At 44.7% G+C, this 51,952-nt stretch overlaps 1 protein-coding gene and 1 long non-coding RNA gene across 2 annotated transcripts; one reads left to right on the plus strand and one right to left on the minus strand.

Moving 5' to 3' along the window:
• Nucleotides 1–2,479: 2,479 nt before the first annotated feature.
• Nucleotides 2,480–36,057, minus strand: KREMEN2 (kringle containing transmembrane protein 2). Its single transcript, XM_020810575.3, has 8 exons — nucleotides 35,314–36,057; nucleotides 22,120–22,386; nucleotides 20,976–21,100; nucleotides 15,262–15,415; nucleotides 11,590–11,922; nucleotides 8,498–8,626; nucleotides 4,889–4,961; nucleotides 2,480–3,640 (listed from the first exon to the last, which is right to left on the minus strand). Exons 1-8 carry the CDS (start codon nucleotides 35,378–35,380, stop codon nucleotides 3,346–3,348), a joined length of 1,443 nt encoding a protein of 480 aa, XP_020666234.2. The 5' UTR covers nucleotides 35,381–36,057; the 3' UTR covers nucleotides 2,480–3,345.
• Nucleotides 36,049–47,635, plus strand: LOC140708487 (uncharacterized). Its single transcript, XR_012088699.2, has 2 exons — nucleotides 36,049–36,328; nucleotides 37,512–47,635. It is a non-coding gene; the product is annotated as an uncharacterized LOC140708487 (long non-coding RNA).
• The last annotated feature ends 4,317 nt before the right edge of the window (nucleotides 47,636–51,952 follow it).

Below are 51,952 nucleotides of genomic sequence, written 5' to 3' on the forward strand. Positions count from 1 at the left end.
TGGTGCTTGTGGAATCATTAACTAAGTTCACATGAATGAATTTCATGTAGCAAAATGACATCAAATATATAATAGGATATGGGAGTTTCTTTTAGACAAAAAAAAAACACCCAGCATTCGCTTTGAAAAATATCTCAGTGCCACTAATTTACAGAGTTTTTGGACAATAACTTCCAGATCCACCAACCATCATGGTGGCTATGCTGGCTGAGGGCTTATGGAAAGAGAATCTCAGTAGCTAGTCTCCATTGCTTGTTACTTCCAAAAAGCATGTATGTAAACAGGTTCTGAGCTCCTGTAAATACAGTTCCCCGAACAGAAACAAGTCCATACTGTCTGTTCATGAGGAATGAACTTTTCCCACTCACCCCATCCCATGTTCCTTCCTAACATCGCCCAGGAAACAGCCTTTGTAAGGAAACCTCTTTAAACCAATAATTAAGACAGGTCCCCGTCGCTGAATTATATGGAGGTGCACTTGACTCTCAGTACCCAAATGGAAGTACACTTACATCCCATTAGCCCTATAGGGATGCATAAAGATGAGAATCCCCACTGGAAACCATATCCTGTAGGCCAGTGGTTCTTAACGCCCAGGGGGCGATTTTATTTTTCAGGGGGGCGGTAGAACAAAAAGGGGCGGCATGGGGGCGCTGGAGCAGAAGGGGGGCAGTAGGGGGGCGCTGGAGCAAGCCAAACCTGTGAAGATGGCTGCAGCCTTTTTACAATGTGCATGAATATATATTTTCCTCCAATCTTAATTTAGTTTCCGAGTTTTCGTCTTGAAATTTTTAGTTCCTGCATTGCGGTTTGTTTTATGCCCTTTTTATATTTCTTTTTGCGTCTTAAAATTCACTTGCAACTAAATCATAAAATGTTACTTTTGGGGGGCATTTCATTTTCTTGCAATTGAATTTTGTTTTCAGGGGTCATTGGATTTAAGTGTAATAAATAAATAAATAAATAAATAAATAAATAAATAAATAAATAAATAAATAAATAAATAAATAAATAAATAAATAAATAAATAAAAAAGATATCATCACTGCGGGGAGGGGGGCGATGATAACTTCCTCAATGGCTCAAGGGGGCATTTCTTTCAAAAAGGTTAAGAACCACTGCTGTAGGCCATGTGCTTCCTGATTAGGAACATAAGAAAAGCCATAGTGGTTCGTACCCAAATCTTATCTCGTCTGGCATGCTGTTTCCTAGCCAGATACTGAAGGGTATGGATGTGCGGTCACCAGTATCCTCCCCATCACTGTTCTCTAGAAGCTGGTACCCGGACAAGATGCTTCTTTCCAGAGCTTGGATCACTCTTTTCAAAAAGCAACACTGCAAGCATTGGTTGTTACAAAAGTTACTTGTTGACTTAAGTTTGATGCACCAGTAGGGTGGGTTTTTGTTGTGATTTTCTAAAACTAAAGTTTGAAAACAGGAGGAAAAAAGCCCACATTTTTACCCTTGGAAAAATAACTGTTGAGGAGGAAGCATTCCTTGTTAGGGGAAATAAATAATAACTTTAGAGCTTCTTAGGTTACTTTGTCACAATAGTGGCCTTCTTAGTTTTCCCAAAAAGAAATATATTTTTGGTAACATTGTTCCTAGTAACCATGTTATTTGCCAACTCTGTTTCTGCTGGTTGTTCATATGGTGTAGCCCTCCTGACTTGCGGATCCTGGTCTTTTCCATGAAATGTGCCTCATTCTCCAGGATGGGAGTCGTCACGGCATCATGTGGTAGGAAATTCCATAGTTGAAGTGCCTAAGTGCACACACTGCAGAGTTGATTAGCAATCACTTTTAATGCTTTTTCAAAATTAACTGTTTGTAGAACCATTCTCACTGCCTAGCTGTTATCAGGAAGAGGACGTTTCCCATAGGTTACAACAGGAAGGGTTTTTCCTAATACTAACTGTTGTTTGGTAGTGGTGGGAATTACATTAAGGTCACTGCTGTGGAAGGAAGCCTGAAAACTTCCCTCCCAGCATGCTGTGGTTCCACTACCATTTACTGCATTGCTCCCCTGCAAAGCCCTCACTTAATGTTTACAAAATCCAGAGCATATTATTTAGTGTATTTTTCTAAATCACACCTAAAGATATGCTCTGGGGAGAAGTACTTCTGACCCAAACCTACTATGTCACTTAATGGCATGGCCCTAGGAGTCTGCATTCCTTGCAGAATTTTAGGCACTTCTGTTGTTTCTCCTCTCTCAATGTTTTCCCTAAACTTAATCCAAAGCAGTATAGTTCTAGAAGCTCTTAATCATTTGGCACTGCCATTTTCTGCATTTTTGGAAGAGCACCCTGGATAGAGAACCTACCTTCAATGAGTAACCTTGTGTATGTGTGTCTCTGCCTTTGGAATGAATGAATATTCTATTTATATCAGATCAAGGAAAGGAGCGCTGTAGACTTTTGGCACCTGGGACTGAACGCCAACCCAACTCTGAGGAGCAGTGCAATAAGAGAGAAGCATTCTCACCAATATGAAAATAATTTAATGAAGGTTTTAATATTCCAAAGTCTCTTTTGTGCCTGTAGGTTGCAGCAGACAAAAGCGGTAGCTCTGGTCTCCCCTCTTTCTTATTTGGTGTGTTTATAGAGCTCCCTGATGAGTCGGCCTCCTGGTGTCCACCGTCCTCAGGCTCTGTTTTGTACCCAAATGTCCTAAAGTGACAATGGGTGAGATGCATTCAGCACACAAGTGTCCCCTCATTCAGTATCCCCAGGCTATCCACTCTGTTAAAATGGTCTATCCCCTCTCCACATATACACACACCATTCTGTGGTTATGGCCACAGAACCCCACAATTCCCAGGTCTTTGTATCCTGCAAATATTGATGTGCATTATAGAGAACGTGCCTCTTCTGTTGCACAATCCTAAATTCTCCCACGGTGCTGTGGGGCATGCCTCCTGTTGCAGTAAGTACTTCCACCAACCCCCACAGGAAGTTTTTCTGCAAAATTTCAGCACCACGATTGGACGTCTTGCTTCAGAGATGGCCAACATGTCTCCTCCAGCCACTTTAGCATTCTTATGCCTTAGAAAACTGCCATGGCAGACAATCAGGAACTCTTGATGTACGAATCGTTGCTAAACATCAAGACTGCTATGAAATATCTTTCAATTTCTCTAGCATGTTGTTACTAGTGTCACAGAAGGCATGGATTTCCTTTATGTTCCCACATTCTTCTGCCTCCCAGCCTGACTGGATCTGTTTATAAGGTCCCAGTCTCTTAGTCCTTCATGACTTGAAGAAGTTCCATTAGAGGAGGTTGGCAACAGAAGAAGGAGCTGGATTCATGGATCTGATGGACTTGAGAAGGGATCCGGGTTGCCTCAGATGGTGGAGATGAGAGATTTAAGAGACGATTGGTTGGTGGAAGAAAGATTTTCATAACTATGGCACAAGCACAAGCAGTCTGAGGAGGTCTCGTCATCACTGCCCACCCCACTGCTGTTGTGTAGTGGGTGGTGGTGTGGGGCACCACGCGTGGTGCAGATCACCACACGGGTGTGTCGGTAAGCCACGGCCCACGCTTCACCCCCGAGGCATTGGCAGCGACTCCGTGGCCCTTTGGATGAAAAGGGGACCAAAGAATTGCCATTCTTCTTTTGCACAAAAAGGCAGGTCCTGAGAAAGGGAACAAAGCACACCAAACGACCGGGTGAATGGAGAAAGCATGCCACCAACAACAACATCTCAGATGCATATCGCTTGCCCTTGGCTTGACAACAGCCCTGTTCATTTTATAACAAGTGAGGGTCCCTGCAACATAGTGTTGCTTTTGTGGGGGAAGTATTTTTTTACTTCAAGATTGTTCCCCATTGGCTGTTCCTGGGCTTGGAGTATTTGAGGGCATAGTTTCTGTGGGCTGTCTGTGAATTAAATCCACACCTTCAAAGTTCTCCCTTTCTCAGCAGAGAAGATCACCCTGATACAGGCTTAAGAGAGAGATTGCTGCCTGAGGCAAAGGACAAAATGGTGCCTGCCCCACATCCCAGGTGTAGAAACAGGTTCAACCATAAGTTGAAATCTCACGTAGGACTTTCAGTGAGAAAAAATGTGTGGCATAAACAAATGAGAGGAATAGCCTGGGAGGTCAGGAGGAAGAGCCTCATTCTACCTAACTGTAGGCCCTTCATTTTTAAGCTTCTCTGCCATTTTCCTCTCCTTTTCTTCTTGACTGAGCCTAGGAAGTGAACATAGTCAGGAAGAGGGTTCTGTTTTGAGGGGCGGGTTTCCCTTCTTTTATGGGTTTGTCTCATTTTTTAACAAAAACATATATTTGTGCTTCCGCAACTCTCAAGATACCATGAGGAGGTAGACATTTTTCTCTTCCGCACACATAGAGTTGTTGACTGTCCATAATAATCAGCCTGTGCCCCCAACTTTCATTTTGTGTTGAATGGCAGGGAGATACTTTCCCCCCTTCTTCTATTGCTACAACCACTACTACTGACTCCATTGGGTTGTTCATAATCCCTTTATTCTGCCCAATCCCAGTTTTTCCTCGAAGAAGTGCAGACCTTCCATATGATTCTTGGATAACATCTCATCTAGATTGCTTCACATACCACCATAACATTCCCTGGGCCTCCCTTTCTCTTCTTTGTGCTGCCTGGTGTACAAAATTTGCTCACTGTACCTCCTGCCTCTTAGAACTGGAGAAAAGGAAGGGAAATTATAATTCATTGAGTGCAGCCCCTGTCAAGAAGGCACTGTTGGGAATCAAACTCCGAATCTCTGGGCTCTGCCACCTGATGCCTAAACCACTGAGCTATCCAGCAGTTCCCATCCCTGCACACTTCTAATAGGTAGGAGCAAGACACACATATTGTGTCTCAACCCCATTGGCTGGTTCCTGACCCCACAGCTTACCTCTTGCGCAGATGGTATGAGATGATGACAATGGCTAGAATGAAGGTCCCTGTGGCCGTGTACATCACCCAAGCTGTATTACAAAAGATAAGAAGACCCCATTTACATAATATGACATTAAAATTCTCTAAACAAAACACGCTACAACAAAGGCTGGATTAGTCATCAGTGCTAAGACCTCTATACCATCCTCTTCAACCCAGCACAGTCTGGATGAAATGGGCTGCAACCTCCACCATCCCCACCATGGGATGATAGAAGCCTTCATTCTAGAACACTGGAAATTCTGAACAAGACCGTGGTTCCCAACCTTGGGTCCCCAGGTGTTCTTGAACTGAATCTCCCAGAAGCCTTCACCACTAGCTGTGCTGGCCAGGATTTCTGGGCGCTCTAGTCCAAGAACATCTGGGGACCCAAGGTTGGGAACCACTGGAATAAGGAGACAGTTTGGATCAGAGCCCAGAAAAGTAAATTTTAGGGCTCTAATTCCCAGAATCTCCTAGGCACTATAGCTACTAGTCATGTTGGCAAGAGAATTCTGGGAGCTATAATAAAAATAATAATAATAATAACTGTTCTAAGTTTTAAGTCATTGATGTTAGGGATGGTCAGAATAGCTGCAGTTTCATGGTGGAGTGATTAAACCATCACTTCAGCCAAAACTCTGCTCATGACAATGAGGTTGTCAATCCCAGGTAGCCGGCTCAAGGTTCATTCAGCCTTTCATACTTCCAAGATCAGTAAACTGATTTCCCAGCCGGGGGGGGGGGAGGCAAGATGTAGCCTGCAGAATTGAATTGTAAACTGCCCAGAGAGTGCTTTGAGTGCTATTGGGCGGTACATAAGCATGATGCTTTTGCTTCTGCAGAGGGGCTATAGAGCTGGATCTGTGCAGTAATTTAACAGAGTCTGCCTTTCTATCAGTCTCCCCATCAAGACATGGTAAAACCCAGAGGCCCACTTTAAGGAACCTCTCTCTCTTGTCCTCTTTTCAAACACTGCAAAAGCAATAGATATATCCAACACTTAGCTTACATTTCTATGTGTTTTCTTTGGAATATGCTGTCCAGAACCGACTTGTGTTCTATGTAACATTTTACTGTATTTGCTGTCTCACAAAACTTTCAAAAAGTCAATGAAACAGCTATTTCCAATCTGCTGGGCCAAACTAAGGCTAGAGATCTTAGATCAGATTTCCCATCTAATTCAATGTTTTGCAAAAATTCTTTTAAAACAGGGGTGCCACTCAGTCAATATGATAAATTAAGACTGGGAATGTTAACCTGGGGATGCTTCCTCCCCCACATCATTTCTCCAGATGAATCCCCCTTGAAGCTGCTGCCTACCCCATTAATGAGTTATACAGATGCTTCTCAATTTTCACTAATGGTGCAAAATAAAATTTCTTTGGGAGGGGACAGTTTGCACCAGCAAGTTTGAGTTTTAAAGAGAGACATCAGATTTGATGAGGTAGCTTAAAGCTTTCTCTAGTTTGGCCCAAGGGAATGGCTTAAAAGCAACTTGTAGTCACTTTATAAATAGAAAATCCTTGCGTATAGGTGGCACCAGATTTATTAGGTACTCCCAGCATCCAGATGGAGAAGAAGATGTTATGCAGTGGAAGATAGAGACACCTGTAGATTTTCCTCTCGGCCTGTATACATGCAGAGCTTTGTATAGGAGAAATCTAGGCTTCTTTAGACAAATAAGCCACTTAACATGGCTGTGTACATCCATACGTCCTTGATTGCAAAATTCTGCAACCTGAGACATTTGACTTTTTTTCAAAAAAAAAATGATCCTGGTTCAAGTGACTCCCTACACAGGTCTGAAACTACTGTACCTCTAGGCAAAGCCTAAGAAAACTGCACAAGCCAGGTGAGCTGAGCTAGTTTCCTGAAAGAGGGTAAACAGGGTTGTGGGGGCTCCCAGTACTCTGCCCAGCTGTCTCCTATTCCACCTGGCTAGTGGGGGGGGTAGTGTGCAAAATAAGCAAATAACAACAAACTTGCCTAATTTGTACAGAATTCTACTCTCCTTGATGCAGAGTTTGGATTTTTCTCTTCCTTTTTTCTGTCTGTCTTTCTATTTTTAGTGCAGGGTTTGCAAAGGCATGCCCAGAATAAAAAGTACTGTATACAGTACTGTACTTAAGGTTCCCTCATGTCTTTTTAGCCAATGAGCTGTCTTACAAAGAACATCACATTGGAAAGCTTAGTGGCCCCTGGTGGCCAGTAGCAGGATTGCATGGTGGCAACTCCTGGTGGAATTGGCCTATTAAAGATGGGAAAATCATGGCATTTCCGTCCATATTGCTTTCATGCACATTCGCACATGAATCCTTCTCTTCTGCTGCTCCCAGATTATGGAACGCTCTCCGTCAGGAGGTTAGGTTAGACCTCTCCCTTTTATCATTTAGCCAACATCTGAAGACCTACTGCTTCAGGCAGGCTTTTTATTTATTTGTTTATTTAAACATTAATTGTCCACCCTATATCATAGGATCTCAGGCCAGTTTACAAAGCTGTATAAAAGCAATTTTAAAACATGCAATGTTTGAAACAATTTAAAATCAAATTTGAACAGGAAAAATGTAAAACTTTCAAACAGTTAAGCCATTAAAACTATAACTGAGCCACTGGATGCTGGTTTTTAATTAAGTAACTTGGCTTTTAAAGTTTTAAATGTTTTTAATCACTTAATCTAGTTTTAATCATTAGCATAGTTTAACTGCTTTTTAATGTGTAATTTATTGTGTTTTTAATTGTACATATTTTAACATTGTGAACCGCCGAGGGTCCCCTCATCGATACCACTAAATAAATAAACACAACCCACTCTGTTCCACTTCCACATAAATCAGTTAATATTTCTAACCTGTGCCAATGAATTTTTAAAATGAAGTTAGGAGAAGATACATATTTGGACTAATCCACCTCTCTAGATTGGCCAGCAGGTGTCTTTTTCCATGGAGGATTTTTTTTTCCCCAATAGTAATTCATGAAGGAGATTTCCCAAGTTGTGATTTCAAAATGTGCTTTCACTCAGAATCCACACTCTTAAACACATTTTACCTCAAAGTATGCATTTGAAAAAGAATTTTGATAACAGCTTCTTGAGCCAAGAACTGCCATGAAACATTAGGAAACATGGAGATAAGAAAGTTCAAATTAGCATATTTGTTCAGTTCCGTCTGTATTGGAATTTGCAAGTAAATTCGCAAAAAAATGCAGAGGCATTTTGGAAGAGGTCGCTGTGTTAGTCTGTGCCAGCATATCAGGCAAAATGAAAAAGCAAAAACAAAGCAGGGAAGAATGTTGTGGCACTTTGAAGACTGCTATATTTTAATGTGGCCACTCTTTCGTCTGAGGAAGTGGACTTGTCCATGAAAGCTCACATTAAATTATAGCAGTTAGCATTTAAGGTGCCATGGTGTTCTTGCTGTCTTCATTTTTTATCTTTCTTTTGTTTTCACCTGATGTGGAGCCATTGCCACTGGTTCCTTGGCTTGGAGAGAAATGAAGAGTCTGTTTTTCCCTGAGCTAGCTGGCAGGGTTAGCACAAATAGGGGTTTGAAAGGATACGGCCACAGAATATCTTTTTCTTTACCTCCTACTCCAATGGCAGAATCACTGGCACTGTAGGTCCAGGTGGAGTTCAGCCAATCCGAGGAGGTCGGGACAAGTCGAGATCCATCACCTGGCAGGGTGCGCAGGTTGACCGAGGAACCCTTCACTCCTGTAGAGAAATGAGAATTGCTGATTTGCTTTTAACTGTAAAATTGCAACCCAGCCTTACTGCCAAAGCCTCAGGCTTCATTTGTTGCCCTTATTTTTAGACATGAAAAAACAGCTACATCATCATACCCCTATGGTATGACAAAAAAGTTACTGTACTTGAATGCACTCTTTACATGGTGAAAACTATTACTCATCAGCAAAACCACAAATAGGAAAATATAACATGAGCACGTGCTTTCCAGTTCTCCTCTAAGACACAACCAACCCGTAACAAATTGCAGATGATCACCCCAAAGGTCCATGTGGGGAATACATGCTGTACCCCTCCCTTAGGCTTCACAGGCAAACTCCTTAACTGTCAAGAGTGTGGTGGAATTTGAAACTGGAGCCCTGAAGGAAAAACACTGACTCATTACACTTGTTAGAGGGAGGAAATACAGTTTGAATCTTGAGTCTTGGACTACAGCCCAGAATATTCCTGGTCTTGGAAACTGGGTGATTTCAGATAGCCAATCCCAGGCTATAAAACTTCCATATGTCCTGTTTTTATAATGTGCAACTTTTTTTAAAAGGAAAGCCCGGTCTAGATTCCTTCTCCCTTTCTCCCATACTTGCCAGAATTTAGAGCTAAACCCTGGATATGATCATGTTTCAGAAAAGCAACAATAAATGTGCCTCAAGGTCATACCAGAGGGCATGGCTTGAAGGTTTTTAGAAGATGTGCTCTCTCAAGTCATAAAAGATGTGTGTGTGTGTCAGAGCATATGATTTTCCTCACCTCTGTATCTTGCATTTAGAAGCTTTGTTTTATGATTGTTCATTGGAGTGTAAACAGTGGCGTTATTTTCAAACCTGAGGCAAGTATGTCTGAGAAAATCTAATTGTGAGAGGAAACATTTAGTTTGATCTTTAGTGTAGATTCTGGGATTAAACCCGATGAACCCCAAATTCAGATTAAGACCTTTTTTGTTAGTTTCTGCAGTGCTCACATAGAATACTACTGCTAACCTTAGTTTAGAAGCACTTAACTGGCCTAATCTACAAAGATTGTGACTTTCTAGATACAGCAACTTCCCTTTTACTTAGGGGTAGGAATAGTGCAGAGTAATGATCTCTGTGTCCTGTTAATCTCAGGGAGACCTCGGGTCAAATTTCTGTGAAGGCACGAAACTCATGGAGATATGCATAGGCTAGCTGTAGGTTCCATACACCTATATGGGTACGGAAAGATACGTTTGGTTTTACCACATTCCATTTCTTCTCCCTCATAGCTTTCCAAAAGGTTCAGGAGGAGGGATCTGAACACTAGGGAGCCTACCTCAGCCCAGTACGTTGGGGTGAAGCACTCCTGCAGTTCAGGCTACAGGCCACCCCTTTCAGGTCTTTTTTGCTGAATGGTCAGCTCAATTTTCTTTGTCAGAGCTTTTTTTGGAGGGGGGGTATTACAAAAAAGAGCCTCCAGAGAGTGAGACCAATGGCTGTGCTAGCTGCAGGGTTTTGGGAGCTGTCACCCAAAGCATAATTGTGTTTTTGGTGCTCACTCAAAACAAAACAAAACAAAACAAAAAAACCCCCACACCTTTGTACTCTCTCTCTCTCTCTCTGAGTGTGTGTGTGTGTGAGAGAGAGTGAGTGTGTATGTGTGTGTGTGAGAGAGAGTGTGTCAGTATAACGAGAAGGACCCAAGCAGTGGTACTGAGCTTCTTCATGATTCCATAAAGCCAGCTTTCTAGCTAACCATTACCGAGGCACTGGAACAACAAAGTTTGAAGAAAGAGATGTCACTAATATTTACTAATATCATACAAGAATGTAGTCTTGCACCATTCATACTTGGTTCTTCTGCCTGCGTTCTGTCTTTTCTCACCCCCAAGTTTTTTTTCCCATGTGCCTTTAGCACTGCACATATTTTTGCCTGAGGCCGCACAAGGATTCAAAGGGATGTCAGGAGAAAACTTGTCCCCTAATTAACCCGCCTGGGTTGTGAATGCTGTTGTTATTTCAAAGGTGCTGTAGTAGCCAAGGGGGAGAGCAAGTCAGTGTGGGTGACACACTTGAAGGGCTTCCCAAGGGCTCTTGAAATAACACTCCTCCTGTTCCCAGCGCCCAGTTCAAAGGGACAGGCGTCCTTCATCTGCTTCCCTTTGCAGGTGTGGAACTGAGAGCTTATAATTAGAGAGGCCAACACTCGGAGCCCCAGGGAACAATTGGCAAGGGCTGGGCTGAGTCCAGGAGTTCAAAGACAGCCCTGCTCTCACTGCATTCATACACACACCCCATGCTCCCTCATGGCCCAGGATGCTCTGCCCTTGTTATTTTGGCCAGGGCTTAGGACAGTTCTTTTCCAGAATGCAGCTCCCACAATGCCTCTAGAGCAGTGGTTCCCAGTGAGTAACCCAGGAGTCCTTGGACTAAAACTCCCAGAAGCCTTCACCACCAGATGTGCTGGCCAGGGTTTCTGGGAGTTGCAGTCCAAGAACAACTGGGTTATCCAAGGCTGGAAACCACTGCTCTACAGAAAACAAATCCTTTTTTGTTCCTTTTTGTATGGAGCGCGAACAAATAAACCATGCAATGTGCTGGGTTTTGCCAAAAGATTGCAATCACAAGCTGTCCTAGATCCTGTAGTGCAAATCGGGGCTACTACACACCCCACTGAGAACGTTGCAGGAAGGAATGTAGGACTTGGATTATGACAGAATGACAGAATGTGTGCAAGAAGATGTGATTTGGGAAAGTTCCTCTTTTCTTGGATTGTAGTTCCTAGAGTCTTTCCAGTGGCCTCATCCATGTTGTTGCTGATTCCCTCAAGGCTGACTCCAGAAGCAAAACCAGATTAAGACCGGCCAGGAGAGCTGTCACCCTTGAAAAGCCACAGCAACGTTAGTCCATACATGTGGAACAGCTCGCCAGCTTTGACACTGGGGCATCGAAGGGTGTTAGGCTTGAGTGCCTACCTACCTCTGTACAAGATGGCAAAACCCTGAGCTTGCAGGAGCTGGTCTGACTGGAAAGAGAGGAGCAGGTAGTCAGTGGGAAAGAGCAGGGAGGTCCCTGGCTGCCAGCGCCCATCAAACTGGGCCAGCAACAGGTTGCTGTGCCCATCCCGCAGCTCCAGGCGGTCGTTGGGGTCATGGACATCAAAGATTCGGAAGGTGAGCTCCACAGAATCGCAGCCTAGGGGTCGCAGAGCCCAAGTGCAGTTGCTGTTGGCCTCGTAGTCATCGGGGAACTGTGGAGAGTAGATCACTCCAGAGAGCTCACTGAAGTTCCCCTGACAGGCCCCCATGGAGACTATAAGGCAAAGAGGATGGCATTAGGGGAGCAGCAGGATAAGGCCGCAATACTGTACATTACCGCCAATACTTAATCCATCAGACTTGTTGATTAAAGCATCATTACCTATGAGTGCCCCCATTTAATCAGGCAATGTGTGCGTGCATCATCTATAAACAAAGCAGTGTCTGAAAAAGCAGGTTGTGATCCCCAAGAATTCGCACTGAAATAAATTTGCTAGTCTTAAAAGTGCCACAGTCCTTTTTAAAAAATTATTTTTGTTTCATGTTTACTTTTGTGAAAACACAAATGTGGCTACTTTTTGCTGAAACTAGCACATCTACTTCTCTGACAACTCTGAAGGAAATGCAATTCTGTTAAAACTCAGAGACTTTTATTTTATAATTATTTGTCATTGGTGCATAAATTGAATTAAAATCCTTCCATCAGGTAGCAGTCCTAACAAATGCAACACTATAGACATGATGCTTGAAAAAGGGCACTTTTGTTTTGAAAAAAATGGTTCCCATGCTGCATAGATACTATACAATGGTGCCTCACTAGACGATGATAATCCGTTCCACTGAAATCGCTGTTTAGCGAAATCATTGTCTAGCAAAAAGCATTTCCCTATTGGAATGCATTGAAACCTGTTTAATGCGTTCCAATGGGGAAGAATCATCGTTGTCTAGCGAAGATCGGCCATAGGAAAGCCACTTTGCGAACTGCCGAACAGCTGTTTAAATCTCTGTCTTGCGAAGCTTAGGTCCCGAAAACACCAGTTTTGTAAGCACGGAGGGAGCTGTCAAAATCATTGTCTAGTGAAAATCGGTTTGCAAAGCAGGGACCAAACATTGTCCAGCGAAATTCCTCCATAGGAATCACTGTTTTGCGAATCGCTATAGCGATCGCAAAAAGCCAATGTCTAGTGAAAAACTGTCATGTGGGGTAACTGTCTAGCGAGGCACCACTGTAGTTCCCCAAAGTATCTTTTCCATGCTCTGCTTTAGAGTTAAAATGGACAATGGACTGACTCTGATTTACAATCTCTGTGGCACCCTTTTCATTGCAGAACTGGTGGCCTCTGCTTGTACTGCCACCACAAAAATCACACCAGCTAGGGATGTGCCATTCAGATTTTTTTGACTCCCCGGAATTCTCCATTATGAGAGTTCCATCTGACAGATCTATACTGCAAGTACCTAAATGTAGCTCACCAGGAGAAAAGCCTAACTGGAAGTCTTCGTGACCTAGTTTTCTGTTACATCCAGAGGAACGATGCACAAACGGCCAAAGCTGGCCCCATCCTCAGGCAGAGTGAGAGAGATGCCTTAGGCAGCAAATGTTGGACAAAGTGGCATTGGAGCATATTATTATATGACCCACACAGCCTGTCTTGTGACTCCTAAGCTAGCTTGCAGACCTCAAGGGAATGTTTTGGTGTTGCCAGTATCAAAACAAAATTCATCTAGTTCAATCAGCCTCTGAATGTGAACTGGTTTAGGACTGGGCCTTATCTCCTTAAAATTTGCCTCTATTACACCTCATGGGGAGATGTAGGAAATGTTGCTTTTTGAGCCTACAGCCTGACTTGTGTTGTATTTCCAGCTTTACCATCCTATGTTGTCATGGGATGGTGTGTAGAACATCAAAACAAATTGTATAAATAATGCAAAGTCTTATTACTGTAGTTTTGTTGTTTCAGTTGTTTGGGGAAAAATAAGGCCGGAAGGTTGGAAAATGAAACTGTTTAGCTAACATGTTATGATTTGACACCTCCCTGAGTCAAAACTGAGTGGGGGTGTGGAATTGTCCAAGAACATCTGAAAAAAATGCAGGAAAATGACAGAAAAAAATTTATTGAAAGCCAATGTTGGTTAAAAGCAAACAAACAAACAAATAAATGCAATCCAGATGTTGAGAACACGAAATTGGAAAGATCAGAACAAAATGATATTCACTCTGGTAGCGGCCTGGGAAATTTTTCCTTTTCTAAACCAAAAAAAAAAAGAAAGAAAGAAAGAAAAAAGAAAGAAAGAAAGAAAGAAAGAAAAGAAAAGAAAAAATGCAAAGCCCTTTTCACAGTGTGTTCTTGTTGTTAACCAGTGTTCTCTCCCTAGACACTTCTTGTGTTTAGCATCCTCTGCTGTAGCAAAATGTGATGCTGCCCAATTATACAATGCAGCAGGTCTACTCAGATGTCCTACTAAATTACATGGAACATCCTGTTTCTAGCAAGAGAAGGCAACTTCATCAGATCTGGAGCCATTTTCATCATCCACTGGACCTTGGCAGCCCCACCCATACCCAGTTGGCCATTTAACATGCAATTTGGGGCTCCACTGGGCCCTTTTTGGAACAGAAATAGCCTTTTTTTTTAAGTAATAGGAAAAGGTTAGATACCTCCGGTGGCTTCCAGCTTGTAAAAACAATTACTTCATGTTTTAAAAGGGGCTAACCATCCCTGTTGCACTTAAATGACCAATTATTTGCTCTCCAAAGAGTTCTAAGTGACAGGTGATTTTCAAACCAGAATTATTGTTTTTTAAGTGCTGGGGTCGAGGGGGCCTCAACACCACACTGGGATGTGTGAGGGCTGCAAGTGGCTCATAAGCTACACTTTGCCCATTCCTGGTGTATAGAATTGCAATTGCAGTTACGAAATATAGAAAGGTACTTTTAATTGTCTGTTTTTCAAAACCCTGTGTTGTAATATAGCTCAGAACTGCCACCTAGTGTATCTGTCATTTTATTTCCCTCTGGTGAACCCTGAATATGTTCATACCCTGTATTTTGTCTCTGTATAAATACCTTGAAGTTAATCCCAAACTTTCTTTCTACTGATTTCATTGGCAGAAACCTTCCAAGTGTTATTATATTGTGAGAAACAGAAAATACTTCTACCACTGTGAATGCAAACTGCACATATAAAACACAACCATGACAATTGTTTTGTTTTTGGGTGAGAAGTGTTTAATGGACTGAAAGGAGAGTCATATTAAGAAAATTTCCCTTGCTTATAGTCTGTGAATGGTAGTGAGACAAAAGGGGACCCTGTGGCTCATTTTGACAGCTTACATTGGTGTCATAGACATTCAGGCTGACCTTTCCTCTGTAAAGCTTAGCATCCTTTTTCCTGCTGGCAGCACAAGCACAACATTGCAACACAATGTCCAGAAAATTATTGATATTTTGCATCATGGACCCAGAAGCAATGTCTTACATTCACACCCAGAGTTATTTTAAATAACTGAATATACATTTCACATCACATCTATTTGCAAATACAGTATCTGTTTGTCAATATTATATTTAAAATTGAATTCTAAGAAAATGTGTCTATGTGCTCATGCTTACCATTGTATATTCCAATCCGGCCATCCCCTCCACATAGCTCACTGGACTTGCCAAAGCAGACTTGGTCACATTCCACTGCACTCACTGGCTGACTACGCTGGACATCTGCTTCATGGCCACAGAAACAAGCGTAACCAGCTTCTACTCCAGCAAACTTCAGAGGAAGAAGACAGGGGCATAAATATGTGTTTCGGTACTAGATGGATCTCTCTTTATAGCTTGGCTGAGAGAGTTATTTGCAGAGCTAAGGCTGTGAACCATGCAATGACAACAATAAATAGCCTGATCAGTTTGCAGTTAATTTACAGGACATGAGGCTGTGGACAGATCTATTTGGCCAAGGCCAAATACAGAAGGAACAGCAGATGTGTCTCTTTAAAACTATCTTCAGCTGTCTGGAAAAAAATTATAACTGCATTGTTTTGAAAACAGTGGGATTTGTTGGAATTGAAAACTTCCTTTGGATTGGGGCAAGCATTTCTGTTGAGCCTTTGGAGTGAAGATGAGTTTATACATTGTTATATGTATAATAAACACTTGAGGACCAGACTGGCACTCAAATGTGAAAAATAGCCCTGCATAATGACCTGAATGTACAAGAGCTAGGTCACTCATCTCTTCACAGGTTCTGGTCAGTCAGTGCTTGTGTAACCTCTATGAAATATTGGTCCGGCCTAAGGGGGTGGGACTAAGAAAGAGCCGGGCTGTGAATAACTGATGTTTGATTCAGAAAAAGCAGGAGAACTGAAGAGGCCAGAGGTGTTGTTGCCTCTTGGACTGCTGAAGCCCTTGCCAACTTGGTTTAGGTATAAGTTCTATATGCTTATCTTGGAGGGATTATATATATATATAAATTAAATTAATGAATTGCATACAATTGGATTCATATTTCATTTTAGGGTTTTGAAGATTCTCCTGTGTTATGGGTACCCCGTTGAGGAAGATATCCTGGATTTTTGTCTGACTTTGAAATCGAAGGGACGTTTGAACTTTGCAAATTCCACAAGCAACTCCTGTATTGGTGCTGTTGCGAAGGGCTTGGTTGCACAAATTGCAGCGTATTTGCTCATGTTGTCTGTTATATAAAGGCAAATAAGAAGAGATTGGTTTTGTGAAATTGTGCTGCAAGATTCATCCATAGTAAGCAAATAGTCCCATAGAATTTTAAAGTATTACACTTGCAGACACATGCCTGATCATTTGACATAGGGGCTGAATTAATTCAGGAAGTGGGGCATAATTTTTTTTTGCAAAACAATAGAATAAAAAAAGGAGCCCCCTTACATAGTCTAATAATGGGAAAATACATTTACTGTACCCTTTTCAGAGTTGAAAAAAGCAATGATGAATCATCTCAAGGAGGACTTTTTTTAAAGTTGCAGCTAAAGTGTGCGGATTTGTGTTTTTGGACTACACTTCCCAGAATTCCCCAGGCAGCTATGAGGAATTCTGGGATATATAGTCCAAAAATACAAATTTACTACCTGTATCTGTAGATAATCTGGTCAATTATCTCAAGTGCCTTAGTGCTCACTGACCCATACAAAAGCACCCTGCTGGATTTACTATACACATTAAAAAAATATTTTAATTTCTCAATACCCATAACTTGCAATGGAGATTAAAACTAAACAAATTATCCTTTTTTCATACTAAAACCTGCCTTGTAAAATTAAGTAGAAGCTCATTTTGTTCACAGTTTCACTATCTCTTTTTATTTTGTCAAGTACAGTATCTCCAGAAAGCTTCTTAACTGGTTTACGATTGGGGAATCCTTATGAAACCAATAAATGGTTATCACATTTCAATAAATTGATCGTGGTTGGATATTCCTCTTTTTATCTTTCTCTAGTGTGCAAGGCATTCTGACAGTGCGACCACCCATCTCTGGGGAATCAACTGTGAACCGTGAATCTGCATGAGAAGTTGCATTTTTTGGTAAGCTAGATACCAACACAGTGAAGCTGTGTGAGACAGGAGGCGAAAGGGGTATCCCACTCACCAGAGAGCCATCCCTCCTCCATAACAAAGAGAAGGAGATACAGACTCAAACTGTCCCAGCACCCAAAAAGAAAGAGCATCAAGGGTCAGGAACAGATGAGCTAGAGGAGGAGATGCAAAGACTGACCATTGAGAAGGCTCAGGGAGAAACGGCGGGAAAAGAACAGAAGAAGAGGGTGGCGTTTGAGCCCAGAAAAGCAGAGATAAAAAGGAAGGGAGAGCAGTTACCGGGAGGCTGGGGATGGGGATGGATGGAAGACCCATGGACCGGGGCTTGGGAGAGATTAAGAGTGCCCAAAGAAGAGGCCGATTAGTGGAGAAGAAGGGAGATTCCCCCCCCCCAGACCGTCATATTGGGGAGAGACTGAGGCAAAAGAGTGGAGAAGGAGGCTTAGAGAAGAAAAGGAGAAAGTTGAGAGAGAAAAGAAAGAAAGATTAGAATAGAGGATAAACGAGATGAGGAGGGAGGGTTACAGGGCGGAACCTGGAAAGGACCTTATTCCAGAAAGATGCCCCATATGGAATGACGGCTAGGATGATTAGACCATGCCCTTGTTGGAAAGTGAGAGCTTGGAGACATTGGCCCAAATTCTGTTGCACTGTAACACAAGTGGAGTAACTTTTGGGGGTAAATTGCCTCAAACTCTATAGGCATTGGCCAAAATCCTGATGGTTAGCATAGTCAACCACAGTAGAGTCAATGGGGATATGATGAGTCAACTCTGCCATAAGCTCCAACAGGCCTACTCTAAATGCAGCTTACTACTCTAAGCAACAGGATTTAGGCCATTATCTATTGCATACTGAGTCATGCAGTTCAGCATGCAACAGGTAATTCTGTGGAGATTTCTTAACTTGGGGCAATTTGCCTCAGGAATTTACACTTTTTGCGTAACAACACCATGGGATTTCAGCCATTACTAACAAGTCCCAGAATCCCACTGGGCCACTTGCCAAGCTGTTTCAAGGATTCTGAGAGCTGCAACCTCTGGTCCAGAAAACAGATATAGGAAATTATATTGTCAGAAGGGTGAACAGAAACATTTTGTTTCCAGAGGTGAAACTATCAATTTCCCCACCCACCATCACTTGCCAAGTTTTTTTGGCACCCAAAGCTGACATTTCCACAAGCATTTTCTGGGAGTAAATATACAATAAGCATTATATCAAACGGTTAATTCTTCCTGAGGGGAAGACTAAATCGAAGTCACAGTAGGGGGACAAACTGAGCCACATTTTCTCCCAGATGCAAAAAAAAAAAAAAAAAAAAAAGATAAATGTTTTTAAAAATATGTGTCATGAGAAAACAAAGCAGATTTGCTGGAACAGAAGCCTAACGCCAAGGGCCGGCGTCTGAACTGAGTGCAACAAATGGGTAACAACTGTGCATTTGTTATGCTCATAAAATCTGATCGCCTGGAACAAGAACAAATTTACTGCTTCCACACCAGAGCCCCGTCTCAGTCGGAACTGGTGGATGGATTTGAAAGGGAGGGAGGATGGCAGAGCTGGAAGCTCCGTAGTCTCATCAGCTGGTTGAAGATGCAGAAGAGGGTGGGGAGCAAGGCTAGCTGGGAAAATGGGCCCTGCCTTTTTGACTAGAGAAGAAGACTGTGGGATACACGTAAACTAAGTCTACAGAGCCATTACATTTCTTTGGGAACAGAGGCTCAAGAGAGAGATGTGAAGTGGCAGCAAGAGGCTGGAGGGAAAACCTGTATGTGCCTCACAACTCTCCTGGCACCCCCTAAACTGGATGAGGTGAAGCAGAAGGTCCTGCCTCAATGTGACTGTGGAAATAAGGCCCAACGCGCAGTCTACTCCACTTCTGAATGGAAGGGCTGAGCTCAAGAAATGTTATTCCTGGCTGTGCTCTCTGTAGGAATCCAGGTCTTGAAGGCCAAAACGGAAGCTTGCCAAATGCTGTCAGAAGGGGTAAGGAAACACCCCATCTCTTCCCTCACTACAGGCAGCAAAGTGTCTTGGAATAACCCTGGCAGCCTTGCGAAGAAAGATGGAATCCATGGCTCTCTTAGCAACCAGCTGTGTCTCCGTAGGGTGGTTGGTTGACCTCACTCCAGGACCTAATTTCTTTCCATTGATTTGCAGCATATGTCTTGAGTTACAACTGATGGGAGGAGAGGCGCTTGGGATGGAACAGGGCTGAACAGAGTTCAGAGTCATTGACTGACTGGCAAAGGCCTCTCTTCGTGTATTTATATGACATCAGCTGTATATGAGCCTTGAGGGCTTTGTTGAAAGGCAAGATATAATCCCCTTAAGCAAACAAAACCTTTAAGGGAATACTTGTGGCTTCCTTCAAAGCATTGTGGGAACTACATTTCCTCAAAGAACTACAATCCCCAGAGTTCCCTTGGGAGGGGAAGTACCCAGGAAACCAGTATCTGTCCTTAGTAGGGTGGCCACATTTCTCGTTTGTTGGAGGGCACTCCTCTGCTTAAAGGGCTACCAGAAAACAGTCGTCCTTTTGAAGACATTCTCCATTTCAAGGTCTGTCTGGACCAAGTTTGATTTAAAAGATAAAGAAAGGAAAGTGATTAGAGAGACCTTGATATTGTGCACCCATAATTAGGACCTGGACAGCAGACTTAGCAGGTAGCCAAGTCACAGTACCCACCTGGGTGAGATGCACTGCAGTTCTGTTTAACTGCAAAATCCTTTAATTTTGCTTCTGTACATATATAGTAACATATGTTATGTTATGCAAATCAGTGTCATCTGTCCTCATCCATTTTAGTGCAGTCCAAATGCCTCAGTGTAAATATTTATTTATTAAATTTATAATCACCCTTCTCCAACAAACAAGCATTGACAGAATTCACTAGTAGTTTTCTGTCTCTCAGCCTGACCTACCCCAGAGAGGTTGTGGGAACAAAAGGGGTGGGAAGCTCTATACATTACCTTGAGCACTAAGGAAAAACTCAGGATATAGGTGTATCTAATAAATTAAATGCAAATCTCTTGGCATTTGCTTAAATTAACAGTGGAAATCTAATTATGCAATAGAAATAAGAATAGAGATGGTCTGGTGTAATTTCCTTAAGACAAAGAATGTAATACACACCAAAAATTTAAAACAGGCTTTGAGAATTTGCATTGTTGGATTCTGTGTATTCTCAGTTCTACCGTACGGCATGGAATTGTCAACTTTAACACAGACTGTTATATAAAACAGGTACAAGCATTTGAAGTGTGAATTTATCACAAGATGATAAGAATTACTCAGACTGAGAGGGTGATTGGTGTAGTAGTATTAGGAGGAATTAATAAAGACCAAGAAATCACGAAGCTCATAAAATGCAGAAAGCTAGTATACTTCAGTCATGTGAGAAATGAAAAGTACAAATGGTTACAGCTGATCATTCAAGGTACAATAAATGAGAAAAGAAGTGAAGGAAAGAGATGAACTTGTAGTCTAAAAAAAAACTTGGGGTCCTTTATAGTTTAGAGAGATGCTACATCCCATGTGAGTACAACCATGGTTTTGTCCAGCCTCAATAAAAGAGGGAGGAGGAGGAGGAGGAGGAGGAGGAGAAGGAGAAGAAGAAGAAGAAGAAGAAGAAGAAGAAGAAGAAGAAGAAGAAGAAGAAGAAGAAGAAGAAGAAGAAGAAGAAGAAGAAGAAGAAGAAGAAGAAGAAGAAAGGAAAAATATATGTGTACTTGAAAGGCTCACAGCTGACAGAGTGCTTTACCTTGTAACCCCGCTTGCGGCAGAAGCTGAGGCAAACCTGCACGGTGAGCTTGGTAGATGTGCCACTGCTTCCACTCAAAGTTGGGGGTGTCCCAGAATCCAGGAAGCAGCCAACATAGCCGGGCACTGCAGAACACAACAAGAGAGACCAATGACACAGTTCCCAGAGGCTTATTTTTAAAAATATCAATCAGAGCAGGGAGGTGATCTGGCATATATGCGAGAGGGTGGGGCTCAAGACGTCTGGCTCTCATCCAGCCCTCCTATAGCTTGGGCCAAACTGTTCCAGAGAAGTCTCCTTGACTGACAACCTTGGCACTTGAACAAGGCCCTGATTTATTTGTTTGTTTGTCTTTTTAATAAGTACAGAATATGTACAAATCACCCTGCCAGTATGGCCACCATGCTGGTGTGGGGATTGGGGAGCTGCCATGCCCAAAAAAGCAACTTTTTGGAGAGTATATATACAAAACAGGAAGAATGCAAAGCAACCCAGGGTGAATTGGTATTAGCAGATCACACAGGAGTCAACAGAGAGAACAGAGGAAGTTTCCAACCTGAATTTGTTAGCACCTTGTTAATTTGGCTCTACTGTAGCCATTATGATTTGCAGGAGGCACAGCAACCACAGCTGTCTTAACAAGCTGCAAATAAGATTTGACTGCCAATTTCCTTCTCTCTGCCAATTTCCTCCTGACTCACTCCCACCACCACCACCTTTAGTTTCCAGCCAGTCTAGTGCACCAACACCAGCACCAAGCCTTAAACATTTTTATAGGCAAAGAAGTGCTCAGTAGAGAAGGAAGTGGTACCTCCAGAAGTGCCCTTTTGCTTCCCTTCTCCTCACCTTAAACCAGGAAGAAGGGAGAGCCAGCTTCTGATCACCCGTTGCATCAGCTCAAGAGATCACACCACTTGAACCAATGCAAATTCATTCAACTCCCAGCAACAGACAGAAAAACTAACGATGAGGGAGGGGGAGAATGCAAGCTGATTCACATTGATGTTTATGTCATATAGTTAATAGAAAATAATGCAGACTGTCCCTGTCCCAGCGCATTTTCTGCATTATCTGTTAAGGTTGCCACACCCTGAGTTCACACACAAACACACAGACAGAGCTTGCCCCAGTATCCAGAACTCACTATGGCAGGTGGGGATGTCACAGTACTTCCAGTAGATCCCTTCCTCGTTCTCTGAAATGTAGCACCAGGGCTGCACATCCCCGTCCGGATTGCGGCAGTAGTTGTGGCTGCCCAGTCCCCACTCGCCATTAGGGTACTTGGCTGTGTTGTAGGCATGTTCCCGTGTCTGGTTCCAGTAGAGGCAGGAACGCCCCGAATTCCCGAGTGAGGTCCTGTTCTGCGTGCCCCGATAATCGGCCCCATTCACCATAAAACATTCAGAGAACTCTGGATGGGGATGAGCAACAGAGAAAGAGGAAGAAAGGGACCATCAGAATTAGCTCTTCCTATGGGAGCACACTTCAGTTTTCCCCTTTGCCATCTCAAAGAGAAGATACTACTAATTAGAGACACGTAGGGTTGTGTTTTGGACTACAACTCCCCGAGTTCGCCAGGCAGAATTTATAGATCTACAGTCCAAAAGCATGAACATGCATACCTCTACAATGAATTGGTTGCTTCAGAGCTGGAAAAGGCTGCTCTGTGGATATGGTTCCTGGATTTCCCCCAGTCAGCATGGCTTCCTCTCATTTCTTGTTCAGATCTATCATTGACTGAACAAGGAAGGTGATCATAATGGCAACCCAAACTGTACCAGTAACTCTTATTCGATTGCCTACTGTTTGAAGCTCGGCCTACAAAGATCCTTGGTGGGCCCTTTAAAGCTGTTGTTGAGGTTGACCCAACTTGATACAGTGGACCCTTGACTTACAGACGGCTTGACTTACAGACTTTTTGAGTTACAGACTTCTCTAGCCGCAAAATTTAGGTTTGACTTGCAGACTGAGATTTGACTTACAGACCAGAAAAAAAAAAAAAAACAAAATGGAACAAAAACGGCCTGTTACGGGATTAATCGGTTTTCAATGCACTGTAGGTCAATGGAGACTTGACTTACAGACTTTTTGACTTGAGAACCACCTTCCAATACGGATTAAGTTCTCAAGTCAAGACCCCACCGTACTGAGACAGGAACACTCTTCTGACTGATAAAGGATTCAGGAAATAGTACTCCAAAACCATGTCAGAGAAGGAATTTTGGGTATATTGTCCACAAAAGCAACTTTTCAAAGCTCTTATATGTTTCAGTGTTGTTTTGTAGATTTTTTTAAAATCCCATCCTTTCACACCGCTAGGAACAATCCTATAGGTTGAGAATCTCAGATTTTAGAGGGTCAGAAGCCATGCTCTCAAATCCAAAAGTAGTTCTGGTTCTTAATAGATGCAGGTAAGGTGTCTTTTTCAAAATGGCTTACAACATTAGTTTTCACAGCTGGAAGAGTTAAATTGGAGTTTGAAAAAATTATTTTTCTGGACAGGAGTTCAGAAAAGCTCCAAGTTTGTGTACTGACTGTGGCAACTATTTGATTTATAAGTCAACAAGCTATACAGTATTTATAATTCAAGAGTGCTGCATTGGTGAAAAGGATACAGAACAAACACAGCTTTACAGAAGACTTGCTGAAGAAGGAAAGTGTCTTCCATCTTCATAGGAGTCCTTCAGCTTCCCCTCCTCTCTTCCCTTCCCTAACCCACCCACCCCCTCCACAAACCCTGAAATGTGGAGCTGGAGGAACATCAGAGCAAGTGTGACAAGACAAGCTTGAAAGAAGAGGGACACATCCCAAGGCTGCCTCCAGGGTGGGGGCCCCCCAAAAAGAGATTAGAGATGCTAAATGTGTAATCAGTTAAAGCATGCACGGGGCTTTGAAGATTCAAAGGGACGCGTGAGCCTCAGCTGCAGGCAAAGAAACACAGGAGACCCTTTTAGATCTTATACGTATTTGGGAGAGGAGTGGAAGTGAGGAGAAGGATCAAAGGGTTCAAAGGCACATTTAATTGGCTGTGCCAAGACAGTCAAGTGCAAGCGAAGTGTGTATGGCGGGTGGGGGGGGGGAAGAAGAAGACCTTCCCTACCCATTTTTTACCTCTACTGAGGGCAGCAAGAGGTCATCTGGAGTTTCTCTAGATGGAGGTGAGTTCCAGCCACTATCACTCATGTTCCCCCACACAAGTCATACCAGGAGACGTACCAGGCCTAACCAGGTCTGGGAAATGCAAAGCATAGTAAAAAGTAAAAAATAATAATAATAAAAGAGAGAGAGAGAGAATGAAATGGCTCTGACCACGTGCAGAGCATTTCCCCACTACTCTGCAACCCATCCTGTGTAGGACAATGAGCTGGTAAAACATGGAAGGACCTGGAAATATGGTTCCTCTTCAGGCTGCAAGTTGCAGCACCATTTCTGCAGGTTCCTGTGTGTGACAAGAATCAATTACATGCACAAAATTCCCTGCAAGTGAAATCTAGCCCTTTGAGGAGAAATTTTGTAGCCTGGCAAACTCCCCATTCTGCTGGGTGTTTTGTTGGCAATCAGTTTGTGTGTCCTTGCAAGGACGATTCAAAGGTGTGGCCCTCTTGGTCCTACAGTCTCGTACAATACAACCTGTTTTTTTTTCATAGCTTTAGAGTTCTGCCACCCCAGCCCCACTACAAAAGGGGAAAAGGCTGAAGAGGGTGAAGATTCTGGACTGGAAAGCAGAACTTCAGGAGAATGCTAGGGAGTGGGGCTCAGCACCTGTCAGCTTAGGAATCAGAAAGGCCTATCTGTATTCTGTATTATGGGACTCACTGGGTCAGAGGCTGTGCATTTGAATGGGCTGGGAATGCAAAGGAACCTGACCCAGAGAAGAGTGAGAACATGTCTGGCAGGCCACGGGAGGGAAACCTGCCCCTTATGTGTCCACTTGCCCCTCCTGATGATGAACAAAACAAAATAAAACACCTCGGAAGCAACTTCATGCAAACCTGCAAAACTGGGGAAATTAAACAGAATTTTGGAATGTAACTTAATTTCAGAATTGCAGACTGTAAATATATCCTTATTGTGGAATCTTGGGTCCCCTCCCACTTCAAAGTGCAGATGAAGCAGAGCCTGGAAATGGTTATTTTCTGGTTGACAACTCCCACAGTACCACACTTACCGCGGACCCTTAAAGTCTGGCACGGTCTGAAATGTACAGCTTGGAAAAGTCATGTTTTGGGACGTTAGCTCTCGAGGCGACAATAGCTTGGGTGGCTGTGGAATTCTGGGAGTTGTAGTCCAAAACCTAATGTTTCCAGACGGTAGAAAAGACACTGATGTGGCAGGCCTTCTTTTGGTTGAGTAACTATTGAGTGCCAGGCGGTGATCCTCCGTCAGCAGGGTAGGAAAAGGGCTGTCATCAGAGCTGGCGAGGGAATCAGGTCGTCGGCTCTGTGCCTTCCCAAGATCCCAGGCGTCCTGGCTCCTCGCCCGCCCTTGTTCTATCCCAGACATATTAATGTCCTTCCACAGCTGGGAATAGATCCGTGAGGCTCTTAACTTTGCTCTCTTTCCTTGCCACCCCACCCTTCCAAACCTCTTGTGGTGTAACCAGATGCCTATGCAACCTAGTAGACATGAGCCCCAGGGGGCCGAGGGCCCACCTGTTGTTGAGGATGGAAATAGCTGAGAACATAATAAACAGGTGGTTGATATAAAGGAAAAGGGAGGTGGGTGTTGAAGGGAGAGGGGGGGGGCTTTTGTGGGGAGGGGAGTTCTTTGTGGAGGGTGGTGGAGGCCTATGGAGCAGGCCGGAGCCTCACTGTCTAGCAGGTGGTGCCTGTTGGCAGCTGACTCTTGGATGGACTGCTTGGCTGAAGGGTGGGCTGTTTTTGTGAGGGGAGCGGAGGGGGATAAAGGCATGAATCTGAGATGCATCTTGAGGGTGGGCACGGAGGAAGGGAGGGAAGACATTCAGATCGGGAGTGGGACATCACGGGGACAAATGGCTCCGGACTCTCTGTGATGATCTGCCGTGTGGTGGCATCGCTGGAGAAAAAACGTTTCATGAATGTGGCTGAAAACATGGTTGGGGGGGGGGAAGAGGCAGAATAGTTCTCTTCCAACAAACGGAGGGATTAGCTATTTTGGTACTATTGTGGAAGGCTTCCTCCCGCCAGAGCTGCAGCTGTTGGAAGGCCGACGGGCTGCAGAGAAGGACTAAGAATGGGAGACACAAGAATTCCAAGCGTATTTGTAATGCCTGCCTTCAAAAAAAAAACAAAAAAAAAAAAAACTTAAAAGCAAGGGTGTTTTCACACCTTTAGAACTGTTATCTGTCTGTCTGTCTTCTCGTCTTCCTTTCTCTACACAGCGTGCCTGGAATTCTGGAGTTCCTTAAATATCTACTAGGACCTATTGGCAGGAAAAAAAAAAACTGGACATGCCAGCCAAGCTTTCTTGAAAGACAGCTTGCCCACTTTTCCCAGTCTTCCTGTGCAACTACAACTCCCAGAATCCCCTTACCAACGGATGGATGAACCTATCTCTTGTTTTCCTATCTTAAGTATAGTCCACCCTGCATGGTTTCTAAAGGCTGCTTAAAGTTTGTATACATTTAGTGCGCCTTTTCTAAGCACAAGTGTCTGTTTGCTTTCCACCCTAATGTACACATTTACCTTTATGCAATTATAATGTAATGCATTTTTAACTTGAGCAGTTTTTGTATGCACTTCGGTCACTGTATACATTTTTGTTTGTATTGTTTGATTGGAGAATTCCACTGAAAACTTCAAAAAAAAAAAAAAGAATTCCACAAGATAACAAAGATTCTGTTCAAGCAAGAGTTCAAAAATGAGGCAAGGTCATATTAAGATGTGAATCCAATCACATTTCCTCACACTCCTACCCTAACCCCATCCCTCTCAGTTTTATGTGTGAACGAGACAGGCCTGCGAAAAGCAAATGTAACAAAGTCGTGATTTTCAGATCACAAGAAGCCTGTGGTCATCAGATCCAAGAACAGTGCTAGATTTACACACAAGGTAAGTAAACTACATCTGAGGAACTTAGATATAAAGGATGTATAAAAATAAATTTGTAGTTTAGGCATTTGGCTACAGAGCTAGAGGTTGGAAGTTCGATTCCCCACTGTGCCTTCTTGACAGGGACTGGAATCAGTCCACAGAGTCCCTTCCATCTCTGCAGTTCTAAGATTATTACGGTATGTTGCTGTTATAAAACAAAATAAATTTAAAGTTTATATTTAATCATTAGAATGATACACATTTTTGCTAGTGCTACAAGGCTTAGAGTCTCAATGGCTAGAATCCAATTGCATATTTGCACTCAGGATAAATTCAATGGCATAACTCAGAGTAGTGAATTGCTGCCATTTATTTGAGTTCCCAGCTGTATGCAGTCATATAACTGGTGCCCAAGTTGAAATTCAGTCTGTGATTTGTTAATTAGCAGCTATTCATTGTGAGTAATGCCACTGCATTTACACTAGTATAAATACTCAAATGATTTCTCTGGCCAATATGGCCTAGTCCAGCCCTGATTTAGGATCAGGGACCCTAATTCCTGAGTGGAACTACAGGCATCATTCCATCAATGTTCTGTTATGGATAACTTCCGCCTGTTGTCATAACAATTGTAACTTTTAAAAGGAACTTTCCAAACTCTGCCAGGGACATATCCTGGAATCTACTGCGGGAGTAAGGAATTTGCAGCAGCCTGATAAGGAATTACCTTAGTGAAGCAGTTGGTGTGAAGGCACTAATATCTGAAGGTGGCGAAAATATAAGCAAAAAAATAAAAAGTGTCTCAGAACTAGGACTCTAAAATAAAGCCTAAACTGAAAATAAGCCCTAGTAGAGCCTCGTGGCACAGTGGTTAAACCGCTGTACTGCAGCCAAAACTGTGCTTACAACCTGGGGTTCAATCCCAGGTAGCCGGCTCAAGGTTGACTCAGCCTTCTATCCTTCCGAGGTCAGTAAAATGAGTACCCAGCTTGTGGGGGGGGGGCAATGTGTAGCCTGCATAATTAACTTGTAAACCGCCCAGAGAGTGCTTGAAGAACTTGGGGCGGTATATAAGCAGCACGCTTTTGCTTTGCTAGTGTGATTTTTCAAGTTGCTCGTAATATAAGCCCTACCCCCAAACTAAGCCCCAAACTAAGTAAAACCCCGTCCGCCACCACTGTGCAGCAACCTGAATAAGATGACATGACTGTATTTGAATAAACGTAGTTTGTTGTACATGAAAAAAATAAAACCTCCCCTGAAAATCAGCCCTAATGCATTTTTGGAGCAAAAATAAATATAAGACCATGTCTTATTTTCGGGAAACAGGGTACCCTCTAAAATTCAAAAAGAACAGTGCTAGAGAACAAGCAGAGAAATGTGATACTTGGTTAGAGCAGAGGATGCTATAAAGAGGAGAAATGTAGGCACTTAGATAAAGGATGTATGAGGTGTGAGAAGAAACGGGGGGTACGAAGAGGAGCAGGGAACAGGAAATAAAATTATACTGTGTGTCATCTGAGATTACTCAGGTTATACATGGAAGATTTATGACAGAAGTAGAGATTCTGCAGCCTTCCAGATGTCAACAAACCACTCTTCCCATCATCCTGCCCCACTGAAGCTAAGGGAGTACAACATACAGTATATTTAGAGACAGTGCCAGATTTGTGTACAAAATAATTATAATTTAGGGACTCATATCGGGTGGTCATACATTGTTAAAAATATATTATCATTTTAGAACACAGGAAGAGGCCTTATACTAGGTCAGATGCTATCAATACTGCAGTAACGTCTCCCAACTCTGCTTTACATGCCCAGTTATCGCTCCAGGATCTCAGGCAATGGTGTTTTTTTGTGACCTGCTATATTTCAGTCTAGAGTGAGAGGAAGAAATGTAGCCTCCTGCTCCTCCACTACTCATGAACACGGGTATCTACCACAACAGCCGGGACCCACTACAACACTTTGGTGCAGGACCCATTTGGATGGTGGACTCCTCATGTATCACTTTGCTGCAGTACTCATTGTATGTCTTCAAAACTCAGATGTGGAGGTTGAGTTGTTCTCTTGTAAGCTGCCTTCCTTTTATAGATATACTGTATAAAAGCAGAGTGTTTAGCGTCGGGACTAAGAGGAGACCTAGATTCAAATGGCCAATGACCACAAAATATACTGGGTGACTTTGGGCAGTCACCGTCCCTCAGCCTGATTTACCTCATAGAAATGTTGTCCAGATAAAGAGAGAAGGGGGAGAGCCACACACAATACTTTGAGCTCAGTAGAAATGAATGGATGAATGAATGGATGAAATGAAATGAATGAATGAAGCTATGATCTACTTCACCCTAACTGAAGTACTCTTAAGGCCACATGATATGAGGTGAAAGCAAATGGGGAGGATGACCTAAAGTGACTCTGTAAGCTACAGGGTTTGAAGAAAGCCATGAGGTGCAGATGATCTTCTGAGGTCAATGGAGGTGTGAAAACAGATGAAGGCAGTTGCCATACTTAGACAAAACGAACAGAATATGGTTTTTCACATGGAAAGATCACAATGGGCTTGGCCAGTTTGGAGCTTGCTCAACGGTGACTATTTGTTTTATTTATTTTTGCTTTCATCCAGATTCAGTGGCAGGCTGAGGAATTGTTTTATGAGCCTACATATTTGAGCTATGTTACACTGACATGCAGAAGATTATTTGAAAGTGACAGATCAATAAATGCAGTTTAATGAATCTTAAATAACCATCCTACTTCCACAAGTCCTGCAGTTCCAAGTTCAAAATCACATGGATTATAAATGCTGACTCGCCCAACAATAAACATGAGACCATAATTAACTTAATGGACCTCATCACCGCAAGATGCTGCAAAAGCCAGCTGCTAGTCTGGAGGGTTTTTCAGAAAAATAAATTGCATTTTTGAAACCATACTTCCATGGGAATTAATGGCCCTGTCTGTCCAGCACATCTGGAGAATGCTGGATTCAGGGGTGGGGCTGATAACCTACAGTTCTGGGAGGACAATCATGCAACCATCCATGTTCTTAAATATCTCACTTCCCACGAACCTGCTAGGGTTGTTATAAGTTACAATTTGACCCCACATGATACCCACAACAATTTAAACAGTAGCTAATGAACCACATGGATTTGAATTCTAGGTATATGTATACCCGAACCAGTGTGCCAATGTGGCATCATGTCTAGAGCGCCATTTGTAATATCTGGACTCTAGTCCACAGTGAGCCATCAAACTGACTTGGTAATCTTGGACCGGTCACTTTTCTCAGCCTGACCCATCTCACAGGGCAGTTGTTGTGAGGAAAATATGTGGGAGCGAAGAACTATGACCACTGACTTTAGTTCGTTGGAGGAAAAGAAATATAATAATTAATTAACAAATAAACCAGAAGTTGGAAAGCCGTGATCCTTCAAGTATTGTTGGACTATGTTTCCTTTGGTCCTGCCACCTATGGATGATGGGAGTTGGAGTCCAACAACTTCTGTAGGTCCAGAAGTTCTTCATCTCAGTGTAAGCACACACAAACTTTCAAGTTTTTGGTTATAGAAGAATAACCCATTTACAGTCATGCAAAACCTGATGAAAACTGTCCTTGCAGGAGAGGGAGAGCTTACAAACCTCTCTTATAACCAGAGCTCAGCAGTAATAGAAATAAACAAAATTAGCCAGCTGAGTGGGTTTTCTGATTAATGAAAGAAGAATTCACTATAAATTAAAACTAAATTATGCATTAACTATTATAAATTAGTTGGAATTTAAATGGGAGCGGGAAAGCCAAAGAAGGGGTTTAGTGAGGTGACTGGGAAATGAGCAGCAGTTTCTTTCTCTCTCAAGCTCAAAACGTAATGAGGTGATGGAATAAAAATATTAGATTGGATTTTTCTTTTTTCCCTTTTTCCTTTTCCTGATAAGGCTTCACTGTAATCACCTTACTTAAATGCCAATTTAGTATCAGCTTTGTTGTTGTTGTTGTTTAGTTGTTAAGTCGTGTCCGACTCTTCGTGACCCCATGGACCAGAGCATGCCAGGCCCTCCTGTCTTCCACTGCCTCCCGGAGTTGGGTCAAATTCATGTTGGTAGCTTTGATGACACTGTGCAACCATCTCATCCTCTGTCGTCCCCTTCTCCTCTTGCCCTCCCACTTTCCCAACATCAGGGTCTTTTCCAGGGTGTCTTCTCTTCTCATGAGATGGCCAAAGTATTGGAGCCTCAGATTCAGGATCTGTCCTTCCAGTGAGCACTCAGGGTTGATTTCCTTTAGAATGGATAGGTTTGTTCTCTTTGCAGTCCAGGGGACTCTCAAGAGTCTCCTCCAGCACCACAATTCAAAAGCATCAATTGCTCTGCGGTCAGATTTGCCGCCTCTAAATTAAATTTAACTGATTTTGGGCTTTTCTTCTTTACTCATATCAGAGCATTGCACAATTTAAAATTATGGATTAATATGAAATATAGGGAAAATTAAAACAAATTAAAAATGTTAACCCTTCTCTACCGATGTGCCAGCCTCTGCTTATAACAAAATACTCTAAACAGAGAAGGAATGAAGCAGCTTAACTGCCTCTGTCACCACAGCGCCCTCTTATGGCAATTTGGAGCATTGCAGCTGGCATGCTCTCACCAATGTCCCAAACATGGAAAAATAGCATGGGAGTGGACATTTCCTACCAAAAAGGTGGAAGGCAGCAGGAAAAGAGGAAGACCAAATACAGGTTAGAATGACTCCCTAATGGAAACCACAGGCTTCAGTTTACAAGAGCTGAGCACGACTGTAGAGGACTGGATACTTTGAAGATTGCTTATTCATAGGATCACCATAAGTTGGAGGGGACTTGGAATCATAGAAAAGTGGAATTGGAAGGGGCCTACAAGGCCATCAAATCCAACCCCCTGCTGAATGCAGGAATACAATCAAAGCATATCTGCCAAGTGATTATCAAAGTTTTTCTTGAATGCCTCCAGCATTGGAGCACTCACCAACTCCCGAGGTAACTGGTTCCACTGTCGTACTGCTCTAACAGTTAGGAAGTTTTTCCTGATATTCAACCGAAATCTGGCTTCCTTTGATGGCACCTAACAACCACCACCACACACACAAACAAGAGTTCAACAGTTGAATCTTTCTCCATCCAGCTGCATGCCAGCTAAGCCAGCTTCACCTGCTGAATATCTGCTTGTCATGTGGCTTCTTAAGGCAACAATCCCTAAACTGCAAAAGGCTTCCCTTTTGGGGGGGAAAGTGCCAGCAGGGATTAGACTGGAGAAGAGAGTAGCAAGTTCGGCCTTCCTTCTCCCTTTGGTTCCACATGGACCGAATGCCCCTTGGAAAGGGATCCTCACTGGACCAGATGACAGTATTTGATTCCATTCTCCTTCCACGGAACTGAAGGAAATGTACAAAATGAAACAAGACAAAAACATGCAGTGCCTTAAAGACTAACCATTATATTTTAATGTGAGCAGCTCATCTTGAAATACGTATAATGATTAGTCTTTTAAAGCGCCATATGTTTTTGTCTCTTTTTTTAATTTTGTTTTGTTTCTTTGGATTTTGCCTGATATGTTTGCACAGACCAGCATAGCTACCTTTTCAAAAACAAAGAAATGGACATTGCCCTATATTTCCTTTTATCCTCATAACAACCCTGTAGGGTAGGTAGTAAGCGATACAAAGAGAGAGAGATTCAGACCTTCAACCCAACTCTCTCCTCCACCACTTCATTCACCTAACTTTCTAACCTAGGAGTCGGGAACATATTTCCAATGAAAAAGGAGTAAGTAGTACGTAGACCCCAAGCCAATGACAGGTGGAGATTTCTTGCTCTCTTTCGCTCCTCCTCTTTCCTTTTTTCCTCCTCTTTCTTCTTCCCTTCATCATGAGAGCTTTTACACAAAGGTCTCCCTCACATTCTTTCATCCAACTAGTGATCTATGGGGGCACAACACAGAAGTGGAGGCGAGTTCGAAAAGTCGTATTTTAAAGGCACCGGAGAGGGTGTGTGTGAGGGGGGGGGAGAGTGTGTGTGAGGAATTTGGCAGTCGAAGGAGCCATGATCTCAGCAAATCCACAGCCCATCCCCAGGATCTTTGGTCCCTGCTGGCCTGGGAAAGTAGCCAGACGCCTTTCTCTGTTCCCAGGAGAAAGGATGAAAGGAGGGCTTGGAATATGGACGGATTCCTGCTGGATACCTGGACAGTATTTGCAACTTGGTCCTCGGCCCAGAATGTATCCAGGTTGGCTGGCTTCGGAGCACACAAAACTGCTTTGAACAGCGACTGGGTCCACTAGCCTATCTCACTCTGCAGTGTCCAACAGGTCGCTCCGAGGTCTTAGGAAGAAGTCTTTTCCAAGACCTGGCAACCAGATCCTTTCTTACTGGAGATGCCAGCAACTGGACCTGGGACCCTACACAGGCAAAACACATTCTCTGATGTCTGGGGATGATCGGATTTGTAGCCCAACACATCTACAGGGAGGGAACAGCTACCCTTGCTTTGATGAAGCTTTATGTACACATCTCTGAAATGATGGTTTGCCCACATCTCATTCTTTCCTCTTTTTTCCCCCTCACGTTCCTTTTGTGCCTGTTTTTAAACTGTAAGCCCCTTGGGGCAGGGATCTTCCTTCCCATTCTTTGTATAGTCCTATGTACACTGATGGCCTGATGATGGTGATAAAAAGTAATAACACTAATAAAATATAAATAACACTAGCACATTATTATGATCATTATCATTATTCTGACTCATCAAGCTTCTAACCTACCAAGTTTCTAAACACACACACACACACACACACACACACACACACACACACACAAGCATCCTGACGCTCTTTTCTGATGCCAACGAAAAAAAAAGTCACATTTGTTGAGAGGTGACTCTACTCCTCCTTTCCCATTGGCATAAAGCTTGGCCTAAATTGTCAAGCTGATAAATATCTAAGAAAAAAAAATTCAATTTGGGATGCAGGGTGGGAAGGTCTCATTGTGCGAGAGCATCTCTTGCTATGGGGTGGGGGTGGGAGAGGCGTCCCTCCACTGCATCAGCAACAGCAGCTTTGCAGCCTGCAACCTCTCTCCCTGATTTTAACCCAGCCCAACCCTGTAGAGCCAGTTCCTGGCACTTGGGATTCCCATCTGACAGGTCTCTTGGAAAGCAGCCAAGCATGTCTGGGGAGACAAGATGCTGTCTGGGCTAGGAAAAGTTGTGGGGGAAACTGATTTCTGTGCATGCATGGTGGGGGGAAGTTGAACCCATCGCTCTCCTTTTCATTCTCCTTCTGAGCCAGAAAAAGTTCATTTTTATACAACTACTCCCAGAATCTCCTGCCACCAGATTTCTCCCCCCCCCCCAAATGTGTTATGGCCATGCTAGGGGGTTATGGGAACTGTAGTCCAAACAGGCACCTTTTCCAAGCAATTCACTCTCTCTTTCTCTCCTCCATCCTTCAGCCCCTCCAGGGTCTGCTGCTTGGGTTCTGCAGCTGTCTAAGAAGAACTGTGTGTGAAATTAGCTGGGCTCCATCTGTCTGCCATCAGGCTGGGGACAGGTGGCCGCATAAGTGTGGTAGTTGAATATATATATTGAGGCTGGGGGCTTGTCAGGCCAAGCAGTGGCATGAAGGGAAGGAAGGGGGGGAAGGAGGTGGACGGGGGGGGGGGGGGGTCCTGCCAAGCCAAGGTTGAGAAAAGAAGTGCCTGATGAGAAAGTGGCTCAATAGCTGGAAGGGGCCAACTCTTCCCTCTTGTTGCCTCTTTTTAGGCTTCCTGAGGCTCTCTCCCCACACCTGGGCTGCAGGAGGTATTCACACCCTACATCCCTTCCATGTCACCCCAAACCTCATTGCCTTCTTCCTGCCGAGGGATCTGTACCACACAACAGCATGTGGTGGACACCTCCATTGTGTAGCCTTGGTCCATCCCCACCCCTTCTTTCTCCTTCTGCCTGGCCTACCTTGCAGGGTGTCAGTGAGGAAAAAATGGGAAGGAGGGCAAGCCATGTACTGGTAGTCAGTAGTCACTGGCAGGAAGGGGCGGCATGAATGTAATTAAGTATTGGAAAGGGGGAATTCCACACAATAAAGGAGGCATACAAACACACACACACACACACACACACACACACACACACACACACACACACACACACACTCCTGTTCCTTGGATCCACTCACCTCTCTCTCTCTCTCTCTTTCACACACACACACACACACACACACACACACACACACACACACACACACACACACACACACACACACACACACACTCCTGTTCCTTGGATTCACTCACCTGCCCTCTGCAGAGCCCGCGATCCTCGAAGGAGTACCAAGAGGAGGCCCCAAACTGCGCAGGGCATCTCTGGACGGAGTCACCCCTCTGTCTGGGGCCCCGAGGCTGCCCCACAACTGGAGGGCGCCGGAACAGCCAGGGTACCCCCCAAGCTCAGGCTGTGCTGGGAGGTTGGAGGAGGAGGAGGAGGAGGAGGAGGCGAGTGCTGGTCGGTCAGTCCCTCTGAGCTGTCACAGCGACCATCAAGGGAAGGACCTCAAAAGGCTCCCTCTGTGCTGACAGTGGGGCGTGGAAGGATCCGGGCGCTCTCCGGGATCCCGAGGACGGCTGAGGAAGGACGGTGGCGATCAGTGGAATCTTCTCGTGCTTCTCTTCCCGATCCCAGGGAGGTGCTGTCAGGGGAGGGGCGCGTGTGGCTCCTGGACGGCCTTGAGCTGGGTGCCCAATTTAGGACCCCCTGGCCCCGCGCGGGGATCCCCAAAGGACGCCGCTGGAGTCCGGGAGCGGGCTCTGTCCAGTCTTGTAGCCCGAAGGGCCAGCAGTCCGAGCGCATCGGAAAGCCGAGCGACCTGTAGGGTGCAAGTCTCCGACGAGGGCCGACTCCCCGGCTTCCCTTGCGCCAGGTCCCGAGCTCCCCGGAAGCTTTGGGATCCAGTGGGTTCTGGTTGCGGGAGGAGGAGGAGGAGATTACGCCCTCCCCCGACAGTCGTCTGGCTGGACGCGCTGTGCCCGGTGGAGAGAGATCTGGCGGGCTTCACAGCTTCCGAGCCCAAGCGTCACAGCTCTTGAATCTGGTAGATCTCTTGCCAGGAGGGTGATGTTTGTGGATCCCTCTCTCTCTCTCTCTCCTCCCCACTCCGCCTTTCTTGTCTCTCAGCCAATCCCTTCGTGGGGCGCCCCCCCCGCCCTTCTCGTGTGAATCCGGAGTAGCTTCGGATTCCCTCCGGAGGGAGGTAGTGGTCCAGAACTGGCGTGGCTCAGGGCGCGTCCCCGCCAGGTGTCATATCTTCGTCAGGTAGGCGGCCACCAGACCCTTCCCCAATAAGTGGGGGAGATTCTCGCTCGGGGTCTTTGGGGCGGTGGGGCATTCAGGGGATCCGTCCGTCCACCCCCCCAGCCCACCCCACCCCGCAGCCCCGCCTCCGGGAGATCTGGAGTTAGCAGGCAGAGGGCCAATCGGAAAGGGAAGCGTTACCGGCGCGCTTGAGCTGGGGGCTTCCCTCTCCGGATCGACAGTCGTTCAAGCCGCCCGAACCTTTGGGGGACACGGGAGGAGCAGCCGGAGTCCCACCCCAGCCGCCCCCTCGGTGCGCCGCCACCTGCGGCACCCCTGCAGTCCCAGCGGGGACCCCTCTCGGCCCTCTCGGCTCGGAGACGGCTCGACGGGGCCAGTCCTTGCTGGGGCGGCTGGTCGTGCCCCCGCCGCCGCCGCCGCCGCCGCCGCGCTCGGTGCTGCTCGCCGTCCGCCTGCCCCCCTCCCGCCCCAGCTCGCTCCCTTGGCAGCCGGAGGCAGAAGGGAAGGCGGCTCCCCCGCCATCCCCACCCCACTCCCAGCAGATCTCTCCGCCCCGACCGACGGCCGCCCCTGGGACGGCCCATCCCGAAGGGGGAGGGCAAGAGGGAGGGAGGGAGCGGGAGGAGGAGGAGGAGGAGGCGGCGGCTGCGAGGGTTCGGCTTGCGGCTCGCCCTCGCTCTTTCTTGCTCGCTCGCTCGCTCGCTCTCATCTCCCCGCGCGGCCTTGAAATCCGAGACGGGGCGGGCAAGGCAAAAAGAACGGGACGGAGGAGGAGGAGGAAGGAAGGAGCGAGCCGAGCCAGACACCAGAGGCAGGGCGAGAGCTCGGGAGGGTTGGGGACCCGGTTGGGGGCAAGCGGAGAGACGAAGAAGCGGCTGCCCGGGGGTGGGGGTGGACAATGCCCACTGGGGCTGGGGGTGGCATAGGTCAGGGCCACCCGCGACCGGATCACCTCCATCTCGTTGGCAAAGACACCCCGTCTCTCTCTCTCTCTCTCTCTCTCTCTCTCTCTCTCTCTCTCTCTCTCTCTCTCTGCACGGACTAAGTTATACACCTTGTCACGCACACACACACACAGGCCCCCACGGGAGGAGTCGGGAAGGTGGTGAGGGAGCAGGAGCAGCCCAAGACATTTGGCCGCCTGTCGTGAAAGCAGACTTCCATTCTTTCCATCCTTGCCCAGAGAACCGGAGTCGAGCGTGCCTCTGAGCGCGTGGAAAGTGCCTCTCCCCGTGCGTGCTGGCAGCGAGATCCAAACACATCTGGCGTAGAAAGGAACGAACTCTCGGGCCAGCGGGACTGTTTCCCAAACCACGTTCGTTTCTCCAAACACCACCTCTTCTTTCAGGAACGAAGAACCGCCCAGAAGTCTGGACAGGGTTTAGACTGTTAGTCCGATGGCTAGAACGGGTGTTCACGGGGCCACCGTGACAAAACCAGAGTGAGGATCCAGCAACTATCAAACCGGAGTGTCTCTGAATTATCTGCCTGGCAAACACCCCCCCCCCCCCAATCCGCACTATGAAGGGAATGATCTTAAGGCAGGCCAGAAACCCAGAATTTGTTCCTTTACTTAGAAATACTGTAAAACCTGAGGACTTTGAGTCCTGGGAATTCTTGTTTCACTTTTACCCATTTCCACCAAGATAAACAGTAATTGCTTGCCAGGACATCGCGACAGCCATGACCCCATAATCCCATTAAAAAAAAATGGACATGTGGTGAAACTTGGATTTTGCAAGCACGATTTCAGTTTATTTCATTTTATTCCAAAATCATGAACCTGGGGAATTATTCCTCGCCCAAACAATGTGGGGGCGGCGATGGAGGGGGGGGACGGGACTTCTGTGCAAAGCTTTGAAATGTTGCTTTCTGAAGCCGAACATGCCCCAAATCCCCCCCAGACAACAAGTCCAGTTGTGGACATCCAGATTCAAGTCTACTCTGAGCCATTAAACACGTTGGGCGACCTTGGGTTGGTTATTCTTCTGATCCTGAAATATCTCACAGGATTGTTGTAAGAATAAAGGGGCTGGAGCAGGGGAAGTTAGCTGTACATGCTAGTTTGAGTTCACTGAACTTGACAAACAGTTAGCCAACAAATAAGCACATTGGACACGCTCAAAACAAAATCCATAGTGGGCTGTGGCCAGCATGAACATATTCTAGGCTTGAGCCTGGATGGGATGAAGGGTGTGTTCTCCTGCCCCCATAACTGTCATATGGTCCCGGGGGGGAGGGGTTGAGCTACCACTGAAATGTTGAGGTAGGGTGAGTCTTCCTGTGTAGACCACACAAACTACCTCTATCATAATCCCTTCCTTTCTTTCATCTTCCTGCAATCTTTAACACAGACTCAAAGCACCCACCTTAAAGTATGTATGGGTAGAGAAGATGGGAATCCACCCATGCAGTGCAGACCACAGCCTTCTCCAACCTGGCTAGAGATGATGGGGTTTGTAGGCTAACAGGCTGAATGCCTGCTCCCACATAGATCTACTCAGATCACCCGCACAAGCTAGGAGGTGAGGCTGAGGAGCCTAACGCCAAGGGAGGCCCAGAAGGAAAGGACACGAAACCAGGCCTTCTCGGCGGTGGCTCCTCGCCTCTGGAATAACCTTCCTCTGGTTATTTGTGCAACCCCTATGCTGGGCACTTTTAAGAGTCAACTAAAAACATGGTTGTATGTTCAGGCCTTCCCTCCTGTCAGTATTTAATTCTTTATTTATTTTTTCTTTCATTTATTATTTGTTTTATTATTGTATGTGTTATGGATTGTTTGTAAAATTCTTATGTTTTATCGTATACACCTTATTGGAGGCCGCCCAGAGTGGTCGACCAGACCAGATGGGCGGGATATAAATCAAATAAATAAATAAATAAATAAATAAATAAATGAATGAATGAATGAATGAATGAATGAATGAATACATAAATGAATAAATACATAAATACATAATACATAAATACATAAATACATAAATAACATCTGGAGGTCAACAGGTTGGGCAAAACTGCTTTAGTGGTTGAAGCATAGGATGATGTCTGAAGACTCCTATTCCTGGAATGTGACAGGATGACTTTGGGCCAATCACATACTTCTTTTGAAGATAAAATATGGTGTAGATCAGTGGTTCTTAACGTGGGCAATAATGCCCCCCAGGGGGCGATTTCATTTTTCAGGGGAGCGGTAGAACGAAAAGGGGCGGTGTGGGGGCGCTGGAGCAGAAGGGGGCGGTAGGGGGGCGCTGGAGCAAGCCAAACCTGTGAAGATGGCTGCAGCCTTTTTACAATGTGCATGAATATATATTTTCCTCCAATCTTAATTTAGTTTCAGAGTTTTCATCTTGAAATTTTTAGTTCCTGCATTGCGGTTTGTTTTTATGCCCTTTTAATATTTCTTTTTGAGTCTTAAAATTCGCTTGCAACTAAATCATTAAATGTTACTTTTCGGGGGCATTTCATTTTCTTGGAATTGAATTTTGTTTTCAGGGGTCATTGGATTTAAGTGTCTTAAATAAATAAATAAATAAATAAATAAATAAATAAATAAATAAATAAATAAATAAATAAATAAATAAATAAATAAATAAATAAATAAATAAATAAATAAATAAATAAATAAGATATCATCACCGCGGGGAGGGGGGGCGATGATAGCTTCCTCAATGGCTCAAGGGGGCGTTTCTTTCAAAAAGGTTAAGAACCACTGGTGTAGATTAGGAATGATGGACAGTTCTGTGGTTTAGGAATCTGGCTGTGGAGCCAAGGGTTGGAAGCAAAATGCCCCACTGTTCATCGCCGAAGCACCAGCCTGTGTGGCTTTGGGCAAGCTGCACAATCCCAGGGCACCCCTAGAAGACGTGAATGGTAAACCACTTCTAAGTACTCTCCACCCGAAAAACCCTGAAAACGGTCACTACTCACTATAACTCAGAACTGACTTGACAGCCCAGGATTATGATTATTATGTCTTATCCTGACTAGAGACGAGGAAAAATGACTTAGATCTACCATTTCCAGAATTCCACGAGGATTCTAGCAATTGTGGTCCAAAAGTTACTTTTCCTACCATTTACTCTCAGTTCCCTGGAAGAGGAACATAATAGCAATGGAATAAAGATATAAACCTTCTCTGATTTTATAAAGTGGGTGGGGGAGAGGAGAGGACGCCTAAAAAGTGTTGAGCATCAACTAATAAATCCAGTGTGGTTTGGGAAATGTTGACGCTACAACATTTAAACTGGTTTGAGAAACCAGTTTAACTATTAAGGCTTTCCTTCAAAGGACCTTGAAAACTGTAATCTTGCTGAAAACAGCTCTCTTCAAGCCCCTTAAATTAAAAACACCTTGGCTGTCCCAGGGTTCCCAGAATTCTTTGCTTGGAAGATTGTGGCAGCTCAACAGCATTGAAAACATGTAGCAGTGCCGGTGTTTGTGGGTGAAATTTTGGATGTGGGTCATCGTAGCTAGGCAAACGTTTCCTAGACAAATGCAGGATAGATTGATCTGTCTGTGGCTGGATGAAATCAAGATGTTCGGGCTCTGTATTTATCTAGGCAAGGACATTGCTGGGCAAGATTTAGGGCCCAGTCCAAGAGGATACAGATCTGTGCAAAAAATGTTCATTATGGATCTGTGTTATGCAACATAGCATTTATAGCCAGCAAATTCAGGGTGACTAAGATCAAGCAAGCAGTATGCAATGGGGCCCTCTCTATATTGTTGGAGTGCATCTCCCACTAGCTCTGGCCAATGGTGAAAGTACATGGGAATTGGAGTACAACGACAACTAGAAGGCCACAAATTGTCCACCCATGTTATACATGCCAGATTAGATCAGAGGCCCTGGGAAATACATCTTCCACGAACCTAGTCTTGACAAAACCCCTGCTCATACTAATAGGATGAAACAAGAGCAGCCCAAGGCATTTTGCTGCTTGGTGTGAAAGATAAGACAGTATACACTCCCAAGTCCATAGACAGAAGATGACTAGACTGGCTGCTGAATTCTACTTGAACACTGTTGGTGAGTCCATAGCCCTATTCTGGCATTACTGTATAATTTAAAAGTGGGGAAGGCTGGTACCTTAAGCCCTACGCTTCCAGAATTCCTGATTGCAGACGTGCCGTAAGTGTGTTCAACTGAGCACGGGTGACTGGAGGGGAGGGGATTACATGCACCTCTTCCCCCCCCCCTGCAGTTGTTATAGCCTGCTTGCCTTTGAATCTGTAATGCCTGAATAGGGCTAAAGTCCTGTCCAGCAAACAAAGACAAAAGGCTAACTGGGGGAGCCGAGGCTGCCTGTTTGGCATGCACAGCTCTGTCCTGCAACAGAAGCAAGCAGTCAGCAAAGTAAGGTCCACTGCACCCCAGGGAGTGTGATGCTAAAATACTGCTGTATCTCCTAACATGAGCTCCCTGAGGCAGTCATGTCACTTAGCCAAAGGGCAGACCAGGCCAAGGGCTGCATATTGTGGCTGGTGGCAGGAGTGCCCTTAGAACTGAGCAGCCTCCTCAGGGATGTAAAGGTGTTCAGGTGAGCAAATTGTAAGTAAGGAGTGGGGCAGAAAATAGGGAGAAGAAACAGATTCTTATGGGTTGGGATCAGCCCCAAAAGACTGCAGCTTCTCCTTCTTTCATCTCCTCCTTCTTTCAGGTTCAAAGCTCTCGAGGAGGGGGGCCATGTGAGGGAAGCATTTTCTTGGGGATCAAGGGGGGGATTAAGTGTGATGTGGCTTGCCTTGGTGTCTCTTGGCAGCCAGCGGAGATGGTTGAGGGGGTTTCCGCAAAAAGAGAAGAAGACACCAGCTGGGATTTGGGGCCTGCAGGAACCTGCCTTCTTTGAAGGGGGCTTGGAATCTCCCCCAGGCCTGGTAGAAGAGGAAGGGGCAGAGGTGTGGCCTCAGGTGGTAAGTAGCACATTGGAGGTGGGGGGATCAGAGAGAGAGAGAGAGAATGAGAGAGAATACAAGCATCAATCACGCACTGACTACAAAACTCCTGTGAACACTGAAGCATAGAAAAATGCAGGCTTTGAAACTCCACCAGCTCTCTCATGCATTGAGGGAGGCACTAAAACCTCTCCTTCACACCCATACACTCACAATTCTCATAAACAAAGCTGCCCATGAAATGGAGAGAAAATCAAGACACTCTTAAGAAGTTACTTTTACCTCCCTGGGGACCTTGGAATGGCAAACAAAAAAAAAGATGAAGGTGCCTCTGTGCATGAGCAGAGTGCCTTTCCTTCTTCTGACACCCTGGTATTGGTGCTCACAAGTCTGAATCCCAGCATTTGCCTGTAGCAAATCACCCCATAGAGTCTGGTGCATGAAAAAAATCATGGGACTAAATCTCTCCTAGGGCACAGTTTAGAAAAGTTACAGTATTCTTTTTTGATTACTGCTCCCTGAAATCCACACTTATCATGTGGTTGGGTGATTCTGGAAGTCACAATTCAGAGAAATACAACTTTACTAAGTTCTGCTGCAGGTACATTAAAATATTTGCCACCTCCGACAGACACATGTCTTTTCCCTTGATGGCAACCAGGCTGGTTGCCCTCAGGTGGTGCCCAGTGTGGTTGATGGGATGGAAGGTGGGGCAACCAATGATGAGCATAGCGCAGTGCAAAAATACCCGGGGTAGCCAAAGCTGGGGGAGGGGTCAGCCCCCTGCTTGCTCTCGTGAATTAACCACCACAGTCTGGGTGAGGAGAGGTGTTGTGGGCTTTATACAAATTGAAGCAGAGTTCTGTTGGATCCGCTCATTTATTTTATTTACTTATTTAAAACATTCTCACCCTTCCTCCGATCATCAACTTGTGGAAGGAAAAGCAAAGAAGGGGCCAGCCTAGCCTCTTGTAGAAGACCCTTTCCTGTGTTCCCCCGCCAAATGCTTCTGTACAGGTGGCGGGACTGAGAGAAAGGCCTCACCTGATCATCTGAACGCCCAAGCCAGCCCATAGTGGGAGACACAGTCTTTGAGATAGCTTGGACCCAAGCCATTTAGGTCTTTATAGGTTAAAACCAGCACTTTGAATTATGCCTGGAAATGGATCAGCAGCCAGTGGAGCTGCTGTAACAGGGCGATCATGTGATTCCTGTAACCAGCCCCGGTCGGCCACCTGGCTGCAGCATTTTGGACCTGCTGAAGTTTCCAGACACTTTCCATCGGCAGCCCCATGTAGAGCGTATTACATGGCCAAATCAGGCCCTTGGGTCTACATTCTTGCCCTGTTCTTCTGTGTACTGTATAAGAAGAACGTGGTAGCCAACTTTCTAGGTCCTCAAGCCTGGCTACTTGGCCACTTTTTTCAACTGTTAATACCTGGAACTAAACCTTGTAAGTTTCATAAGCTCAACCACCAAGGCCAGCTCAAGAAATTTTGCTGCTTGATAAAAGAACAAAATAGCATCCTGTTCTCACCCCACATACAAAAGCTTCCTTGGAGTGAGAGTTGAATCTTCCATGGATGGTGATGGGACAGTTTCCTTCAACTGGCTAGGTTGTGGGGCCAATGTTTCATTCTCCAAAAGGAAGGGACAGTGAGCAACTCAAGAGAAGTAACTGTGAGTCTGCAGATGATGCCTCTCATCAGGTGCTTCCTGAAGGTTTATATCTTAGAAAAGGGACATGTATCTGGAAATCAAGGTGGATCTGGAAGTTTTATTCCGACAAGAGTAAAGTTTCTACTCTACTGGTAGAGATTGCTTTGTTCATCATGGAGGTCCAACCTCCAACCCCTGAATTTGCTAGTCTCTTTGTTAGAATTCAGAGCAGTTATGATTTTTTGAACTCCAATTGATTTCAAATTATTAAATTGTATTAAATATTAATATACTGGAGTGCAGTTTTCCAAACATTAAGACTACCTCCAGTGCTTGTGAGTTTTCCTAATTAGTTGGCTAGGATGTACCACTTAATGAGCAGAGGAGAAGGATTCTGACGCATCCTTTCCCCTAGTTGTTTCATTTGCAGCCCATCTGATAACAAATGTTTTCTGGGTGGCATACAAAACAATAAAATGGAAACAACAAGCTAAATCTTGGGTAGGGAATCTCTGGATCTCCAAACATTTTGGATGGCAACTTCTACAAAGCATTAACACTGGCCTTGCTGGAGCTTTTGGGTCATGCTGTAAAATCCAAAATATCTGGTGAGGCAAAGGTTCCCTATCCATCTGTTCTATTCCTTCTTTCCTTGTTAGCTCACGACTGAGATGATTGATGTGTTGTCTTTATAGTCTCTGCTGAGCTTCAGAACACCATTCAGCTTATCACTATTGAAAATGGGCTATTTGTCAAAACGGAGTCATGGACTGAATGAGGACAAATAGGTTGAAACGTAACCCAGACAAGACAGAGGTGCTCTTGGTCAGCTGAAAGGCAGAACAAGGAATAGGGATGCAGCTGGTGATGGATGGGGTTGCACTCCCTCTGAAAAGACAGGTGCACAGCTTGGAGGTGCTCCTGGATTAATCTCCAAGCCTAGATTTTGGTGATAGCCAGGAGTGCATTTGCACAACTAAAATTAGTGCACTAGCTGTGCCTGTTCCTGGAGAGGTCTGATCTGGCTGCACTGGCACATGCCTTAGTTATATCCCAGCTGGATTACCGTAGATGTTCTACGTGGGGCAGCCTTTGAAAAGTGTTCAGAAACTTCAGTGGCTCTGAAATGCTGCAGCCTGATTGTTAACTGGGGCTGATTAAAGGGATCCCATAATCCTCCTGTTACAGCAGCTATGACCCAGTCATAGGATCACCGTAAGAGAAAAACCATTTGACAGCAACAAGAATATATCTTCAGTTGATCCACTGCTTCCATGCCTAAGGTTAATAAGCCTTTCTCCTTGTAGTTTCTGAGCCTCCCAACATTTGACAGATCTGAGATTAGATCCAACATGGCAGTTTTGAAACACCGAGATGCATAGGTACACACCTATCCCGTGTGAGGCGCAGAGACTTTATTACAGCGGCCCAGAGGGGATCTCACAGAAGCTGCTGTGTTCAGTGAAACCCATTTAGGCTACACTCGAACAACTGCCTTCAGATTCCACAGGGGTGGAGAGAGCCGCATTGTGGAGAAGGGACTTTCCCAGGGAATGAACCAGGGTGGGACTGGACAGAGCTGCTCAGCCTGCTTGAAGGAATCGATGCTTCAGGATAGCTCCTCTGAGGTAGGTCTTGGGTAAGTTCCTTTCGCTGGAGAACAAATCTCAGAATCTCCCAGCCTACATGGCCACTGATCATGCTGATGAGGGGATTTTAAGAACCGTAATTAAAGAGGAAGCTGGCTGGATAGCTCAGTGAGTTAGGTATCTGACTTTAGAGTCAGAAGTTGAGAGTTCAGTTCTTCACTGTGTGTCCTGGGAGAAGAGCCATCCTGTGTAGCCTTGGGCAAGCTGCACAGTCCCAGGGCACTCACAGAATAAACCACTACTGAACATTCTATAACCCACTTCTGAACATTCTATAAACCACTTCTGAACGTTCTATAAACCACTTCTGAACGTTCTATAAACCACTTCTGAACATTCTATACCTGGAAAACCCTGAAAAGGGTCACCACAAATCAGAATTCACTTGAGAGCACATGATGATGATGATTAGTTGTTGAAGAAGAAGAAGAAGAAGGGGGAAAGAAAGACAATAAAACCATCTTTCCTCAAGCTCTGGTCTAGATTTAGAACACTCCATCTGAGCTAACAGTTCTGAATTCTGTTTTTAGTGCCAGCCTTTTAAAATGCTAAAGGAGCAAGAGTGTCTCTCAGCATTATAGATGGCATTCCATTTGTCACCTAAACAAACAAACTTCAGTGGGCTGGCCATGTCATCAGGATGTTGTTTGAACTGTTTTCAAAAGTGTATGTCCTACAGAGCAATTGATACAGGTTCTCAGCTGGGTGGTGGACAAAAAGCACGACCCAAGAACACACTGAAAGAATTTACTATTGGCCATGTCAATTGGGAAACCCTTTCCCAAGACCAAATTATCTGATGAAAGGCGGTTACACAAGGGGCTAAAGATTTTGAAATAGAAAAGAATCAAGAATGTGCAAAGAGAGAGAGGAAAGAGAAAGCAAGGATCACAACCCAATGAATCCAGAACAGGCTAACCTTTCCAGATCTAGACTTGCACTGGGTTATCTAGTTCCCTGCATGGCCATCAGTGTACTACTCTTTAACTTTAAATACTCACTTCTTTTTTCCTAAATGATAAATCTCATAGAAATGGACTTCTTCCACAAATGAAGAATGAACTATACAAATACAGTAAAACCAAGCCAGGGCTCTTCAGGTGGAGGGTGGATTGTGGCACTTTTCATCACAGGAGTTAACCATGGAAGCAAACAGATTCCCAAAGTCCTAGCTTCCTCTGTGTTTCCAAAACCAGCAATACATACACTTTCATGGCAAAAATGGTTGGGCAAGGGATACCTTCTCATGCCCATGAATGCCCAATTCAGCATCCTGATAATCCTGTAGGATCACAGGAACCTGTCTTAAAGGTCAGGCCACTAGTTTGTGGAGCTCAGAGTTGTATATTTGAAAAGCACAGCACCTTTGAAGAGCACAGCACCAGGAGTTTCTTTTTCCACCAACTTGGGACTGGACCTTTCATCTTCTGCATGCAAAAAGCTACTGCCCCTTCATTTTTTAAAAAGTCAAGTTCCTAGTCCTTACACAGGGGTGAAGGTGTCTGGGCACATTTGCTGACATTTTGGAATCCAAGCAGAGAAGGGGCAGCTAAACGAGACTGATGATGCCCTGCATGGTTCATGATCATCAGACACTTTCGACATTGCTTTGGCGGCAGCAGCAGGGGTTGGAATCTTGGCTTACGACAAGCCGGACACAGAAGCCCAAATGCTAAATGTTGTCTCAGGGGATGCTATAGCCAAGCTGAAATCTGCACTAGAGTATCGCTTGTGGGTGAATCATGGGATATACAGAGCTAACCTCCCTTCTTTGTGCCATTCCAGAAAGGAGGAGGACAGGAATGAAATTAAGAGTTGGGGGGGGAGCATGGCGGGGAGGGACTGGTTTTGGTGTGTATTTTTTTCTCTCATTCTGGATTGAGCAAGGGGCTTCCCGTTCTGTGCCGGACCACTAGGGAGAAGGCCCTGGGATAGCCAAGATTGTTTTTCCTTTCATGAATAAAGAGACTCGTGTGTGTGTGTGTGTGTGTGTGTGTGTGTGTGTGTGTGTGTGTGTGTGTGTGTGTGTGTGTGTGTGTGTGTGTGTGTGTGTGTGTGTGTGTGTGTGTGTGTGTGTGTGTGTGTGTGTGTGTGTGTGTGTGTGTGTTTGGGAAATTTCCCATTATCCCCACAGCACGTACACCGTTGGTTGCTTGGCCACTCAGTTTCATTGGCAGACGAATTTAGGACAGATTGGTGGCAGGGGGCCAAACCTCCTTCCCACTCCGCCTTTAGCTCACTGGCGGGCTCCGGGATAACTCCAAGCTGCCTGAAGTTAACAGACATGCACTAGTATTTGCAAATAAAATTAAGAAGGAAGAAAGCAACTTTTGAAGCAATGGGTCAGAGCAAAACTTCTCCTTAGCTGACAATGCAAAAGTGAGGACTGGGTCCAGTTCTGTTCTATTGTGGTCTTCAACAGATCTTGGAAAAGTTAGTGTTTTAGTTTGCAACTCCTGGAATCACCCCACTGGCAAGACAGTCCAGGGAATAATTTTACCAAGCCCTGGGCCTCATTCTTCTCATGGGGCTTAACATTCTACAGCCAGCTGGAAATGCTTGTGCCAACCTCAGTGTCTTCATACTTCAGGAAAGTGGGGGAATCACTCATGCAGCTCTTCTAAATCAGAGAGGGAGGAGGACATGGTGTACTTTAGACCAGTGGTTCCCAACCTTGGGTCCCCAGGAGTTCTTGGACTACAGCTCCCAGATATCCTGGCCAGCACAGCTAGTGGTGAAGGCCTATGAGACGCAAGGTTGGGATTCACTGCTAGATCATACAGAAGAAGAGGTCACACAATGAAGATGACAGAGTTGGGTATTGATTCTGTCTCACGTTATCCCACCCTCTGGCCTATCAAGGTCCAGTGAGCCTCAGCTACCTCTGGTGGCCATTTACGCAGTGCCAAGGGTGAAGACAAGAAATAGCAGATCTGCATGATATTTGCACAAAGCTATCAGGACAGATGCAAATTGGGAGAGAATGGCTGTCATTTACACAGAAATGCAGCACTTCTCACTATAAAACATATGGTAGTCAGTGAGCTATGTTTCTGCTCAGTTGACCATCCAGGTGCTAGCAAGACCCCTACAGCTCCCCTCCTTAGCGTTCCTTGTTTTTAAACTACACTCAGATTGAACAGCTCTTCAAATAGAGGACCATCCTATATGAAATCAGACAAATGATCACTATACCTACACTACATCCATTAAATACACTATGGCTGAAATCCTGCTACTCAGTTACACAGATGGCATAACTTTTATACATGAATTGCTATTATCTAAGAAATGTCCATAGTCATTATATGTCGCATACTGAGTCACACCACTCAGCATTTAACAGATAATGTCTTCAGAAATTTTTTAAAAATTTTTTTGGGGGTCATGCAGAAGTCCAAGAAAAGCTTAACGCACTTCTTCTTCTTCTTCTTCTTCTTCTTCTTCTTCTTCTTCTTCTTCTTCTTCTTCTTCTTCTTCTTCTTCTTCTTCTTCTTGGACTACTGCTATCAGAATCCCCGGAGTCCAACATAGTCACTAACCATGAAGGCTTGGGAATTTTGAGAGCTGAAGTCCAAATTAGTAACTTTTTGAATCTCCAGTGTACAGAGGATATTAAGAACTGGGCCCCCACCCACCCATGTTTTTTCCATTTCAGGTCTCATCATTCTGCACCATTGGTTATGCTGCTTTTGGATGATGGTCACGGTGGTCCCACAAGGTCCAAAAGGCTACATATCACATGATCTGCTTTCTGCTGCTCACACCAGATAGGCACATGCTAACTGGGAATTATTTCCCATGGGTCCTCGATACATGGTACTGAGACATTGGCCCTTTTCATTCAAGTTTCATTTAACTAGCACAGCTAATAGCCATAAACAGACCTGTCTACTGTGAATATATATCTGTTTTAAAGCCATCCAAGTTAGTAGTTTTAGCATTTTATTGCGTAATGAATTCCATAAGTGGATTCCAATAATGTGTGAATATAAATTTCACTTTTTGATATGAAAGAAGGTGCAGAGAGTTCAGGTGTCCCTTAATACATTTTATGAGATATACAATTGGGAGACTCAGGGAGAAGGGTGAGAGAAGTATGTTTTGAAAATAATATGTGGTGCAGAGAAAATGGATAAACAAAAATATTTTGTTCTTGTCTTCTTCCAGAAAACCAGGAACTTTGGGCTCAGTCAGTGAAATTGTTTGGCAGGGGACGTGGGACATACAAAAGACAGCCATCTTTTTCCACCCAACATATCGTTAATTTTTGGAATGCAATTCTATAGGATGTGGCCATGTCCAACGGCTTTGAGGGCCTGCAAGCAGGATTAGACAGATCCATGGAGAAAAAGCTATTAGCTTGGCTAGTCCTCATAAAGATTTAGTGAAACAGCTTCACAGTTCAGAGACAGGATGGGGTGGCAGAGGACCTTATGACTTGGAGGCAGACTTTTAAAAAGTTACTTTTGGGACTACAATTTTCACAAGCTCCAAGTCAGCAGGGCTCATGGCCAGGCTGGCTGTAAGATTCTCGGAACTGAAATCCAAAATATTATCCCCCACCCCCTAAAGTTCTACTTTTAGCCTAAGTACAGTAGCTACGGCATACATTACTATCTGCTCTTTATGCAGAGGGGCCCTGCCCGTGACATTTTAATGCCCCCATTCAGCTAAACAAAGGTACATACGTAGCACCCAGAGTCAGTCAAGTTATTTAAGCATATGAGGCAGCAAACCCCACAAGAAGCACCTCTCCCTCCCCTGAGCAATAAAAATATAATAATAACAAATTAAATAACTAGCAATTTGCTGCTTTTTCACAGCATCCTTTAATCTCTCACCTGAGGCAGCCACCTCACTCGGCCTACAGGTAGGGCAGGCCTTGGAAGCAGATAGTCCCTGGCATCTTCAAGTGGGATGTAAGTGAGGGACAGACCTCCTAGAGAGCAGCTGGGAGTCAGCAGGATGGAGATTGGAGACAAGGAGATAAGTCTTTCTCTAGGCTTTAGTCAGACCTTTGCCGGAGATTTCTGAGAAACTACCCTACTCTCAAAATAGGTTCAGCCCCTTGGATACCACCTTTAATGTTCAGTCAACACAGAGCAAACTCCCAGTCCCTGCAAAATTAAGAGTGATTAGCTGCCACTGATGGTACTGTGATAGGTGGACCAGTGGTCCAACTAGGCATGAAGCAGCTTCTACTTTTTTTTTTAAACTTTCGCTTGTTTGTGGACCTTCCGGACTTGTCCAGCCAAGTTATTTTGGAAGACAGGACACCTAGACCTGAGGGAGCCTTTGGGTCTCTTGACACTGCAGGGTTCTTATATGAACCAGCAGCTACTCTAGGGCTTGCTACAAATCAAAGTATCAGCTAGGGCTAAGCAACCTGGTGACCTCCAAAGGTCTTAAATTAGAGACACCCTCAACTTCAGCCAGCAAAAGTCATGGTCAGGGATGATGGAAGCTGTTGTCCTCAACATCTATGCACTGTATCATGTTCTCTTCTTTCATACTTTCCTTAGACATTCCAGGACAGTGGTCCCCAACCTTGGGCCTCCAGATGCTCTTGGACTACAAATCCCAGAAGCCTTCACCACCACCTCTGCTGGCCAGGATTTCTGGGAGTTGAAGTCCAAGAACATCTGAAGGCCCAAGGTTGGGGACCACTGTTCCAGGAAACATGGTATTAGAGGAACCTCCTGGGCCTGCCTTGAATTTTAAGGCCTAGTAGGTGGCGAAAGTGATAGTCAACAATATATCCAGCTCTCCTGCCCTCTCCTAGCAAATTCATAGGGAACAACAAGACTGACTCAACACAACCACTGCCGTTCCTAGACATTTTGCCACCTGAGGAGAAGCAGCAACCCTTGCACAACCAAGTGAAGGAGACCACTATTCAACCAGTCAAGTTATTTTGACACAAGAAGCATAAAAGAAAGCAAACAACAAAACTTCTCAAACACCTCTCCTCATCTCAAGCAGTAGAAATACAATAACAGTTAGAATGATTAAGTGCCCACTGCCTGTTCACGACACCCTAAATCTGCCACCTGAGCTGAGGCAACTGCCTCACTCTGCCTAGTGGTATAGCCGGTCCCTGCCATTTCAGTCCCCCAGCATCTGCTGCCTGAGCTGGTTCCCTTCGTCGGCCTAATGGTAGGGTCTGTCTGGAGATTTGTGATTTTGGAGAGAGTAATTCGGGGTTGGGGGGGAGTTCCTTCCATCTCTCTGTCCCATATGGGACTCAAGACATTGTCTTGAGGGAAGTCTGCAATATTGCCGTGGTATTTCAAAGCAGGTGGTTCCGGGTAGAGTGTGGGAGAGTGTGGGATGGGGAGTGCCTGGGTTTCCCCCCCCCTTCGGTCTCTTCCTGTCCATTAATTAAAGATTAAGGAGGATGCAAATCAAAGGGTGACAG

Source organism: Pogona vitticeps, chromosome 6, assembly GCF_051106095.1.
Source record: "Pogona vitticeps strain Pit_001003342236 chromosome 6, PviZW2.1, whole genome shotgun sequence".
Classification (NCBI taxonomy): domain Eukaryota; kingdom Metazoa; phylum Chordata; class Lepidosauria; order Squamata; family Agamidae; genus Pogona; species Pogona vitticeps.

Coding starts and splice junctions, on each gene's coding strand:
- KREMEN2 (XM_020810575.3), bottom strand. CDS start 35,380: ATGCCCTGCGCAGTTTGGGGCCTCCTCTTGGTACTCCTTCGAGGATCG. Junction 22,387..35,313: donor GCGGGCTCTGCAGAGGGCAG/GTGAGTGAATCC, acceptor ATCCCCATCCAG/AGTTCTCTGAATGTTTTATG. Junction 21,101..22,119: donor TGACATCCCCACCTGCCATA/GTGAGTTCTGGA, acceptor TGTGTTCTGCAG/TGCCCGGCTATGTTGGCTGC.